This window comes from Chiloscyllium punctatum, chromosome 50 (assembly GCF_047496795.1).
Source record: "Chiloscyllium punctatum isolate Juve2018m chromosome 50, sChiPun1.3, whole genome shotgun sequence".
Taxonomy (NCBI): domain Eukaryota; kingdom Metazoa; phylum Chordata; class Chondrichthyes; order Orectolobiformes; family Hemiscylliidae; genus Chiloscyllium; species Chiloscyllium punctatum.
In genome coordinates this window covers 27,498,394-27,570,482 of record NC_092788.1, presented here as the reverse complement: position 1 = coordinate 27,570,482, position 72,089 = coordinate 27,498,394, and the positions used below count along the sequence as shown (strand labels likewise).

At 44.4% G+C, this 72,089-nt stretch overlaps 1 long non-coding RNA gene across 2 annotated transcripts; it reads right to left on the bottom strand.

Moving 5' to 3' along the window:
• Positions 1-26,084: 26,084 nt before the first annotated feature.
• LOC140470077 (uncharacterized) lies at positions 26,085-46,287 on the bottom strand. Of its 2 annotated transcripts, XR_011956348.1 has the most exons (4): positions 46,213-46,287; positions 45,049-45,155; positions 39,431-39,556; positions 26,085-26,862 (listed from the first exon to the last, which is right to left on the bottom strand). It is a non-coding gene; the product is annotated as an uncharacterized lncRNA (long non-coding RNA). The 2 variants fall into 2 exon arrangements; XR_011956347.1 differs by lacking the exon at positions 39,431-39,556.
• Positions 46,288-72,089: the final 25,802 nt, after the last annotated feature.

Sequence of the window (72,089 nt, the reverse complement as noted above, 5' to 3'; positions counted from 1 at the left end):
GCGTTAAGGGATTTGATGAGATAAAATCTGTAAATGCGTCAGGAAAGTTTCCTCAAGCAGTATATAGAGTGTCCTACTCGGGAAGGGGCAAAATTCAAAATTTTCTTAGGAAATAGGGCAGGACAGGTGACTGAGTTAATAGTGGGGGAGCACTTTGGGATAGTAACCACAGTTATATTAATCTTCAAAGAGTTATGGAGAGGGACAAAACCAGTCCACAGATTCAGGTACAAGCGGCTTGGATCAAGGGAACCCCTGGATGTATATAAGAGATACAGGAATCTATGAAAGAAGGATATCAGTCGGGAGAAAAGGGGGCAATAAGGAGGCTTGGCCGAGAAGATTAGGATGAATCCAAAAACGTACTTTAAATAAATTAAAAGAAAAAGCAATAGCTCCAGAGAAAATAAAACCCCTCAAAGATCAAAGTGGACAAGTCCGTGTGAAACGATAAGAGATGGGCGAAGTCCTCAATGAATATTTCTACTCTACGGTTACCGTGGAGAAATGCATGAATACTGGGAACTTGAGGAAGTTAGCCGTGATATCTTAGGGACAATCAATATCAAAGTAGAGAAGATTTTGGACGCAATTTCTCTTTAATGCCCAATTCTTTGCAGCCCTCGACTCTCAGATGTGTCAAAATCCATTGACACCCACTCGCACCCCCCAAACATTTCAGTGATGTAGCCTCCCCTAACTGTCTGGTCCCAACCCTCACTACCATCTGAGAGAAGGAAACGCTCTCCACACATATATCTTGGCCAATTGATATGAACAAAAGATATGAACACACCATCAGTGTGATTGGCCCTGATATCATGGCAGTAATTGACTGAGCAAGGTGTCAAGGAGACTGAACAAAATTGAACTTGATGGGAATCAGTTGTAAACGCCCCACTGGTTGGATCATTCAGAACACAATGGGGCTGGTGGACATCAATCCTCTCAGTCCCTGGATATCTCTGTGGGCAATCGCAGGATAGCTTCTTCGGCACAAACATCGTCAGATGCTTGATCAATGTCTTTCCCTCTGTCATACGATCAGAGGTGGGGATGTTCTGTGAAGATTATATAATGTTCAGAACAATGAGTAACCTCCTAAGGTACTAAAGTATCAAATCTGGACAACATTCAAGCTTGTGCTGTTAATGTATAGGTAACATTAATCAAAAGTACTGCTGGGCACTAAACATCTCCACGGTTAAAAAAAAGGAACCCTTACTGCAACTCTAGCTGGTTTCACAGTAATATAAGAAAGCCATTCAGCCCTTCAAAACTATTGGATAAAAACATGTGGACCACATTTCCTCTCTCCTGCCTATTCCACAAGAAGACAATTAAAAAAATTCAGCAGCTTTGAATCCAAAATAGACACGCAGGAGACTGGAAGAACAGAATAATCAAGGCAGCGTCAAGAAGTTGAGAAGTCAACGCCTAGGATATAACTCTTCATCAGGACTGGGGTTAGGAGTAAAGGGATCTATAGATAAAGGGGCGGGTGAAGGAGGAGGAGGCAGAGTGGCGAGATGGCCATAAGTGAACACAGATAAAGGGTATCAGCCGGTTGGTGATGGGGGGACTGAATCCAGTTGGTAGCTGGATCAAGTGTTGATCAGATGAAGGCAAGGAGGGGAAGGCCTGGGAAGGCGATCATAGGATTAGAAGGAAGGTTATTTGAAATTGGAGAATTCAATGTTGAGTCCCCGGGGTGTAGGTTGCACAAGTGACATATGAGGTCTTGTTCCTCCAGTTTTTGGTTTGGTTCGTTGTGGCAATGGAGGAGGCCAAGGATGGCCATGTCAGAAAGGGATTGGCGGGGGAGGGGGGTGGGAGAGAATTGAAATACGAAGTGATTGGGAGGTCAGGTCAGCCCTTAGAAGCCTGACTGCAACACTCTCAAATCATTCACTTCATTTACATTTGGTCTTCCTGATGCAGTGAGACCACATCGGGTGCACCAGATGTAGTAAACTAGGTTTGGATCCCACCACCTGGCACATCTCCCACAAGACTGTCCCCTTCGTTATCGTGCCACACTCCCCACCAATCTCCCCCATAACACCCAGGTACCTTCTCCTGCAACCGCAAAAGATGCATCACCTGCTGGCACACCATCTCCTCCACCTCCTTATAGGGCTTCGATCAGTACTTGCTGGTTAGAAAGAGGTTCACCTGCCTCTCTTCCAACCGAGTTTACTGCATCAGATGCTCCCGATGTGGTCTTTTCTACATTGGGGAGACCGAACATAAACTAAGTGCACATTTCACCGAGCATCACAGCCGGGCCTGCAGGGGCCAACCTGACCTCCCAGTCACTGCCCATTTGAATTCCCCTTCCCACTCCCTTTCCGACATAATCACCCCTGGCCTCCTCTGTTGCCTTGGTGAGGCAGACCGCAAATTGGAGGAACAACTGCTCATCTGCCTGGCAAGCCTACCACCTGGAAGATGTAACATTGAGTTCTCTAGTTTGAAGTAACCTTACTACCCATCTCCTTACTCCATTTTCTTCCCATAATCCTCCCTTCCATTCCACCTAACGACTCCGCCATCCAGCTCCCAACTGGATTCTTCCCTCCCATCGCCCAACCAGGTTGCATCCACCACCTGTGTCCACGTCGCCGTACCTCACCATCCCGCTGCTCTCCCGATCCCAACCACTCCCTTTCCTCTTCATCTGCAGCTCCCACTACCTCCCACTCCCAGTCCTGAAGAACTGTTTTACCTTAAATTTTTACTTTCATACCTCATGATGCTGCCTGGCTTACTGTGTTCTTCCCTCCCCCTGTTTGTCTCCTATAATGTAGGAAGATAGAGTCGAGTCAGCACAACATGCTGGTAGGCAGGAACCATGGGTTAAAACAAGGTAAAAACAATGACTGCATGTGAGAGACAAAGCTCACACACTTCAATAATTTCAGTCCGAGACAAGATCTGAATCAATAGTGTCATTTATTTTACACTTGCAAGTGGGTGTGATGTCCAGTGTCTAAAAAGGCAGAGGACATACACACCAGGTTCAATTCATACACAATATTTATATGATTTAATGTCTATTGTTTTACACTGACCCCTCCCCTGCTTACATCATCCACTTCCCTAAGACCGGCCCCCATTACCCCTGTTTGCCTCTTGCCTTATCCGGCCTTGTCTGTGATAAAATGCTTATTTCTGGTCTCACAAGGCTGTTTGACCTTACCCTGCTATAGGTCATTGTTAGGCATATCCTTTCTTCATCATTATCTACCCCCTTCATCTGTGCCTTTCCCGAGGCTGTTCTGATCCCTATGACCCTTTTAATTGGGGTTTGTTCCTGTGTTTTCGTAAAAGTGGGAAGCAGATGTTTATACCTACTGTTTGTACAGGCGTATCTAGCTTAACTTCATCCTCTCACAACATCTTATCTATTTGCCCACCGTGCCTACTATTGTTCATTGGCACATTTCATTCTGACATACAATTTTAGCTAATACAAAAACAATTCTACATTTCCTCTACATCGTTTCCATTCTTGTTGACTCAGCTCTTGCTAAAACAATTACCCACTGGTGTGAGTTCACCTCCTTTGTAAAATGGAATTGCAGAAGTAACACTAATCCACCTAGATCCCACAATTCCCCCTCTTTCTTTTAGTTACCATTTGTTATCTTCTGCAAATATTTTATTTTTAAGCATCGCTCCCGAAATCCGCAAGCATCATTCCGGAGATTTCATCCATCTTGGTCTCACTCATCTCCTCATTATTTAGTCGATAAAGTCCTTCAGCCTGATTCCCTTTTAGGGGCATCTGTTTCATTAAGGCTGTTTCAATCAACCTTTGGGTGTGTCCTCGTATACAGGGTATGATACAGCAGCCAATGGCTACTAATACCCCGACTACTACTATCAGGGAAGTAAGGATAGAAACCACCACCCCCTCCCATTTCCCAAACCATGATTCCAGCCATCCTGTGAGAGATGTATCTACTCCTGAATTCTCAGCCAGTTCCTCTGCTAAGGTAGTCAATCCCCTTAAGGCCCGAGTAATTGAACCGGCAGGCGCAGTGTTATTAGGAATAAAGGTACAACAGCTTCCTCCTAACATCACACACACACACCCTTTTTCTGCTAAAATCATATCAAGGGCTATTCTATTTTCTCATGCCATCCTACTTGTCGCATCAAGCTGTTCTGATATTCCTTTAACCGCATCTCTTGTATAATTTATAAATCGCTGTTGATTATAGAAAATGTAATTTATCCAATCTACATTTTTATTAATTGTTACCCACCAAAAGAGAGCTGACTCAAAGCCTGCTGCAATCTGGTGACGAGCCTTAAATTCATATGATACTCCCCTAGGGACTCCTACCGAATCAAGATAAATCCTGTCATCGAAAGAAGTGTCTAACAGTAATCTCTTACCCCTTCCCTTTTTCCCTCCTTTTTTTTCCTTCTCAAATGCCAGGGTAAATGGAATTGCCAATTGTACAATTGCACATATCCCTCTCCAATCCGGAGGTAGGGTGGGTCTCAATATTTTGCCTCCACAATACCACCACAGATCCGCTCGGGGAACCTTTAATGCTGAGTAGTTCCCTCCCTTCTCCGTTTCGGTGACATTCTTAATCTCTGTACATAGTTTCAGCTCCCGCAAACCTTTCGACTGACTTGTACCTCGTCTACGCACACACGAGGTGTGATTTCCAACTGCGGCAGAAAACAGGGGGGGAACTTTTACATCTTTCTTCTCCAAGGGAGGGAACATCTGAGATAGGGAGGTACAATTCCTATCATTCCATACAGTCTCATCCTGGTACAGGGCTATCATACATTCCATGCCCTTCCTGTCTCCCTTCCACCCGAGCGGAAAGGGAACCACCTGGGCCACTGGCCGACCGGAGGCACATGCATAGCAATTGCTTTTGTTCAGACTTTTTACAGGATACTTTACCCATTCAACCCAGGCATTTGCATCCCCGTACCCAGTTTCTATTTCAATGGTCTGTTTCAAGTCCTTTACCTCTATAAATTTTACTACTTTAGGATCATCGGGAGGGGTGAAAGATTGTATCTTATGACCCAGTAGTTCTACCCGTTTTCCCTGTCCTACACTAATTCGGAAACAACAGCCCAAGAAATCCTTCCCATTTGCTTTCATTTCTATCCCAAACATTTCATTTCATTGTATCTCATAGGTGCCCCCCCCCCCCACCAGGATTGTTTCGTGCCATGTGGTTTTCCTTATCGTTAGGTATATTGGGTTACACTTTTTATCAGGGCTATCACGAGCTACTCATACTGTGTACTGTGTACTGTGACGAGACCATTATACTAAATACCATCCCCAAGGCCATCCCCATAGGACTTAAGATGTTTCTCAGAGCTGCGGTACTGTCTCTGATTATCTACATCCCCACAATTTACTAAGCTGCATACATCAGCGTCTATTACTTGTGGGTTATCAGACTTAGGGACCGTTAATAATACATATGAAAATGATATTTGATGAAATGCCAATACTAAGAGAGCTAGCATCATAACTCTAAGCATTCCCAGTATTCTAAACATCATGCTGAAGCACAAAAAGACTTAGTATACAATCTTACAGAAATAATCCTGCGCTCGCGTCGCCACTGTATGATTAGTTACTCAAAGTCTCTTTAGTCTGAGTTTCAGCGGATCTTGCGTTGATTCGGCTGTCCAGACTTCTTTCTCCACGGGAGGGTCCACTGGCCCTTTGATCCGAGTGTAGTGAGTCCAGCCTTTCTCCGCTGTCCTTATCGCTGTTTCAGTAGTCAAAAGAGCCTGGTACGGCCCTTCCCAGTCCGGCTGTAATTTAGTCTCTGTCCATGATTTTACTAAGATTCAATCTCCCGGCCGGTTGGAATGAACGGTGAATTCAAGGGGTGGAGTCTGTGCCAATAAACCCTGTTTCCTTAGGAAAGACAAAGAGGAGGACAAACCCAGTATATACTTCTTTAAAAACAAATCTTTAGTTTCGGGAATTGGCAATTCTCCATTCGTTCCCAAGTAAGGTAATCCAAATAAGATTTCATAGGGGGATAGTCCCAAATCTTTCCTTGGGGCTGTTCGTACTCGCAAGAGAGCTATAGGTAAACATTTGGTCCAAGGGAGTCTAGTTTCTATTATCAATTTAGAGAGCTGTCGTTTGAGTGTTTGGTTCATTCTCTCAACCTTTCCTGATGATGGCGGGTGCCACGGAGTATGGAACTCCCAGGAAATTCCCAACCCTTTCATTACCCCCGTAACACTTTAGAAGTAAAGTGAGTTCGTTGATCGGAATCAATATGGTTCACGAGCCCATATCGGGGAATTATGTGCTCCAATATTGTTTTAGACACCCCACTCGCAGTGGCGGTAGCTAGGGGGTATGCCTCAACCCAACCAGATAAATGATCTACTATAACCAACATATATTTTAGTCTGCCTACCCTGGGGAGTTCAGTATAATCTACTTGCATACTCTGGAAAGGTCTCAATCCTGGGTCTCTTCCTCCCGGGGTCTGTTTTCTCAAGACTTTCTTATTTACCTTTCTGCATATGATACATCCCTCACATATTTGTTTAGCAATTGTATATATTCCTTTACATCCATATTCCCTAAGAACCAAATCACACATTGCTTGTACTCCCCAATGGCTGCCTTGGTGTCGGACAGCCATAATGTCTCGCATCATCATTTTGTTCAACATTTCCCTTCCATCAGGTAACCTCCAATGCCCGTCTGCTGTTTTTACAGCCCCTAAATCTCTCAATTCTTTTTCTCCGCTTTCAGTAAATATAGGAGCTTCCCGAGGACCTGGGACAGTAGGTATTAGGGAATGAATCACCACTTCTTGTGGGTTCAGGGCTGCTTCCTTAGCCACCTCATCGGCTAATCTATTTCCCCTAACCTCTGGTTCATTTCCTTTCTGATGACCATTTACATGCACTACTGCTATTTCTTGGGGAAGTAATAGGGACTCCAAGACTCGTTTAATCAATTCTTCATGTACTAATTCCTTCCCCCACCTCTGGGTTAATACTCCCACAACCGCTCCCTTATCTACGGTAGCAAAGAGATGGAAAGGTTTATCTAGGGAAGGTAGGGCTAGCACAGGGGCATGGATCAGATCTCTTTTGCCTCATCATCCCAACTTAGACATTTTGGTTCCCCCTCTAATAGTTTGAGATATAATTTCTTAGTCTTCAGTGCATAGGAATCAATCCACAATCTGCAATAACCCGTGAGACCCAAACATTTGTGTAACTCCCGTTTACTGCTGGGCAGCGGCATTCCCACTATTCCCTCTATCCGTTCCGGGCTTATCTTTCGCTTTCCCTCACTAACTAAATGTCCCAAGTATTTCACTTCTTGCTCCACATATTGTGGTTTGTTTTTAGATACCCTCAGTCCCTGCTGACCCAGGAAATTCAATAATTTGTTAGTGGCATCTACTACTCTTTCTCTTCTTTTTCCTGTTACTAAGAGGTCGTCTACATACTGCAACAGGGTAGTCCCCTTGGGGCTGCTAACTTTCTCCAATATTTGTTCTAACATCTGCCCAAATAAATCCGGGGATCCCATAAACCCCTGGGGAAGCGCAGTACACCGGTATTGCTGTTGCTGTCCTGTCTTAGGGTCTTCCCACTCAAAGGCAAACAAATTCCTACCATCCTCTGCCAAGGGACAAGCCCAAAAGGCATCTTTTAAATCTATCACACTAAACCATTTGTGGTCATGAGGGATCTTACTTAATAAGGTATAGGGGTTTGGCACCCTGGGTGCCTGATCTGTACTATTCGATTTAATGTTCTCAAATCCTGCACCAATCGATAAGTTCCATCGGATTTCCGCACTGGTAGTATTGGGGTATTATAAGGAGACATACATGGATCCAATAGTCCATCTCTAATCAATCCTTCAATTACTGGCTGCAGTCCTCGTTTACCTTCGATGGAAATGGGATATTGTCACTCACAGACAATATCCCCTTTCCTTATTAAATTTATTTCAAGGCGGGGGGGATCTGTAGTTTTCCACAATTCCCTTCCCTAGCCCATACAATAGGGTCTATCTCTCTCTCCACATCCTCTGCCAACATTGCCTTTTGTACAACTAATTCTTTTTCCTGAATTCCAATCCCCAGTCCTAAGAGGATAATTAAATCTCTCCCAAATAAGTTACTTCCTATATCAGGGATACACAGCAGTTCCCCTGTGACCCTATCCTTCAGACCTTCTATCATCATAGGTTCAAATACTGGAACAGTAAATCCTTCCCCTTTTTACCCCCGAAACAGTAATTGACCGTGTTGACATTCCTACTTTCTTTGGTTTAAAATTCAGCGATGACCGTGCTGCCCCCGTATCTACTAGAAAGACTACCTCTTCCCCACAGGGTCCCACCTTCAGGTTTATCAAGGGTTTCTGGTGGGTCCCCGGGGGCAGGAACCCCTGACACCCCTATACTTCATCAAAATTCATAAGCGGAATTGCCCTCTCTTCCCTTTGTACATCAGGACACTCCCGCTTAAAATGCCCTATCTTTCCGCAATAATAGCATCCTGCCTGTGGAGTCTTCCAGCTCTGCCCCTGTCGCTCGAACCCTCTGTCAAATACTCCCCCTTGTCCTCTCCCTCTCTCTCTCCCTTTCCCCCTTCCTCTCTGTCCTAAATGCTGCCACCCACCGCTCCAGTTGCTCAATATTGGTTCCACTCTTTTCTTTAACTACCTCATCAACCGCAGCTACCATCATTTTCACCTTCTGTTTCTGTCTCTCATCCTCTCTCTTTACAAACACTTTCTGTGCCTCTCTTAACAATTCATCTAATGGCTTTTCACTCCACCCTTCTATTTGCTGTATCTTTCTCTGTATGCCTGGCCATTCCTTTGTCACAAAAATGTACTTTCAAAAGACCCTGTGCCACTGGGTTCTCAGGGTTCATTCCAGAATATTTCCACATTGAGTCTCTTAATCTCTGCAAAAAATGCTGAAGGAGTCTCATCTTTCTCCTGTCTAACTTCAAAGACTTTAGTCAAATTCTGTGACTTCGGAACTGCCTCTCTTATTCCTTTTACAATCAGGTCTTTCAATTCCCTCATTTCTTCTCTATGCTCCGGATTTTGATTTTCCCACTGGGGGTCTCTGAGGGGAAACTTCACCTCTCCCTATCCAGCATCCCCATCTCCAATCGGATGTTCCCTGTCCCATATTTTAATGGCTGCTCCCCATATAAGTCCCCTTTCTTCCCCAGTAAATAGTATATTCAAAATAGACATTAACTCAGCCCAGGTATACAGACTGGGCCCCAAAAATTGATCAGTTTGTTCAGACAACCCTACCAGATCCTCAACCAGGACCTTCATTTCTTTTTTTTTAAATGTCCTGACCTCCCCACTGCTGAGGGGGGCACTTACAAACCCAATCTTTGTCCCCTATTGGTACCTCCCGAAGGGGATAAGTCATTACGTTCTTCCCCTTTTTCTTTTTTTTTTAAAGAAATATTGCAATATTTCTAGCTCCCCATAACTTCAAACTCCAATTCATCAATTCACGCTTGACTAACTTTAAAGCCTGTTCCAAACTTGTAAATATATTTATATATTTACGTTCATTTATTCAGTATTTAATATTCAAAATGTAAAATGCATACAGTTCTCAATTTTGAAATCCACTGTAATCACCCAGTTTTAGTACCTTAATTTAAATCCAAAATTAGTTTTCTTAAGTAGTCCTGACCAATCATTGCTCAATTACAATACTATAGGTCTTGAAATAATCAGAGCTGCCTTAAAATTATTTGTCTATTCAAGTTTAAAGAAAAAAACTTCTAATGCATGAACAATGGCCGAATCCAAGGTCACAGATATTAACCATAGGATCTTGTTTTTACTACAATCTAATGTTGAACTGAAACTTCAACTGTCCTCCATAAATCGCTTTCATGTAAAGATAGAAGAGATTAGTTAGAAACTGATAGTAAGGCAGTCATGACCTGTAAGAAGAACAGGAGTTATCATTCTTTTTTTCATAATCTCTATAGAATCCTTAACCTTAAAAGAAATCATGTTAAGTTTCCATAATAAAAATCAGATTCAAAACAGTCCCGGAACTCAAGCTCCAGGGAATAAAACGCAAACATTCAATCACCAACAAACAAATGTGCATTCAAACCAAATCACAAAGGGTTAAACTTTCTACCAGCTGTACAGCTCTCTTCATTCTCTCTCTCTCTCTCTCTCTCTCTCTCTCTCTCTCTCTCTCTCTCTCTCTCTCTCTCTCTCTCACTCATTGACAAATAAATTCAGATATTTACAAACCCAGTCTTTGTCCGACCTGAATTTTGGCCAAAAGAGGCGGGACGAAGAATGGATTCCTTAGTCCATATGAAGCAACAATATTTAATCATCTTTTTCCCCTGTACAAGTATTATTTTGCCAATTCCACAACATCCTCCCCAAAGAACTTTCTGGAGGTGTGTTGTAAGGGACCCCGCCTCCAATTCCATTGCTTTTTCCTTCTTTTGTTTTCGCGGAGGCTTTTTCCTTACCCACGGCACAACCCATATTGAGTTCCTTCGTTAGTCCCTTATTAACTACTAAAACTCAATCCCAGCCACCAAGGCAATACTTAAAAGTCAGGTTTCTTACCTTGGTCTGTGCACAGAGTTGCCTGGCCCCTTTGTGCCGTATTGTCTATCGAGCTCCTATCACTGTCTGATTCAGATGTCTCTCTTGTGGGATTCGTACCAGTCGCCCAAGGGAGCAGACCAAACCAGGACACGAGACCACTCCTCAATGGGGAACGGGACGCGTCTTCCCAGTGTCCAAGGCCAGCCACTCCCCCCGGTGATGGAAGAAAATCCCGGACGAGCCCCCAATTGTGAGAAACAAAGCCCACTCACTTCAATAATTTCAGTCCGAGACAAGATCTGAATCAGTAGTGCCATTTATTTTACACTTGCAAGTGGGTGTGATGTCACTTTCTCAAGGCAAGGGACATACACACACTAAATTCAATTCATACATAACATTTATATGATTTGATGTCTATTGTTTTACACTGCTCCCTCCCCTGCTTACATCGTCCACTTCCCTAAGACCGGCCCCCATTACCCCTGTTTACCTCTTGCCTTATCCGGCCTTGTCTGTGATAAAATGCTTATTTCTGGTCTCACAAGGCTGTTTGACCTTACCCTGCTATAGGTCATTGTTAGGCATATTCTTTCTTCATCATTATCTACCCCCTTCATCTGTGCCTTTCCCGAGGCCGTTCTGATCCCTATGACCCTTTTAATTGGGGTTTGTTCCTGTGTTTTTGTAAAAGTGGGAAGCACATGTTTATACCTACTGTTTGTACAGGCGTATCTAGCTTAACTTCATCCCCTCACAACATCTTATCTACTTGCCCATAATGTCTACCTTCTGACATACAGTTTTAGCTAATACAAAAACAATTATATATTTCCTCCACATTGTTTCCATTCTTGTTGACTCAGCTCTTGGCTAAAACAATTACCCACTGGTGTGAGTTCACCTCCTTTGTAAAATGGAATTGCAGAAGTAACACTAATCCACCTATATCCCACACTGACAAACTCTGCAGGAAGGCCTGATAACTTGCTAAATATGCTGTCAAACGAAGATTGCATAAGCAACATGAGTCATTGAGCAAAACGTGCAATTGACTTCTGAGCTGTTGCTGACATCAAAGCAACTGCGTCTTTCGGGAGCAGAAAGAACCCCACTGATAGATGACAATTCAAATGCATTTAGCATAAGGTTCGTAGCAGTTAATCAGCAGCTCATAACCCTGACTCCAAAGGTCTGTGAGTATCCAGACGAACAGTGAGCGATCGTTGAAGGTACGTTTCTCCAGACGAAATTTGTCAACGTGACAAGCTGCAGCTGAGCTGGTGGCGTTGCGATTGAAATTGCATGCGTCCGGACATTGTGCTTAATTTTAGATATCAGAGCAAATGGTTAACTCGAGTATGCGCGTTCGGAAAAGTCAATGCTTTTTTTGTTGAAAAGCTTTGCAACGAAAGGAAACACTTCAGACTATCGTGCGATCGATGAGAAGCAGAAAATGCACAGCCGCCTTTGCTTTCATCGCACCAGCTGCGCTCATCAGTTAGCTCAGCTCTAACCAGCGCACAAACGCCGCACATGGTCAGGGTGGGGATTGAACCACATTCTTGGCGTTAATCGCACCACTCTCTAACCAGCTGAGCTAACCGACCAATGTATGCAACCTGTCGAAAGTAAATGCGTCTATTGCCGGTGTTCACAATCACGGAATCAGGGTTTCCTGCCCCGGGGAGTCACCAGGAACTCTTGATAAACTTGAAGGTGGGACCCTGTGGGGAAGAGGTAGTCTTCCTAGTAGATACCAGGGCAGCATGGTCGTCGCTGAATTTTAAACCAAAGAAAGTAGGAATGTCAACACGGTCAATTACTGTTTCCAGGGGTTCAAGGGGAAGAATTTACTGTTCCAGTATTTGAACCTATGATGATAGAAGGTCCGAAGGATACAGTTACAGGGGAACAGTTGTATATCCCTGATATAGGAAGTAACTTAGTAGGGAGAGATTTAATTACCCTCTTAGGACTGGAGGTTTGAATTCAGGAAAAAAAGTAGTTGTACAAATGGCAATGTTGACAGAAGATGTGGAGAGAGAGGTAGACCCTATTATATGGGCTAGAGAATGCAATCGTGGAAAAATACAGATCCGTCCCTTAGAAATATGTTTAAAAAGTAAAGGGGATGTTGTTTATGAGCGACAATATCCCATTTCCACAGAAGGTAATTGAGGACTGCAACCAGTAATTGAGGAGCTAGAGATGGCCTGTTGGAGCTAAGTATGTCTCCTTATAATATCCTAATTCTACCAGTGCGTAAATCCGATCGAAGTTATCGATTGGTGCAGGAGTTGAGAATATTGAATTGTACGTTATTAAGTACGATCCCTCATGACCACAAATGGTTTAGTGTGATAGATTTAAAGGATGCCTTTTGGGAGGAAAGTAGGAATTTTTTGCCTTTGAATGGAAAGATCCCAAAAAAAGGACGGAAACACCAATACCAGTGGACCGTGCTCCCCTAGGGGTTTATGCAATCCCCAAATTTATTTGGACAGATGCTAGAACAAATATTGGAGAAATTTAGCAGCCCCAAGGGAACTACCCTGTTGCAGTATGTAGACGACCTCTTAGTAATAGGAAAGAGAAGAGAAAGAGTAGTAGAAGCCACGAAAAAAAATTGAATTTCCTGGGTCAGCAGGGACCGTGGGTATCTAAAAACAAATTACAATATGTGGAGTGAGAAGTGAAATACTTGGGACATTTAGTTCGTGAGGGAAGCGAAAGGGAAGCCTGGAAGGGTTAAAGGGAATAGTGGGGAATCTTCTGCCAGGAATAAATGGGAATATCATAATTTGGGGGGTTTAACGGGATATTGCAGATTGTGGATTGATTCTTATGCTCAAAAGATGAATAAATTATATCTCAAACTATTAGAGGAGGAACCAAAGTGTCTGAGTTGGGAAGAAGAGGAAAAAGAACTATTTAAGAATTCAAAAGAGATCTGATCCATGCCCCCGTGTCAGCCTTACCTTCTCTAGATAAACCTTTCCATCTCTTTGCTACCATATATTAAGAGCGCGGCTTTGGGAGTATTAACTCAGAGGTGGGGAGGGATGAAACAGCCAGTAGCATATATTTCAAAGCTATTGGATCCAGTATCCCGGGGGTGGCCTGAGTGTGTGCAGGCCGTGGCTGCCACTGCACTGTTGGTGGAGGAAAGCAGAAAGCTTACATTTGGGGGAGCCCTAATAGTAAGCACCCCATACCAAGTGAGAACGATCCTAAACCAAAAAGCTGGGTGATGGTTGACAGACTCGCGAGTTCTGAAATATGAGGCAATATTAGTAGAAAAGGATGATCTAGTGTTGGTCACGGACAATTGTTTAAATCCAGCTGCCTTTCTTTGGAAAGGGGAAGGAGAATCTCCTTAGAATCCAGACATAATGCCTTGACATTATAGAATACCAAACTAAGGTCTGCATGGACCTGAAAGATGTTCCGCTTCATGCAGGAGCCTGACTGTTTATAGACAGATCATCCCGGGTGACTGAAGAGAAAAGACATAATGGGTATGCAGTTGTAGACGGGAAGGAAGGTAGTGTGGTAGAGGCAGGAAGGTTGCCAAATGGGTGGTCAGCTCAGACCTGCGAACTCTATGCATTGGAAAGTGTCCTTAGGGCGTTAGAAAATAAAGAGCGAGCAGCATACAGTGACTCTAAATATGTATTTGGTGTTGGCACTTTCGGAAAGATATGGCAGGAAAGAGGACTGATCAATAGCCGGGGGAAGGAATTTGCATACGAGGAGTTGATTAAACGGGTCTTGGAATCCCTATTACTCCCCTGAGAAATAGCGGTAGTGCATGTAAATGGTCATCAGAAAGGAAATGAACCAGAAGTTAGGGGGAATAGATTAGGCGATAAAGTGGATAAGGAAGCAGGCCTGGACACACAAGGAGTGCTAATTCATTCCCTAATATCTCCTGTTCCTGATCCCCAGAAGCTCTTATATTTACTGAAAGAATTGAAAAAGAATTGACAGATTTTGGGGCTGAAAACAAACAGCAGATGGGCATTGGATGTTAGCTGATGGAAGGGAAATGTTAAACAAAATGATGATGCGAGAAATTATGGCTGTCCTACATCAAGTCAGCCATTGGGCCGTACAAGCAACGTATCTTTTAGTTCTTAGGGAATATGGATGTAAAGGAATATATACAATTGCTAAACACATATGTGAGGGATGTATCATATGCAGAAAGGTAAATAATAAAGTCTTGAGAAAACAGACCCTGGGAGGAAGAGACCTGGGATTGAGACTCTTCCAGAGTATACAAGAAGTATATACTGAACTACCCAGAGTAGGCAGACTAAAATATATACTGGTCATAGTAGATCATCGATCTGGTTGGGTTGAGGCATACCCCCGAGCTACTGCCACTGCGAGTGTGGTGTGTAAAACAATATTGGAGCACATAATTCCCCGATATGGGCTAGTGGACCATATAGATTTCGACCAAGGAACTCATTTTACCTCTAAAGTGTTACAGGAGATAATGAAAGGGTTGGGAATTTCCTGGGAGTTCCATACTCCAGGGCACACACCATCATCAGGAAGGGTTGAGAGAATGAACCAAACACTCAAACGACAGCTCCCTAAATTGATAATAGGAACCAGACTCCCTTAGACCAAATGTTTACCTATAGCTCTCTTGCGAGTCCAAACAGCCCCAAGGAAAAATTTGGGACTATCCCCTATGAAATCATATTTGGATTACCTTATCTGGGAACGAACGGAGAATTGACAATTCCCGAAACTAAAGACTTGTTCTAACGAAATATACACTGGGCTTGTCCGCCTCTTTGTCTCTCCTCAGGAAACAGAGTTTATTGGCACAGATTCCACCCCTTGAATTCACCGTTCATCCCATCCGGCCAGGAGATTGGGCCTTAGTAAAATCATGGACAGAGACTAAATTGCAGCCGGACTGTGAAGGGCCATATCAGGCTCTTTTGACTACCGAAACGGCAATAAGGATGGTGGGGAAAGGCTGGACTCATTACACTCGGTTCAAAGGGCCAGTAGAATCTCCAGTTGAGGAAGAAGTCTGGACAGCCGAATCAACGGAAGACCCGCTGAAACTCAGGCTGAAGAGACTTAGAGTAACTGATTATACATTGGTGACACGAGTGAGGGATTATTTCTGTAGGATTGTGTATTAAGTTTTATTGTACTTCAGCAGAATTTTTAGAATGCTGGGGATCTTAGAGTTATGATGCTAGCTCTCTTCGTACTGGGATTTTGTCAAATATAATGTCATATGTATTATTAGCGGTCCCTGCATCTGATAATCCACAAGAAATAGACGCTGATGCATGCAGTTTAGTAAATTGTGGGATGTAGATAATCAGAGACAGGACCGCAGCTCAGAGATACATCTTAAGTCCTTTGGGGATGGTACTTGGTATAATGGTCTTGTAACAATACACAGGGCCACCTTCTGGTTTTCTCCCACAATCCAAAGATATGCAGGTTAGGTAAATTGGCCATGCTAAGCTGCATGTTCTGTTCAGGGATGTGTAGGTTATATGCATTAGTCAGGAGTAAATGTCCAGTAATCTGAGAGCAGAATGGTGCTGAGTGGATTATTCTTTGGAACGTCAGTGTCGACTTGTTGGGCCAACTGGCCTGTTTCCACACAGTAGGGATTGTATAAACTTAGAATTGTGTTTTGCTAAACAAAACTGACAATTTTTTTAACTGTTGCATTTAAAACTTACCATTAACTGTCAATTGTCAATATGTAAAATATCTCAATGTTACTGAAATCAATGTTCAAACAAAACACTGCACATAAAGCCGCACAAAGATCCTCATGACCATCTAATTACTGTTCAGAGAATAATCACAGTAAAATTTTATTGTTTCTGAGATCAATCGCACTATCACAGAAAGGAACTGGTTATCATTCCCTTCAATAAATGCAATAGTTGTCCTCTGGTATTTCAGTTCAGTCATTATACACCATACTGGTTGTTCAAAACATGGTTATTATTTATTATGAAGGGCCAAGTGTTCTAATGGCAAGGGATGTTGTTCGATCTGATTTGATGCATGTTCTCAAACACGTTTTCACTATAAATATTGCAAAAAAAATGTGTTTATTTGGTATTGTTCAGCTGCTGATGCTAACATTTTCAGTTCATGTTCATTAAGCATATTTGGAGAAGGTGAGGAAAGCTGTGGTGTTGCAAAAGTGCAGGCACATTCAAAGAGCAGGAGTATCGAAAAGATTCCTGATGAAGGGCTTATGCCCAAAACATCGATTCTGCTTCTCCTTGAATGCTGCCTGACCTGCTGTGCTTTACCGGCACAATGCTCTTGCCATTAGAAATATTTGACCAAATATTCAGAGACAAGACTAAAATTTACCTCTGTCAATTTAATTTACTGTGCTTTCTATTCACTGAACGTTTGATGTTAATTGCGCCTCTTTTTCTTCTTAAATCTGATGCAAGTTTCAAAATACAGAACACATTAAAATTCACATGAATTATAAATTTACATTCTCGACAAGAAAACCAATGGAAGTCGATATAGAATTCTTGAACAGCCTACACATTTGAATGAAAAAGCAATTCCTTCTAAAAAATGTTTCCACGTCTGTATCTTTTTCTCAATTCAATAATCCTGCAAGTTTATAATTGTCAGTTGATCTCTCTGAATGAGTACCTAATCAATGTCAATGTAACAGCTGAAACATTAACAACAGATTGATAACTGGGTGTTAAAGACCTTATTTGAAGCCAACAAATGTTTGATATTTCCTAGAATTCCACCAGAAAACATTCTTGAATCATAATACAAGAAGTGAGATGTGCAAACTTTATTTTTAAATGAACAAACTCCAATATTTCCAAAGCATTTCAATCTTACGGTCAAAATGAACAGGTGAATCAAAAAATAAAAACAAATTTCTGACAATTCATAAACTGAACAACAATTACAAATTCACTTTGATCAAAGTACAGAGTAACATATAGATGAATCACAACATTTAGTAACAAAGTAGGTAATCAGCTGACTGACAAGTAATACGTGGTAGCATTTGTTAGTTTACTGAAGAAGATATCAACTTTATTTTCAATTTATACAACGACAGAATAATGTTTAATGTGTTTCAATTGTTTGGACTTGCCCCTTTGCAGCAATAAAAGATCAATCTCATTACTTAGACATGGTAATCTTTAATTCTGCAACATTTTCAAATAGTCTCCAGGAATTTATAAGCGACAGAATTAGATACAGGTCTCCCCACTGTCCAAAAGTAAAGCGTTATTATGAAACCTTACATAAACTGAAAAGGCGTTCGTCGAAGAAGCATTAATTTATATGGGAAACACCTCCCCTTTTCTTCGTAAAAGTGAAAATCCTCTTCAGATTTCTTTCAGTCAGAGAAAACAGGGACAGATGTAAGTCTTTTGTAAAAGCAAAGTGGCTAAAGCGAATTTTCCAACACATATTTCTTGGTAACCTGACACAAATAAGCATCAGATTTTGTGATTATTGATATAATAGATAAAAGCAGATCTAATGTTGGATTGAAAAGCAGTTCAATCTGTGCTTAGTTACTCTCTAATCAACATTCAGATAGCTCTTGATATATTTGTGGTGAAGGTGTGATTTGAAACCTTCCATCGGGTCTAGTAATAGAGACACTGCCACAGCTCCACAGACTCCTTTCATAATGTTCCCACTCAGGACGGTAGGACTGCAATATTATGTTTAATATGGTTACTCAAATGAAAACTAATCAGCTGTTTATTTTAGTAATTTGAATGGGAATTAATTAGGTAGTTTTTGTGTGTAATGGACTGGAAATGAAACAATATTTTACACTAACAATAAAGGGAATCTCATGACAATTCTTTGAAAGACAAATTGACAAAACTGCGTGATCATTGTACTTTAATTTTAAAAATGCATCAGTCATTCAATATGAACATTCAGCCGAAGACAAGTTCCCTTCCAGTCAACAACGTACAACTTCCACAATTTCAAAATGAACAGTCATTGATAAAGGAAGGAACAAACAGATGCTAATTCAATTTTCTTCACATAAACGTGCGATGAATTTTAAGTAAGTTTCATACATGTAAAAAGGAAACTCTTATTGTGGTTCTAAATACAATAAGTGTTAGCATGAAGTGAAACATAATCAAATCAATTTAACTGTGTTTTCTCAGTTAAAATACCGTTCAATATTCAAAGTAGTCGAGTGATTGTACACTGCGATATATTTACATTAATTCAGTGCTGAGAGATAATTCCACATTTATACCCCTTATAGTGAAGAAAACTTGTGCCAGGAGTCTGAGCAGGTAGGGGAGGTCTTTACTGAGTACTTTGCTTCAGTATTCACAAGTGAGTGGGACCTTGTTCCTTGTGAAGACAACGTGAAACAGGCTGATATGGTGGAACAGATCGATGTTAAGACAGAGAATGTGCTGAAAATATTTAAAAATCATGGGGATAGATAAGTGCCCTGGGCCAGAAAGGATATAACCTAGGTTGTTATGGGAAGGGAGGCAAGTGATTACTGTGTTTTGGCAATGATCATTGCATCCTCACTGTCCACTGGAGTCATACCAGATGATTGGAGGGTGGCAAACGTTATTCCCTTATTGAAGAAAGGCAATTGAGATGATCCTGGGAATCATCGATGAGTCAGTCTTAGATCAGTTGTGGGAAAATTCTTGGAGAGGAATCTGAGAGACAGGATTTATGATTATTTGGAAAAGCATAGATTGATTAGAGGTGGTCAGCATGGCTTTGTGAGTGGCAGGTTATGTCTCACAAGCCTCATTGAATTATTTGAGGTTGTGGCAAACACATTGGTGAGGACAGAGTAGTGGATGTGGTGTATAAAGATTTTAGCAAGGTGTTTGATAAGGTTCTCCATGGTAGGCTCATTCGGAAAGTAATGAGACATGGGATATAGGGAAACCTGCCTGGTTAGATAATAAATTGGTTGACCCAAAGAGGACAGGGTGAGATTAAATGGATAGTTTTCAGCTTGGAGCACGGTGACCAATGGTGTTCTGAAGGGATCAGTTGTGGGACCTCTGCTCTTTGTGATTTTTACAAATGACTTGAATGAGGAAGTGGAAGCGTGTGTTAGGAAGTTTGCCAATGACACGAGGGTTAGTGGAGTTGTGGATGGTGTGGAGGGCTTTTGTAGGTTGCTAGAGGACATTGACAGGATGCAGAGCTGGGCTGAGAAGTGGCAGGTGGAGTTCAACCTTTGGAAAATGTGAAATTATTCATTTTGGAATTTCAAATTTGAATGCATATTTTTTCAGATTAAATACAGGATTCTTGACAATGTGAAGGAACAGAGGGATCGTGGGGTGCATGTCCATACATCCCTCATAGCTGACATCTAAGGTGATAGGGCTATTAAGACAGTGCGTCGCGTGTTGGCTTTCATGAGTGGGGAGGTTGAGTTTAAGAGCCACGAGGTTATGCTGCAGCTCTATGGATCTCTGATGAGACTATACTTGGAATATTGTGTTCTGTTCTGATCACCTCATAAGACATAGGATGTGGAAGCTTTAGAAAAAGTGCAGATGAGATTTATCAAAATGTTGTCTGGACTGGAAGGCATGTCTTATGAATAAAGGTTGACAGAGCTGGGGCTTTGGTCATTGCAATGAAAGAGGATGATAGTTTACTTGATAGCTTTGGGTAAGCTGATGAGAGGCATAGATAGAGTGGATAATGAAAGACTTTTCCCTACAAAGTGGCATAATTTTAAGATGAATGGGGGAATTTGTGCGGAGATAGCACAGATAGTTTCTTTATAGATAGTGGTGAGTGTGTGGAATGCACTGCCAGTGGTGGCAGTAGATTCAGATCCATCAGGGACATCTAAGCGACTCTTGGATCGGCACATGGATGATAGTAAATGAAGGGCATGTTGGTTAGTTTGATCTTCGAGTTGGATAAAATGTCAGAACAACATCGTGGCCAAAGGGCCTGTACTGTGCTGTACTTTTCTATATTCTATGGATTGAAATTAACAATTATTTTATATTAACAACATATAGATTTTCAAAATTCTATTACCATACTAAAGAATAATGAAAAATTTCATCTTGTTATTTGACTGTGCTATCTGCAGAAATGAACGGAATTATTGCAGGGAAAAGTAATTAGGATTTTCTAAATTTATAAAGCTGGAATTACACAGATCATTCAAATGAGCAAAAGTCATATTTTTGACAGTGCGTATTGTATCAGAAATAATGGATTCTTTTGTAGGTGTGTTGATTGGAAATAAAATGGATTTTTATATTACTGTATAGGAACTAGGGAAGATTGGCTTAAATTCAAATATAAACTTCACTGTAGTTGTTAGCAAGACTAAACTAAAGCATACTATAATTATTGTCATGCAAATGCATTAACAGTTACAGTTAGAATCCTGAAAAAAGGATATATTGCACCATTTTTCAAAAAGTCAATAAATTAAATTGTGAACCTCCGTACGCTTGTTAGCCAGGCCAATTATTATGCAACTATTGTAATGGTAATGACTTGATAACTAATGCTAAAACCTAAACAGATAAATTGGTTCAATACTTTGTCAGCATGTTCGTCTGAAATTGATTGGATATTTATGAAGATCGGCAAACTGAGGGACAAAATATTGATCGATTGAATTGAAGGAAAAAATGAGACAGTATTTATTGAGCAGGATTGTTTTTGTTTAAAAATGCAGTTGATGCAAGAATACTATATTTTCCTGCATTGTTTTTCTTGTAGATACATTTTTTATAAAAATTGTCATGATTCAAGGTTGAGACACTTGTGTCAGAGTCTGCAAAGGGGAGAGTGAGAGAGTAAGAAATTCTAAAAAAAGCAGAAAGGAAAGGAACTGGCGAGCAGAGGAGCTCCAACTGTAGTGTCTCACCCTGCTAATATCTTATTGGGTGATTTGGAATGCAGCCTAGTCAAGCAACAAGCTGACACAGTCATACGCACAGAATCATAGCTTACAATGTCCTGGACACCATCGTCACCATCCCTGTACGTCCTGTCCCACCGGCAGGACATGGATGTAACTGAAATTCTGGAACATGCAGGGTAATGGACTAAGATCTGCAGAATATGATCAATGTGATTTATTTGACATTTCTCCAGAATATTAAACTCCAGTACAAATTGAAAAGTTACTAGCGCCATCAGACTTGAACTACAAATGTCAGAAAAAGAAATATCAGATATTTACAGCACACTTGGCCAATCCTGGGTATGTGTTGGCTGTAATAGAACTCCCCAGGCTTTTCAGCTTTTTGTACTCACCATTGAGAGCAACGATTTCAGACTGAACTCTGCCCTCTATGCTTTTATAATCTGTTTTTAAAATGTTACTTTGGCAGCTGGAACCCTTGTTTCCTTGTTTCTTTCCCAGCTCTAACTCCATTCCCCGTGGCCTTGAGGGACGACCATTTCTGCTGTTTAATCTCTCCTGCCTTCCCCCATGTGACAGACTGTCTTTATATCCTTGTCTCACCCCCACCTTGCTCACAACCTGTTACATTTCTGATGGTTCCCAGACCTCTGTAACTTTCACTGCACCCCCTGGGTGAATGGCGCGAGTTTTGAATTCTCTTCCTCCTGAGATAATCAGAATTTTTTCCGGTTGCAGTGTCCCCCAGATTTTATTTTGAACAGCAGAACATTTGTGTCAGAGTCAAATATTTGTGAGCCTTCATCCACAATTCCTAGCATTTGGATGTAATTTGTGACCCTCCCACAGATGTGTAACGTTACTGGATTGGGTATGCTAACATGGTCGCAGTGTGCAATTTAGGTGGGTTGGGCTAGCCATGGTTAATGTGTGGTTATTGTGGTAGCGTGGGTGAGCAGGTCATTGCAGACTCGATGGGACGAATAGAGTCTTTCTGCACCCACAGGATTCTGTGATTCTAACTAGTAGTGATTGTTGTCTTGTTTTCCTCATGCCAGTATCATTCAACTCAGATACATATGTTTCCTTTATGATTCTGTTGGTGCTCACTCACTCATTTCCTTCAGTTTTACATCAATTTCACACTGTATGTGAGGGTGGGAATGGATTTGTAACTATAAATACTCCAACCAAAACCCCTCACAGGTCAGGAACTGTTTCTGCTACTTTCATCACTCACAAGGAAGAGGAAAATAAAGGTTCTGTCACGGATCTTACAGGACCATAGCGGTTATACTCACCAGGAAAGGCTGACCAGCTCAAAACGCTTTTCTCAAGGAAAGAGGAGGCTCAGAGACAAGCTGTTACAAGTAGAAAGCTTTGTGTCTGTGTTTTCAGAGATTTGTGGTTGAAATCATTGGTTTGGAAGCATGTTTCATTGCCCCAGATCATCAAAGGTGCTGTCTAAATGTGCATATTTCTTTCTTTCTGTCTGAGTTAACAATCAGATGGACAGGTCAATGTCTGAGTGTCTTACCAAATCCCTGATTGAATCTGTCTCCGCCCACAAACTCAGGTGCCTCACCACTCACTGGGTCATGGAGAAACTCTGCCGTTACAATGAGAACTGTCTTTGCTGTCACCGCTCCTCATACTTCCGCCTAATACCCACTTCTCTTCATTATATCCCAGCTGCCTCTCGTCCACCCACATGGACACGTTGAAGAGCATGACAGGAGATTGGATTGAAACCGAGAGTTCAATAACCCGAATGAAATAGGAAGAAGGAAATAAACGGTGATTGTGGATCCCAGGGGATACAGACTCCAGGATTAGGCCTTGTGGGCATTCCTGCAGTAATACGAGACAGCATTCCATGATGAGAGTTAAACCCGGGTGGCAGGAGAGGGATTCTCTGAACGTTAGCAAGTTAATTTCAAACACAGGAGGTTTGTTCAGTCAGTAACAATGTGTTCGATATGGAGGTGAAGTGAGCAGTGAGGGGAAATGTTACCACAAGCTGACAATAAAACTTTCATTGGAACAGGAGGAGGCCATTCAGCACCTTGATTTTGCTCTGCCATTCATGATGATCATAGATGATGTGTGACCTAATGGACAATTTTCAAAACCCTCTAATTTCATCAATAAACTCCTCTGCAACAGACAAGAGGAGTATTGGAAAACTAAACATCTGCAAATGCTGGGAAATCAGAAAAAAAAACACAGAAATTGCTGGAAAAATTCAGCAGATCTGGCAGCATCTGTGGAGAGTGAACCTTTCAGGACCAGTGACTGGTCAGGTGACCAGCTGCAGCTGACCATTCTGCATCTTCTGGAACACACTCTGGAACAGGTTCTGGTGTGAGATTGTCAATAATAACTGAGAGAAACAGGAGGACGGGCTCAATCAGAATAAGGAATTCACTTAACCCTCCCAGTGGGACACTCACTGACACAGTCACACTGCAGAGAGGCCATTCACCTGCCCCACGTATGGGAAGGGATTTAATCGATCTTACAATCTGCTGAGGCACCAGAGATGGCACAGTTGGTTTAGACCCTTCACCTGCTCCATCTGTGAGAAAGATTAGATTAGATTAGATTAGATTACTTACAGTGTGGAAACAGGCCCTTCGGCCCAACAAGTCCACACTGCCCCGCCAAAGCGTAACCCACCCATACCCCTACATCTACATCTAACCCTTACCTAACACTACGGGCAATTTAGCATGGCCAATTCACCTGGCCTGCACATCTTTGGAGTGTGGGAGGAAACCGGAGCACCCGGAGGAAACCCACGCAGACACGGGGAGAACGCTCAAACTCCACACAGTCAGTCGCCTGAGGCGGGAATTGAACCCGGGTCTCTGGTGCTGTGAGGCAGCAGTGCTAACCATTCAAATCTCTCACCTGAGGAGACATTGGTGCATTCCCACCGGGGAGAGGCCATTCACCTGCTCAGTGTGTGGGAAAGCATTCACTCAGTCCTCTGACCTGCTTAAACACCAGCGAGCTCACTCTGGGGAAGGGTCATTCACTTGTTCCCAATGTGAGGGGAGATTCACTCAAATGCAGCACCTGTGGAGTCCCCAGTGAGCCCACACAGGGGGAGAGGACATTCAGATGGTCAGTGTGGGAGAGAGGATTCCTGATTCATCCCATCCCCCGAGACCCCAGTGGGTTCACTCTGGGTAGGAGCTGTTCACCCCTCTGTGTGACAAGGGATTTGCTGCGTCTTCAACACTATTGAGAGCCCAGTGAGTGCTCACAGGGAAGTGGTCATCCCCCCTGCTCCATGTGGACTGCAGGACTCTGATTCTGATGTTACTATCCATCAGAGTCAGGAGTGGACCTTGTACGTGATGACACTGCTGGAGTATTGATATTGTTGTTAACCACATTAACTGGGCTGGAGGTGACTGAACTTACGTTGCCACTTTCTAAACCTCAGGATGTCTCTCTGGAGAGTAAGTCTCCACAAACAGCAATGTGACAATGAGCAGGGATCATCTGTTTTGATTTAAATTGTGACTGTAGCACGGCTGCTTCACAGCATCAGGTACAAGGTTGGAGTCCAGCCTTGTCCAACGACCTGTGTGGAGTTCCCACATTCTCCCCATGATAGTGTGAGTCTCCTCCAGGTGCTCTGGTTTCCTCCCATAGTCCAAAGATGTGCAGGTTAGGTGGATCAGTCGTGCTAAAATGTCCACAGGATCCAGGATTGTGCAGACTAGGTGGATCAGCCATGGGAAATGCAGTGTTACAGTGATGGAGTGCTCTGGGCGTGATGTTCTTCGGATGGTCGGTGGCGTTTGATGGGCCAATGCTCTCCTCCCACACTGTAGGGATTTTATTCACTGACTGAGGATATATGCTACAGAGCAGGGTGCCTTAGAGAAGGAGCATGTGGTGTGCATCAATGCTGTCTATGCCTTTAGATAGAGGTGGGCACCGTAGGGGATATAGTGCTTTATCTCCACCGCTGCCCTCTCCCCACAATTCTACTTATATTTAGTCCCTTCTCACTCTGTCACTTGTAATGGTTTGCTTGGCCCGTAATGAGCTTTGTTTGGAGATATTCTATTAGTCACACGAATGGTTTACTGCTGGTATGAGTCGATTAGAGTGGTGCTGGAAAAGCACAGCAGGTTAAGCAGGATCCGAGGAGCTGGAAAATGAATGTTTTGGCAAAAGCCCTTTTCCAGCAGCCCTCTAATCTAGGCTCTGGTTTCCAGCATCTGCAGTCCTCACTTTCGCACTGCTGGTGATTATATGGTAACCAAAAGCAAAATGGCATAATGATGATTCTGATGGTGGGAAGTTTGCTGTGATACTATTTCTGGGTCGGAGAAAAGGGGAAAAAGAACACTTCACAGCTCACAGAACGAAAACTGAAAAGCAGTTAAATCAAACCAAAGGTTCAGACAAGGAGGGAATATTTCCCTGGAGTTTAAGTAGCTGGAAAGTGATGGTGTCTGGGACAGGAATTTGCTTTACAGAGGTTGAAAGCTTTAAAACTGTTATATTCAAACAGTTCAATTTATTTTCTTTAATTTTACTTGCGGTGCAAAAAGCTCTTACAACATTTTAAAACCAACATTTACAAACCTTGTGTTAAAGATAAATGTTAAATAAAATCCATCAAACCATCCCTCACTGAAAACTGTTGTGGAAATGGAATCTCCTGGAGAATCCCTGCCCCCTTCTTCCTACCCGGGCTCCATGACTATATACATACCTGGGAGATAGCAGCAGGAGGAGACCATTCAGCCTTTCAATCCTGCTCCACCATTCAATGGGAAACAGCTGACCATCCAGCTCAGTCTCCTGCTCCTGCTGTGTTCCAATCCCCTTTCATGACTTTACCTTGAAGAACTATATCTAAGTCCTCCTTCAGCTTCACTGCCTTTTGTTCCAGTGACATTGTTGCGTTACTGTGTAGGTGTAGGCAGGGGAAATGTGATGGTGCTGCCTCCTGGAGGATGCACTCAGCGTCCCTCATCATCCTGCAGTAACATCAACTGGGTTTCTGGAACTAGTGATAGAAACGGTTTCGAGGATATGGGCATCACTGGCTCAGCCAGCATTTATTCCCCATCTCTCGTTACCCTTCAGAAGATGGTAGTGAGCTGCTGTCTTGTACCATTCACAGTCCATTTGGCGCAGAGAGACCGACAACGCTGGGAGAGAGAGTGTTGCAGGATTTTGGCCCAGTGATTCTCCATCTTTGGTTCATCAAATGTTGTGTAACTTAATCACGATCTGCACGTGATTTTGAGATTTCAGTCTGCAAATCTTCACTATCTCGCACCCTGTATAAAAGGAATATGTACAGATAAGAAATTCAGAACAGACAATTCTAGTTTCTCTGGAATATCTTTCTCCCCTTTCTTCCCCTAAAGCTGTAACCCTCCAGCCCTCTTACTCTCTCCCATCATTCTGACTCTGCTACCCCCTAATGTACACCCTCTACATTCTCATGGTGTTACTGATAAACAGATCCATGCCACCACTTTTCGTCCCTGGTTAGACACTGCACCCATTCTGGGTTCACTTCTTTTCCCTTCAGTTGCTGCAAGTCAATAATGTAACAGCAGACTGAAACAAAAGGAAACAGAAAGGGAGGTGGCAGATCCTGGACAGAAGAGGAACCTTCAGACTGGGAGAATGGGTCAGATTCTTCCTTGTTTCCCATTGGTCAATTCCCAGTGTTATGACAAGTTGCGAATGGAACTTGTTCCCATCTAGGCATAGTGACACTTTGATCCCCCCAAAACTGATCAATACTATAGGCAGATGCGTCCCTTCTCCTGCCAATGACAGTGTGAAATGCTTTCCGCGAGTTACCCCAAAGAACATGCTCCAAAACCCGCCCACATTCTGTACATGTACAGTGGTGGGTTTCCTCACACACGTGTGGTCCCTGCCTCAGGGACTGTGGGAGTTGTAGTTCCCATGAAGCCTCTGGAGACCTGTCCCTGGAAAGTGAGAGAAAGTGTGGGCTGGAGGGTGTTGTGTATAGGATATCCATTCAGACACACAGGACATGTGGGCTGCCACTGGGATTTACTGAGACATCCGCTTAGACACCCGGACTTCTGACGTAAGGAAAATACATTCAGCCAATTGCGGGGTGGGGAGGTTAGTAATGGGCAGCAGATTTTAAGCAGAGGTGGCTCAGTGGCTAACACTGCTGCCTCATAGCGTCAGCGACCCGGGTTTGATTCCAGCGTTAGGCAACTGTGTGGAGTTTACACATTCTCCCCACGTCTGTATGGTTTTGTTCGGTGCTCCAGTTTCCTCCCACAGTCCAAAGACGTGCAGGTTAGGTGGATTGGTCATGCCAAACTGCTCACAGGGTCCATGCATGTGCTGGTTAGGCAATTAGCCACGGGAAATGCAGGGTTACAGGTAATGGGTGGGTCTGAGTGGGATGCTCATCATAGGGTTGGTGTGGAATCGATGGATGAATACCCTGTTTCTGCACTATAGGGACTCTATTCTATTCTCATGAAGAAGAATGTACCTATCTCAATGTGTTGTGAATCTGTGGAATTTCCTATTCAAAATGCGGTGGATGCCAAGACAATGAGCAAATTTAATGAAGAGATACAGATTTTTAATTTGCAATGAGTTGAAGCGTGAGAGAGAGCAGGCAGGAAAATCCAGCTGTGACCGAGGTGAGCTCAATCATCACCGTATGAAATGGTAGAGATGATTCAAAGGGCTGCATTGCCTCTCCTGTGCCCAGTGCTTATCTTCTTATGGTACTAGCCAGAAAGATGAATCCAAAACTCACCATCTTCACCAAAGGAGATTTTCAGAAACAGCAGGATAGTCAGGTGGATTAGTGTTCCAAATTTAGGTAGTGAGGAAGCGTCTAGGAGATAATGATTTTGCAATTTTAAACTGAGGGGTGACAGTGATTTATGGTTTTAGACTGTGTAGTACATTCACAGCGTCCAGAATACTCTGTTGTGAATATCTGTCCTGTACTTTATTACAAAGCCAAGGTCACTGACAATGAAACCAAAACACCCAGGAAACATTGCCTCCCCTCGTAATCTGATAAAAGACTTGTCATTAATCTGATAGAATTTAGAACACAGATGGAAAGCGGGAAGATTAAATCCAATCCCAAGATACTGTGCTTAAACAAAGGAGACTACAATATGATGAGGCAGGAGTTGGCGAATGCAGAATGGAAGCAAAGACTTTACTGTGGGACAGTTGACAGACAGTGGAGGAATATCAAAGTAATTTTTCAAATTTCTCAGCAAAAGTATATATCAGTGAAAAGGAAGGACTGTAGGAAAAGGAGTAATCTGCCATGTCTAAGGAAATAAGGGAGACTGTCAAATTGAAGTAGAAGGCATACAAACTGTCAAAGACCAAGGATAAATTCGGAGATTGGAAAAACTTCAAAGATCTACAGAAAGCATGATGAAATTGGGGATAAAAAGTGATGAGTAGCTATCCCCAGGGCCAGAATAGCAGTTTACACTGCTAGAGGGAAACTTATTGTTTGGTGAACATATGGCCTCTGTAATTGTTGAAGCATTAACAGTTACCATAGAGATAATCCTGATCAAGTTAAAAATCACAGCACACTCCAAAAGCTTGTACTTCCAAATAATCCTGTTGGACTGTAACCTGGTGATGTGTGGTTTTTAAACTTTGTCCACCCCACCAACGGCTCCTCCACATCAGAATCCTGATAGATACCCCACTGAAACTGAAGTGCCTGTCAGATACTTGGGGGAGCCACAGGGGTGTGGGGAAGGGTGTGTGTTTTAGCCACAAAGTGCTGAACTGAACTAGACTTTCTAACTGCCGTTGCCATGGAGATAATACTGAGAGACAGTCTCTATTCAAGGATCCCAAACCACAAAGGTTTAAGAATGGGAGTGGCACATCGGACAGGCGGGGAGTTACCTGATGCTGCCTGGAGGTGTTTTGCATGTACACTATCCAGGTAACTGCCGTGTCTCATCAATAAAGACTCAAAGAAGATCTCTCTGAGTTCTGTGCCTGGTTATTCCTATCCAACAGGGTTCAGGAATATGAGGACACAGCAGTCAGTCTTCACAGTGGAGGATACGAAGAACATGCCAGTAATTGATAAGGAGACTGAGGAAGGTGAGGATCTAGAAACAACCATTATCACGAAAGAGTTAGAGCTGGGCAAGCTAATGGAGCTAAAGGTAAACAAGTCTCATTGCCCTGATGGAATACATCCCAGGATACCAACAGAGTTAGTGGGAGAAATAGCAAATGCACTTAGAGTTATAGAATCCTACAGCAGAGACAGGCCCAAACTGGCCCATACCAATCAGAATGTCCATCCACGCTAACCCCATATCCCTGCACTTGGCCCATCTGCCTCTGAAACTTTCCTATCCTTGTATTTGTCCAAATGTCTTTCACTTGTTGTTAATATACCCACATCAACCACTTCCACTGGCAGCTCATTCCATATACATACCACCTTTGTGTAGAACACTTGCCCCTCAGTTTCCCATGTATTCTTTCTCCTCTAACTTTAACCGGATGCCGTCCAATCCTTGAGTCCCTGCGAAAAAGACCGAGGCATTCACCTTACCCATGCCTCTCATGGTCTTATACACTACTATAAAATATTCCCCCACAGTTACCTATGCTCTAAACAAAAAAGTCCTCGCCTGTCCAACCTCTCCCTGTAACTCAGACCCCTGAGACCTGGCATCATCCTTGTAAATTTCTTCTTCACCTTTCCAGTTGAATAACTTAAACTGATACTGCATTCATCACATTTCCTGTGTTTCCCTACGGCGCTGGAACCGATGTGACAACACCAATGGATTACAATCAATGATCGATAATTCACTCCATTACAACAATCCCATTTTCATAGCTTTTTCCATGATGCAGGAATCCTTTGGTCTTTCTGGTTTCATGGCTAATTGTCCTCATACAAAACCAATCTGTGGCTTGACTGTTCCAGGGAAATGTGCCATGATTTTTTTAGACATTCAAATCCAAGTCCCCACGCTAACATGGACTTCACTGTCTCAGTACTTTTTTCGTCACACGGACATTTGAAATATTCGCCCATGAACAGAATGCAAACATTTCCTTCCAGATGAAAAGGCCAATGATATTCAGATCGGCACGGATCATGTAACATGAAGTTCAATTTGAATTTCTCAACTGCAAATCCCCCCATTCAATACTCTATAACAGAGAAAACAGAAAGTGCTGGCGATCCTCAGCAGGTCTGGCAGCATCTGAAATGGTGACAGATGCAGGAAACATTGCAGCCTTGAAGAAGTGTTGAGATGATCACACCAGGCACGTGTGCGTGATGACCGGTATGGAGAAGATGGGGGCAGGGATCTCTTTCTGGAAGGGCCTTGGTGAGACCACACCTGGAGTACTGTATCCACCTTTGTTCCCCTTTTCCAAGGAAGGCTCTCCTGGTTATTGAGAGAGTGTAAAGGAGGATCACCAGATGAGTCCTGGGATGTGAAGATAGTTAAGGACTGCAGATGCTGGAAGTCAGAGTCTGTACAATGTGGACCTAGGGAGGTGCAGCAGGTCAGGCAGCATCAGAGGAGCAGGAAGGTTGATGTTTTGAGTCGGGACCCTTTGTCAGTCTTGATAAATAACCCTGACCCAAAACGTCAACTTTCCAGCCCCATCGTATTCATGCTGGTCATCAAGCACCTATTTATGCTAGTCCAACGTTCTGGCACTCAGTGTGTAACCGATATTGTACTGCTTGGTGTGATCATCTAAACACTTCTACAAGGCTGCAATGTTTCCTGCATCTGTCACCATTTCCAGTGCTGCCCGACCTGCCGAGGATCTCCAGCGCTTTTTGTTTGTATTGCAGATTTCCCCCATTTTGCTGAAGCACAGATTCATAGACATGTAAACAGCTCCATATTTTGTTGACTCACCTTCCTGGGATGTCAGGACTGATGGCTGAAGAGGGACTCAATCTTCGTTTAATGCTCCTTTCCTTTGGCTTTCTGAGCCACTAACTACATCACTAATATTCTACCTCCCATTCCCTGTCCTGAATCTGACCCATCTAAGCCTACACTTTCGTTCCCATCCCCCTGCCAGACTAGTTACAAACTCACCAACAGAACTGGCAAAAGCCCCCACCAGATTTGTCTCAGCTCTGCCCTGGATAACCGATCAGGCTGGTACAGGTTCCCACCCTGAAACAGTCCCAGTGCCTGAAGAATCAAAACCCTTCTGTGGTACACCATTACCCCAGCCACACATCCAGCTGATCTACCTTCTCATTCCTGCTCTCATTAGCACATGGCACTGGGAGTAAGTCTGACATTATTACATTTCAGGAGCTACATTTCAATGTATCTCTGCTCTCCTATTATCCAGCTTTCAGGCCCTCATCCCTCTGTTTAGCGATGTCGTTGGTATCTGTGTGTTGCACCACCACGGCCTGTTTACCCTCCAGCTCCAGAATGTCCTGCAGCCACTCCATGATATCATGGATCTTGGCACCAGGGAGATTACACACCATCCTGGATTCATGTCTGTGGGCACAGCAGTGCCTGGCTGTACCCCTGATTATTGAATCCCCTGTCACTATAGCCCTGCCACTCTCATTCCTCTTGTTCTGATCAGCAGAGCTCTCTGTGGTGTCATGAAACTGGCTGAGAAGCCACCCCACCCATTCCCGCCCTTACAGAATCCCAAGTGGTATACAGTATCTGTATGAGAAGGGGATAACAACGGGGGACTCCTGTACTCACTTCCTGAGCCTTTTACTAGATCTGATGTTCACCCATTCCCTTTCTGCCTGTGTAACCCTCACCTGCAGTGTCACTAACTCCCTAAACGTGCTGTCCATAACATTCTCAGTATTGCAGATGCTCCACAGTGAGTCCACGCTCAGCTCCAGCTTTGAAAAGCAGTTTCCCAGTAGCTGCAGATGGGAACCCTTGCTGCACAAATAGCCGTCAGGGACACTGGAAGCGGCCCTTATTTCCCACATTGTGCAAGAGGAGCACACCACGGGTCTGAGGGCTCCTGTCACAACGTCTCGCTACATTCATCTAGTTACTCCCATTAAGAGAATTTAAATGAGTGAGTAACCTTCCTTCACTTCAAACATGTCCATTATAATAACAAAAAATATCTTTACTTAAGCTGATATGTCATACTTTAAAAACTTAAATACTCCACAGGTATCACTGACAAATTGGCTATTCCCATTTGGACTGTGAATTTCTGAAAGGCCTGAATTAAAATGGAGTTTCAGCTTCACCTTCTCCCTGTCTCACCTCACAATTTACACACAACTCCAAAACATTCTCATTGAGCCAAGCAGCACTCACAGTGTAGCCCGGGCATTTTCATTGTCTGCTCACACCTACACTTCCCTCAGCCTCCTGTACTGTTCAAATGCATCTCAATGGGAGCTCAGGAACAGCAAATCATCTTTCAATTCAGCCCTTTGTAACCCCAGTCAAAATGGACTTCAGCAGTTTCTGAATGAACAGACAGTTGTCAGACTCTGGAACATACCACCTGAAATGGTGCTGGAATTTGAGTCCACAAGGAATTTCAATGAGAAATTTGCAGAGAATTGGAAGTAGGGAGTTTACAGTTTAACATTATAAAGTGGATGATTGAGACTAAATCTGACAGTTCCTGCAAAAAGACGAGGTGTAATTTGGATAAATCTGTGCTCTCTCTCAGGTCAATACCTCCTTCCACAGCTGCAGGGCCAAGAATTGAACACATACCCCAAGGGGGATCCAACCATGAACTTGAACATCTTTCTGCTTTTGGCTTGACAAAAATATTGAAGATATGTTCCCACAGACAGAACAGACAAACCTTTCTCGTTCCACAGTTAAATGCCAATGATATTCAGATCCTGATGACTCCACTGACTGTAGAAACATGTTTTTTGAGATCCCAGTCTCAATTATTCTCAATTAATATTCTATAAAATGAATTCACAAAACAAAGCTCACAGTCAGTGCAAGATGAATAGTGAAGGCAAACACTTTTCTTGGTATGTGTTTGATGTGTAAATGCTCCTCTTCAAATCACCCCGCCTCCACCCAGGAAGAGGACAAGTACATGCTCCTTACTGTACTTTGCCCCAAATAAAGATGGTGGCCATAACCCAGGACCTCTCACTGCCTGAGGCCCAAGCCATCTTCCCCTTTGCTGCAAATGTGGGACCAAGAGTTTCTAATTCAGACTAACGACCTGCCCAGAGTGTAACTAAACCCTCCCAGTCTACACTGATACATTCCATCCGGTTTCTGCTGCCACTCTCCCCTTTCCCCTTTCCGCCTCCTACACACACCATGGGTTACCGCGGGTCCAGTGACCCTTCCTCAGAACAGATGACAGCTGGGAAAATTAGAATCCCTTCAGGAAACAGGCCCTTTGGCCCAACAATTCCACACCCACCCTCCGAAGTTTATCCCACCCAGACCCATTCTCCTATTCTATTACTCTCCATTTCACCCGAACTAATGCACATCCCTGAACCCTACGGGAACCTTAGCTGGGCCAATTCACCGAACCTACAGATCTTTGGGCTACAGGAGATAGGGGTTAAAGAGTAAATAATAGGTGGGGACAGAGCCCAAAGAGAGACAGGAACATTTGGAAAGATAAAGGAGTGGGAAGTTGGAAAGTTGTTAATGGAGGAGACAGGAACCTTCTAGCATTTCAGTGGCAGTGGTGGAAATGGCAGCTACATTGTGCCTTCAAAAAATACCTTGAGCTTCCAGTTGCCTGCTCTTTACCACACAAGACTGTTCCCTGTCCAACATCTCTGTCTCATGCTTACTGCAGTGTTCCAGTGAAGCTTGATGCAAGCTGGAAGAACACTTCAGAACATACCCAAATGGCTTCCTATTTCAAGGGTTGCAATCTCCCCTCACATGTTGTTAACAATGCCCTCCAGTGTATCTCCTCCACTTCCCACACCACTGCCCTTGAACTCCACCCCGTCAAATTCAACTAAGATGGAACCCCACCATCCTCACCTTCCACCATCAGATCCAAACACCTGAGATATATTTCCCTCCCCACCCCTTTCATACCTTCTGTGACTTCCACTTTAGATCCACACTCCCCACCAACCCACTCTTCACTCCAGGCACCTTTGCTTGCCACTGCAAGAGATGGAAAATCTTTGCCCAAACCCTCCCTTTAACTCCATCCAAGGCACCACTGGATCCTCCCACATCCAGCAGACATTTCCCTGCCCACCCAAACACCTCACCTAGTGTGTCCCTTGCTCTCGGGACGCCAAATTGTGGAATATTTCAGGGAACATATCTGGGACACATGCACCAACCAACCCCACCGCCCTGTGGCTGACCATTTCGGCTACCGCCCACTCCCTCCGCCACCATGCTGCCAAGGACATCCAAGTCCACCATCCCCAAATCCGAGCCACCCAACATCTGGAGGAAGAACACCTCATCTTTGCCCCCTACCCCACATACCAGGCCTTGTTATTACGTAGCCTAGCATTACACATTACCTATGGTTAGCCACTAACAGTCCCCATAAACAGCTATTCACCTTCCCCACCCCCCCCCCCCATCCGATCGTTATTCACTCCTTTGTCCAACTGATCCTATCTCTCTCTTCGGACTCTATCCCCACTTATCATTTACTCCTTAACCCCTACCTTCTGCATAAAAACAGACTTTTTTTCTCAGTAACGTCAGTTCCTGAGGAAGCGTCACTGGATCGAAAATGCGAACTAATTTCTTTTCACAAATGCTGCCTGATCTGCTGAGCATTTCCAGTACCTTCTGGTTGTTGTGTGTGATTTACAGCATCCGCAGTTCTTCTGGTTCTAATTTACCCGGAGTATCTAATTCAGGTCCAGCAGACTGAAACAGTGTTTATCAACCTTCCCAGTCCACACTAACTCCATCTCTCTCCCAGTATCTGCTGTCTCTCCCACTCCTTCACATTCAGTCCCCCCTCACAGTGACACTGTGCCTGCAAAGCTGATGGTCATGTGTTGGCCTGCTGGACCCACCCCTCATTCACTCCCATTGGCTGGAGGATCACGCCAACTCTTCTATTGGTTTGAAGCTGTGTCAATCAGCCAGGCCCCATTGTGACATGAGTGTTGGGATCCTCCCAGGTGCATCAGAGGCTGAGGGGTGACCTCATAGAGGTTTATAAAACCATGAGGGGCAATGGGTAGGATAAATAGACAAGGTCATTTCCCTGGGGTCGGCGAGTCGAGAATGAGAGGGTGTAGGTTTAAGGTGAGAGGGGAAGAATTTAAAATGGATCTGAGGGGCAGTTTTTCTCCCCCACTGAGGTTGGTGCATGTATGGAGTCTTCTGTCAGGAAGTGGAGGATGTTGGTACAATTATACCATTTGGCATCTGGATGGGTATATGTATAGGAAGGGTGTAGAGTGATACGTGCCAAGTGTTTGCAAAAGGGACAAGATTAGATTGGGATATCTGGTCAGAATGGCCCAGTTTAACCAAAGGGTTTTGTTTTCGTGCTGTACATCTCTACGGCTCTGCCCTGTGATGAGCTTCATCATTCAGAGTGAATGGGTCAGTGTCACAGAGGACAGGGGCTGAGGGCTATTCAGCCCATTGGGACTGTACTCTCTCCCTCTGGAGATGGTACCAGTCAGTCCCAACTCACCTCCCATTTGGACAGAGCCCTGCAAATCCTTCCTTAAAAATGTTAAATTTCAAATTTGTTTTGACAATAATTACTGAATCTGCATCCAGCTGTTGGTCAAACTGTTCCAGATGCTCAGAACATAGTGAGTAAAGTAATCTTCACATTTTTCTTTGCATTATTTGCCAGTTACCTGAAAATAGTTACTAAAAATTGTGACGTTAAAAATTTCTCACTCTGTCTCTCTGTAAATGAAATACCCTGGAAACAAATCAACTCCTGGTCGAAATCACTGTTTAACCTTCTCAGTTCCAAGGAGAATTGTCTGGCCTTCTGCTAACTCTCCATAAATGAGAAACCTATCTTAATTTTAATTTATTAGTGCCATAGAGATGTACAGCACAGAAACAGACCCTTCAGTCCAACTTGTCCATGCTGACCAGATATCCTAAATTAATCTCATCCCATAATCCAGCCCTTGGCCCATATCCTTCGAAACCTTTCCCAATCACATATCCAGTGAGATGCCTTTTAAATGTTGTAATTGTACCGGCCTCCACACTTTCTCTGGCAGCTCATTCCATACACGTACCATGTTCAGCTTGAAACTTTGCCCCTAATATCCCTTTTCAATCTTTTCCCTCATGCCTGTGCTTTCTAGTTTTGGACTCACCTAAACAGGAATAAGACCCTGGCTGTTTACCCTATCCATGTCCCTCACGATTTTATCAAACTCTACGGTCACCTCTCAGCATCCGATTCTCCAGTGAAAACAGCCTCAGTCTATTCAGCCTCTCCCTATAGCTCAATCCCTCAACCCTGGCAATATCTTTGCATTATTTCTGAATCCTTTCAAGTTTAACAATATCATTTCGATAGCAGGGAGAGAAGGACTGAAAGCAGAATTCCAGAAGTGGCTGAATGAATGTCCTGTACAGCCGCAAAATGACGTCACAACTCCTGTACTCAATGCACTGACCAATAAAGGCAAGTACACCAAACACTTTCTTCACTACCCTGCCTATCTATGATTCCACTTTCAAAGAACTATGAACCTGCACTCCAAGATCTCTTTGTTCAGCAACAATCACCAGGACCTTCCCATTAAGTGTAGAAATCCTGCCCTGATTTGCTTTTCCAAAATGCAGAACCTCATATTTATCTAAATTAAACTTCATTTGCCACTCCTCAGCACATTTGATTGGAGTCTCATTGTACTCTCGGGTAACTTTGCTGTCCACTGCACCTCCAATTTTGGTGTCTATTGTAAACCTACTAACCATAGCTCCTATATTCACATAGAAATCATTTATATAAATGGCAAAAAGCAGTGGACCCAGTACAGAGCCTGACAGCATATTGGTCATCACAGGCTTCCAGTCCAAAAAGTACCCTCCACTCTGACACTGACTTCTCAGCAAGGTTAGTGCTCATGGCATACAGGGAGAACTAGCCATTTGGATACAGAACTGGCTCTTCAGACTGGAGGCCTGTGACTAGTGGACTGTTACAAGGATCACTCCTGGATCCACTACCTTTCATCATTTATATCAATGACTTGGATGTGAACATCGGAGGTATAGTTAGTGAGATGACACCAAAACTGGAGGTGTAGTGGACCGTGATAAACAGTACCTCAGAGTACAATGGGATCTTGATCAGATGGGTGAATGGGCTGAGGATTGGCATTTTGGAAACTCAAATCTTAGCAGGTCTTATACACTTAATGGTAAGGTCCTGGTGAGTGTTACTGAACAAAGAGTCCTTGGAGTGCAGGTAGATAGGATAGTGAAGGCGGCATTTGGTATGCTTTCCTTTATCGGACAAAGTACTGAGTACAGGAGTTGTGAGGTCATGTTGTGGCTGTACAGGACATTGGTTAGGCCACTTTTGGAACGTTGTGTACAAATCTGGTCTCCCTCCTATTGGAAGGATGTTGTGAAACTTGAAAGGGTTCAGAAAAGATTTCCAAGACCTTTGCCAGGGTTGGAGGATTTGAGTTAGGCTGGGGGGTTGAATAGAGGTTGAATAGATTGGGGCTGTTTTCCCTGCAGCGTCGGAGGCTGAGAGGTGATCTTATCTATGTATATAAAAACCTGAGATGGATTGATATGATAAATAGACAAAGACTTTTCCCTGGTGTGGGGGTTCCCAGCACAAGAGGGCATAGGTTTATGGTATGAGGGGAAAGACTTTAAAGAGACTTGAGAGACAACTTTTTCACACAGAGGGTGGGACGTGTATGGAGTGAGCTGTCAGAGGAAGTGGTGGAGGCCATTATGATTGCAACATTTAAAAGGCATCTTCATGTGTATATGAATAGGAAGGATATGGGCCGGGTGCTGACAGGTAGGACTAGATTACATTGGGATATCTGATCAGCATGTACTGGTTGGACAGACGGGTCTCTGTTTCTGTGCTGTCCATCTATGACTGTTTGACCTTCCAGCCAATTCCGTATCCAAACAGCTAGTTCTGACAGAATTCTATGGTATTGAACCTGCTAACCAGTGTGTTATGTGAAACCTTGTGTCTTTCTCAAGTCCAAGGTACTGATTTCAATGCACAAAGCTATGCTGACTCTCCCTAATATTTTCTTGCTTTTCCAATGACATGTAAATCCTGTCCCTAAGAATCCCTTCCAACAACTTCTTTGCCACTGACTTCAGGCTCACCGGTCTATAGTTCCCTGGCTTTTCCTTACCACCTTTCTCAAATAATGGGACAAATCTTCCAGCACCTCACATGTGGCGATCAATGATACAAATATCACAGTGAGGGGCCCAGCAAAAGCTTCTCTAATTACCTACAAAGTTCTGGGATATACCTGATTAAATTCCAGGGATTTATCCACTTTTATGCATTTTAAGACATCCAGTACCTCCTCCTCTGTAATATTTACACTCGCCAAGTTATCAATATTTATTTCTCCAACTTCTCAAACTTCCACATCCCCTTTCAGTAAAAACTGACATGAAATACTTACAGAATCTCTCCCACCTCCTGCTGTTCCATAGACAGTCTTGTTGATCATTGAGGGTCACTATTCTCTGCCTAGTTATTCTTTTGTCTTTAGTGTATTTGTAGAATCTCTTTGGATTCTCCTTAAACCTTTTTCCCAAAGCTATCTCATGTCCCCTTTTTCGCCTCCTGGTTTCCCGCGAGTATACTCCTACTGCCCTTACAGTCCTCTCGGGATTCACACAAACACAGTGCGGTCTGTACCTGACATATCCTTCCTTCATTTTCTTGACCAGAGCCTCAATTTCTCAGGTCATGCAGCATTCTCGATGCCTCCCAGCCTTGGCCTTAACAGGAACATACTGTCTGTGTACTCTCATTGTCGTAGGCCTATGGAGGATGTGGCAGATGAGGACAGAGAAACAATCATTATCAGTAAAGAGGTAGTGTTGGGAAAGCTAACAATTCATTCTTATTTCTATAATTCCTCTCTAGCCTCAGAACTATCACTATCTCTGCATCAAAGACATCTCAATCTCTGCAACATCCTCCAATCTCTAATCTCCTCCAGTCTCAACACACTTTCTATCTTTAATCTTGTCCACCCTCTCAAATCTCAGTGATGTGCCTTTCTTTAATTCCAGCCTTCAAGATAACCCATTTTTATTTCAGATTCATGCACCCAGAGATCCACAATGTCCCGCTTAACCTCTGTCACATTTTCCTCCAAAAAACATTATTTAATCACGTATCATCTATTCTAATATCACCTTCTCTGACCTGGTTTCTATTGTGGCTTGTCATATTCCTATATTACGCGTTTGTGGTCTACATGACAGAAAACGGTTTTGTGGTCCATTGGATTTATGCTGTAAAGAAATCTCCCAGCTAACGATTTTAATCCCATTTTCCAGCACAGAGCCCATAGATCTGTCAGCCTTGGCCTTGCAAGTGTGTTCCTAAATAGATTTTAACTGCCTTCAGGATTTCTGTCTCTCACTCTCTTCCAGACAGTGAGGTTTAATGCAACTGTTGCTCGATGCTATCACCCACAGGGTTCAGAGCAGCACGGTTAGTGCGAACCAGAGATCGCCCATTGGGAAGGATGGCAGGGTCCCTGACAGGGGGCACTGGAGATTTACCAGGATGGTTCAAGGAATGGGGGATTTTAGTTGCAGAATTTGTGGGCCTTTTTTAACATTAATTGTTCACGTGACATGTGTGTTGCTCATACACATCAAGAATAACCATCCGCAATTAATGGACTCTCCTTTTCAACCTCTCCCCTTGCCTGCGCTGTGGTAATATTCAGGTTAACCACTACCAGGCATCTCTCTCTAATGAGAGAGCAGTCCTGTGGTCGGGTAGGACAATGCTGACTTGATCTTTTACACAGTGATGCCACTGTGCCTCTAGGGTGGGGAGAGGGAATGCTGAAGGTGGTGGATGGGATATCACTTGGGTACAGTACTTTATCCTGGAGGATGTTCACTTTCTTTAATATTGTTGGGGGGGGGGGGGGGGGAAACTGATGCAGGCAAGTGGAGAATGTTCCAACACAATCCTGATGTGTACCTTATAGAGCGCAAACAGACATTGGGGAATCAGGAGTTTGGGGAAACTGAGGTGTTCTCCTTGTAGCAAAAGAAATTTGGGGAGCTGTGACAAAGTGGTTTCCAAAAGTTACGCATTATTATAATAAACCTTAGACCCTTCAGCTCATTATACAAGGATTCCAGGACACATGTTGAAGATTTGGGAAGATCTATTGAAAGGATGGTTTGATTCAAAGGAGAACTTTTATTCAGCAAATGGTATTGATCTGGAACACAATACTCTCACACAATACGAATATCCAGGTCCTGATGTATTGAGTAATTCTGTCAGAGTTTGGCGTTACAGTGACTGAGATTACCATCTGAATGTCTGCCTGTAATACAAGTTTATAAAATCCGTCACTGTCAGTTCAAGTTTGAAACTCATACAATCCCTTCCTCCTGGCCCAGGATGACTGTACACATTACCCCTGGTGGAGGTCAGCAGGCTCTTCAAGGGCAAATCTATGTGGGTTTCTATGAATTTCCACCTTGGAACTTCATGTGACTGAACATGAGACAGAATGTCCCAAGATTCAGTGAGATATGGAGAGCAGGATTTGCTTCCTTTTCTTTCCTTCCATTCTGCCGCTGAGCCTACTCAATAAGACATGGGGTGTGAAAGGCTCATGCACCTTGATGGGCAAGTTGTCTCCATTCTGACCAATGGGCAGCAAGATCCTCCCAGTCATGAAACAGAGTATCCCTAAAAGATAGAAACTGCGCATGCTTCCCACTGCCCAGTGCTCACAGTACATGTTTCGAATAATGAGGGGGGAATCTCCTAGAAAAGGCATAACAGGAAAGTTCCAAAAGGATTATAAACAGTTTACAGAGAGATCTTCACAGGAAACTTGGGCAACAAGTTGGCAAATAGAGTATAACTTAGGATAAACTGTAGAAAGCTGCATCACAAAGGGACTGGGGGAAAATGAGCAGGAAACTGAAAGCGAGCACACAGTTACAACAGGGAATCAGGAAGGGGAATGGAATGCTGTCCCTTATTTCAAAGAGTTTGCAATATTAGAGTTTGGAATATATACCTTAGGGCAACTAAACAAATGACAAGTGAGACCACATCTGGAGTAACGGGAACAGATTTGGTCACTTTAGTTCATGAAATAGAGCAGTTTATTGGAGGCATTTCAGAGAAGATCCATTGGGATGATCCCTGTTTTGAAGGGATTATCCTGTAAGCAAAGGGTGAATAAGTTGGGAATCTACTCACTGGACTTTGGAAGAATGAGAGGTGATCTCTTTGAAAAATACAGGATTCTGTCAAGGTTTGACAGGGTAAATATGGAGAGGATGTGTCCCATTACGGTGAGTCTTGAACCAGATTCTGGATCAGTCGCGGAATCAAGGGCTCTGTTTCAGATTTCTCAAGTTAAAGGCAACACCGACACAGGTTAGGGTTTCAGTAGCAATGGAGCTGGAGTGAGAAGGAGATAAGCAACGTTTTCGAGATTGGAATTCCTGGTGTTTGTGATTGTGTAGATGTCTGATCAGAAGGTCACCTTGGGGTCAGATATGAGAGCAATATTGTGAAGAGTGTAGTTCTGCCTCAGACACTTCCCAGTGAGAGGGAGGGACACAGCAGTAAGGGAAATGAATTTGGAATAGCAACTGAAGGCAATGGGTTTAACAATGACAGTGTATCATTGGAGTGAATTGCAGCTAATCGAAGCGTGGTAAGCAGTTTGATAACTGAGTAACCGTGGAGTAATGGAGAGGGATGAAGGGGAGGAGGAGCTGGGAATTGTCAGTGTACATGTGAAACCTAACACGGTGTGTTTGGGCAATGTTACCTCCTGGCAGTATGTAGGTGAGGAACAGGACAAACCAAGGATAGATCCTGGAGGGACACCAAATACAAGGAATTCAGAAAGGAAAGGGAGAGTGGAGACGGAGCAGGATTTTCCAACGATGGTGAGGTCAAATATTAGGTTTTAGGAGAATGGGAGAGAAGGACATAACCAGAAAAGACAGACAGACAGATCATGGAACAATATCTGTGAATTGCAAGTGGGGGGGGAGGTGACCGTGGTGGAGGGAGGGAGGACGGTGACAAGCAGGAGGATGAGACAGTTTTGGAATGTCCATGATTTAGCTACACGAGGGTAAATGGTCAAGATGACCTCTAATAAGGCTTGACAAGGGACTCGAAATGCAAGTTTAGGACTAAAATGAGGAGCACCCTTGTGAGGCAGTTTGGCTCGGTGGGCTAGTGGAGAGGGAGGAAAGAAGCAGAGGCAGCTGATTGGATTGTCTCAATGTTATTGACAGAGAAACTCCATGTGCTCCTCACTCTTGTTGTTGGAGGGGAGGATGGAGGAAACAGGGTAATGGACAGTGTTTTTATTTCCAAAACAATAAACAAAACCTTGATAGTGATTCTAAAAATAAGTGAACAAACCTGTCGTATTTATCATTTATCAAGAATATTAAAATATACAACTGAACTTCAGGTTTGAATCCCAAATCGGTAGAGGGTGGCTCTGAATTCAAGAAAAAAAATAACTGGCATGAAGAATCTACTGTTTGCCATGGAACCATTGGGGATGTTTTTCTGCCATTGACAATGTCCTTGAGGGAAAGAAACCCGACAGTGGCCCATCAAGTCACTCATTGTATTAATCACTGCACAGTCTCAACAAAGGAATGAAACTGGATGGACCACATTACATCTACCAATGCACTGGAAAATACAACACAATCAGCCCTCTTGACCCTGCAACTTCTGTCTCACTGTGGGCCAACAACAGCAGCATAACTGTACTCCAGCCCAATCTGAAATCTCATGGCCTGATATCCCCCACTTAACCATTAACATCAAGCTGGGGATCAACCCTGGTTCAATGGTGAATGCAGGAGGGCATGTCAGGAACAGTACAAGGCATACCTAAAAATGAGGTGCCAACCTGGTGCAGCTACCAAACCTGCATGCCAAACAGCACAAGCAACACTAAATAGAACTAAGTGATCCCATAACCAACAGATTAGATCGGAGTTCTGCAGTTCTGCCACACCAAGTCAAGAATAGTGATGGACAATTAAACAACTCACTGGAGGAACCATCACAGATATCCCCACCCTTACTGATGGAGGGGTCTCACACATCCATGCAACAGATAAGAGGACAGCATTAGCAGCGCTTTTCAGCCAGCAGTGCCAGGTGGATGAGCCTTCTCCATTGGTCCCTCACATCACAGATATGAATCAACTTGGCTGAAAACTCATTTCAAATCAGAACAAGAAATGGATAAGCAGTGTAAATGTATGGGCCCTGCCAATATTCTGGCAATAATACTGTTGGCTGTGCTCCAGAATCTGCTGCCCACGAAGGCAAGTACTGTTCCAGCACTGGCGCCTACCGACTTTGTGGAACATTGCTCAGGGATGTTCCAACACAACAACACAGGGCAGATCCAACTCAGCCAATTGTCCTCCATCAGTCCACACTCACTCAGCAGTGAGGTGATGGAAGGTGTCATCAACAGTGCTGTCAAGCAACTGCTCAGCAATAACCTGCTCAGCGATGCCCAGTTTGGGTTCTGCCAGGGCCACTCAGTTCCTGAGCTTGTTACAGACTTGATTCACAAACTGATAAACAGCTGAATGAGGTGAGGATGACAGGCCAGACCCCCTCCAGGTCCACTATTTCGACTTCAGTGATATCACCTGACCTCACCACAGTCTCAGCTCATTTGCTGAAACTCTCATTCATTCCTTTTGTTAACTCTAGATTTCACTATCTAAACCCACTCCTGGCCAGCATCCCACATTCACCCTCCCGATAATCTCAAGAATATTGAAAACACTACTGCCGAACTGCTCACTTGTACCAAAACTTGCTGATCAATCAAAAGACTCCCATTTATAAGCAACAACCATTTACTTTCGCACCTTTGAATTAATTCCTGGCTGTAATCATTCCTATCTCCCTGCACCACACACCCTTTCATATCTCAATAACTCATTTTAGTTCAGACTCTCAATGATGTGTTTATTTTTGAGTTCTCCTGTGTGAATGTTTCTATAGACTCCAAGGGAACTTGGTCTGGAATCCCCACTCTAACTCTCTAAGATCTACTTTCTTCCTTTAAGGCATTCTTGAAAAACTGCTTATTTGGCAATGGTTTTGGTTACTGTACACAATATTCTCCATCTGTAGCCTTATGTCCAAACTTCTCAATAATATTTTTGTGAAATTAAAACCATGATGATTTGCACAGATATCTTCTACTCTTCAATATCGCTGAGTGAATAATCTGTAACGTCTCTTACCCAACCACATTGTGGGAGCACCTTCACCATACAAACTGCAGCAGTACAAGTCAGTCAAACATCACCCTCTCCACTGGCAACCAGGCTTTGGCATTGATCACTGGTTTCTGTGGAAGGAGAAATACACAGTTGATGTTTGAGGGAGTACAACATGAATTACAGGGAATGAAAATGGTGCAGAATTTGACTGTCAGAAATTGAAGGAAAATGCACTCGCTTATTGGAAAAAAGAATTCTTGACTGTCAAAGATATTGTGGAAAAAATAACATGATAATCGAACAGCGTATGGTCAGGAGCCAAGCAGCAGTGGACAATTCATTTACATTCCTGAAGAAGGGCTTCTGCCCAAAACGTCGATTCTCCTGCTCCTCGGATGCTGCCTGGCCTGCTGTGTTTTTCCAGCTCTACATTTTTCAATTCATTTACAAAACAGCTGTGAAAGTAATAGTAAAATACTATACCGAGCAAAAATACACCCATGAGAGACTGAGGAAGCTAGATAATGAACAAGTGGACATCAGAGAACCCAGAGGTGAACCAGAGCAGAGTTCACTTTTATGATCCCACAGTCAAAGATGTCTAGCACAAAAACAGGCTTTTTCGGTCCAACCTATGCCAACCAGATATCCTAGCTTAATCTATCTAAATTAAATCCTATCTGCCACTTCTCAGCCCATTGGCCCATCTGACCAATATCCCACTGTACTCTGAGATAACCTTCTTCATTGTCCACAATACCTCCAATTTTGGGGTCACCTGCAAACTTACTAACTATACGGCCTCTATTCACATCCAAATCATTTAAATGAATGACGAAACAAATCCAGAAAAAAAAAATCAATTTCTGTGGGTTTGAATGTGCTCTGTGTAAATCCTGCCCTGTGACTCTTTATACCAGGGAAGGCTGTACATACATCCCTCTGAACTTTGCCCCCTACAAAGATGGCGGCCGCGCACGTGTCCAGTGACTCATTGCCCCGAATAAAGATGGTGGCGCTCACTCGGGCCGATTACTCAACGAGACATATTCCCGTTTGCTGCAAAAACGGAACTGTAAAGTTTCAAATTTGTATTTTCCGATGTGTACCAAATGATTATAAAACCTCTCAGACCATACCAACACCATTTCCCTCCCGCTTCCTGCTGTTTATTTCTTTCCTTACCGACAGCTCTCCGCACACACACACTCTGAACATCCGCTCCCACCGCGAGGATGATCACGTGGTATAGTCTAGTCCCGCCCCTCATTCACTGATTGGCCGGAGGACCAACTGCCTCGCCAGGTCCTCCAGCTACGCCCCTGCCTTTCCATTGGTCCGCCGCTGACATCAATCACTTCTTCGGTCCAACCTGTCTATGACAACCAGCTGTCCTAACCTAATCTATCTAAATTAAACCCTATCTGCCTGTCCTCAGCCCATTGGCCCATCTGATCAATATCCCACTGTACTCTGAGATAACCTTCTTCATTGTCCACAATACCAACTGTTGGCTGGAGCTTGCACACGGCTTTTGTTGCTGTTTATCAGTTACAAGAGTGAGGGACAAAGTTAAAAATCACACAACCACCTGATGAAGGACCAGCAACATAGTGCTTCCAAATTAACCTGTTGGACTATAACCTGGTGTTCTGTGAATTTTAATTTTGTCCCTCCTAATCCAACACCAGCCCCTGCAACAAGCACCAAGACGTGGCTTGGCTGGCGGTGAGAAGGGCTCTGCCTGTGAGATCCTTTATGCACGCGCGGACTCTCTGCCGCACCGCACGCTGTCCTCGAAGTGGCTGCGGGGGGGAAGAGACTGTCACACACCTCCTTCTGGAATGTGCCTATGCAGAGGAAGTCTGGAGAGGAATGCAGTGGTGCTTGTCGAGGTTCGTCCCGAGCAGCGCCGTGACGCAGGACTCCGTGCTCTACAGCCTATTCCCCGGGACTCACACCGAGACGAACATTAACTGCGCCTGGAGGATCATCAACTCGGTGAAGGACGCTCTCTGGGCGGTCCGAAACCTGTTGATCTTCCAGCTGAAGGAGTTGACCCTGACCGAGTGTTGCAGACTGGCACATTCCAAGGTCCAAGACTACGTGTTGAGGGACACGCTGAAGCTTGGGGCAGCTGCCGCCAAGGTGCGGTGGGGAAAGACCACCGTGTAAGATCGGCCTGCCTAAAGAAGAACAGGGGGCCCATGCGGACGTTTTTTTGGGCTCTGCTGATGCCTCAGCCAAAAATATGTACAAGATTGAAAAATGCACAGGATTGTAAATGACAAGGATAAATTCGAATCTGTGTTTGTAAATGTGGACATATGTATGGCATGATCCAATGTACAGACCATCAAATCTTTTTATGAATAAAGTATATTTTTGAAATAAAAAAAACACCAGCCCCTCCAAGTCACGAGTGACGGAGGCATGCATAACATAAGAACAAAAGATCGAGGAAAAGGAGAAGGCCATCCTGCCCTTCGAGCCTGCTCTACCATTCAATAAGATCATGGCTGATCATTTCGTGGATGCAGAACCATTTACCCACGTTCTCACCGTGTTCCTTAATTAATTATTTCTTTTAAAAAAAACTAACTTATCTTTAAAAACGTTCATTGAACCAGCATCAAATGCTTCCCTGGGCAATGCACTCCATCAAGGTCAAGACGTTCCTTCTCAATTCACTCCTAAATTTGCTGCCTCTAACCTTGTGGTGATGCCCTCTTGTCCTAGCTTCACCTGCCAGAGGAAACATCCTCTCTACTTCTATTTTATTCGTTCCATTCATTATTTTATATCTATCCATTCTTCTGAATTCCAATTAATATAATCTCAATCTACTCAGTCTCTGTTAAGTCAAACCTCTCACCTCTGTAATCAACATAGTTATCCTCCTCTGCACCCCCTCTAGTGCCGGTACATCCTTGAGCAAGAAAGGAGACAGAAACTGCATGCAGTACTCCAGGTGTGGCCTCACCAGCACCCAATACAGCTGGAACATAACCTCTGCTTTTAAACACGATCCCTTCAGCAATGAAGGCCAAAATTCCATTTGCTTTCTGAATTGATTGTTGTACCTGGTGACTAACCCTCCTGCAGAAGGATGTTCAGGTGCCTCTGCATAGCAAATAATGTAACTTTTTTAAAATTCAAGTAATAATCTTTTTATTAATGTTACTCCAACCAAAGAGTATGACTTTACATTTATGAATATAATATTCCACTTGCCAAACCATTGCCCACTCACATGTATCTATGTTCCCCTGCAAAGTTTCCCAGTCCTCCACACACTTTGTCCTGCTACTCATCTTAGTCTAATATGCAAACTTTGACACCCTACATGTGGTCCCCAACTCCAAATCATCTGAATCACTTCTAAATAATTGCAGTCCCAACACTGATCCGAGAGGCACGCTACTAGTTACTGATTGCCAGCCAGAATAAGGCTTATTTATCCCCACTCTTTGCTTCCTGTTAGTCAACCAATCTTGTATCCATGCTAATACTCTATCCCATGCACCCTTATATAAAGCAACAGCCACTTGCGTGGCACACTGTTGAAGGCCTTTTGGAAATCCACGTACACCGCATCCACTGGGTCACTGTTGTCCACCTTGTTCAAAATGTCTTCATAGATTTCCAAACGATTTGTCAAGCATGACCTGCCCTTTGTGAATCCATGCTCTGTCTGCCCAATGGGACAATTTGTATCGGGATTCCCTGCTATTTCTTCCTTGATAATAGACCCAAACATCTTTCCAACTGCAGAGAATAAACTAACTAGTGTAGAATTCCCTATCTTTTGTCCACCGCCTTTTCTTACAGTCCTTCCTTTTCACTGGAATATGCCTTTGCTGAACACTTCCTAAAATGTCTTTGAAAATCTTTCACTGCTCATCAACTGTTTCCAGTCTACTTTATCCAGGTTCTCCCTCATTCTATTTTAGTTCCCCATGTTCAAGCACTGGACCAAGGTATTAGATTTTATCTTCGCACTTGAGAAGAAAGTGAGGACTACAGATGCTGGAGCTCAGAGCTGAAAATGTGTTGCTGGAAAAGCGCAGCAGGTCAGGCAGCATCCAAGGAACAGGAGAATCGACGTTTTGGGCATAAGCCCTTCTTCAGGAATGAGGAAAGTGTGTCCAGCAGGCTAAGATAAAAGGTAGGGAGGAGGGATTTGGAAGGGGCGTTGGAAATGCGATAGGTGGAAGGAGGTCAAAGTGAGGGTGATAGGCCGGAGTGGGGGTGGGGGCGGAGAGGTCAGGAAAAAGTTTGCAGGCTAGGAAGGCGGAGCTGAGTTCGAGGGATTTGACTGAGAGAAGGTGGGGGGAGGAGAAATGAGGAAACTGGAGAAATCGGAATTCATCCCTTGTGGTTGGAGGGTTCCTAGGCAGAAGATGGGGTGCTCTTCCTCCAACCGTCGTGTTGCTATGGTCTGACAATGGAGGAGTCCAAGGACCTGCATGTGCTTGGAGTGGGAGGGAGAGTTGAAGTGTTGAGCCACAGTGGTTGTGTTGGTTGGTCCAGGTGTCCCAGAGGTGTTTTCTGAAACGTTCCGCAAGTAGGCGGCCTGTCTCCCCAATATAGAGGAGGCCACATCGGGTGCAGCGGATGCAGTAAATGATGTGTGTGGAGGTGCAGGTGAATTTGTGGTGGATATGTAAGTATCCCTTGGGGCCTTGGAGGGAAGTAAGGGGGGGGGGGGAGGTGTGGGCGCAGGTTTTGCATTTCTTGCGGTTGCAGGGGAAGGTGCTGGGAGTGGAGGTTGGGTTGGTGGGGGGTGTGGACCTGACGAGGGAGTCATGGAGGGAGTGGTCTTTTCGGAACGCTGATAGGGGAGGGGAGGGAAATATATCCCTGGGTGTGGGGTCCATTTGGAGGTGGCTGAAATGATGACGGTTGATACGCTGTATATGGAGGTTGGTGGGGTGTTAGGTGAGGACCAGTGGGGTTCTGTCCTGGTGGTGGTTGGAGGGGCGGGGCTCAAGGGTGGAGGAGCAGGAAGTGGAGGAGATGCGGTGTAGGGCATCGTCGACCACATCTGGGGGGAAATTGCGGTCTTTGAAGAAGGAGGCCATCTGGGTTGTACGGTATTGGAACTGGTCCTCCTGGGAGCAGATGCGGTGGAGACGAAGGAATTTGGAATATGGGATGGCGTTTTTTACAGGGGGCAGGGTGGGAGGAGGTGTAGTTAGGTAGCTGTGGGAGTCGGTCGGTTTATAGTAAATGTCCGTGTTGATTCGGTCGCCCGAGATAGAAATGGAAAGATCTAGGAAGGGGAGGGAGGAGTCTGAGACAGTCCAGGTGAATTTGAGGTTGGGGTGGAAGGTGTTGGTAAAGTGGATGAACTGTTCAACCTCCTCGTGGGAGCATGAGGCAGCGCCGATACAGTCATTGATGTAGCGGAGGAAAAGGTGGAGAGTAGTGCCAGTGTAGTTGCGGAAGATGTTCCACATATCCTACGAAGAAGCAGGCATAGCTGGGGCCATGCGGGTGCTCATGGCTACTCCTTTGGTTTGGAGGAAATGGGAAGATTGGAAAGAGAAGTTGTTCAGGGTGAGGACCAGTTCAGTCAGTCGAAGGAGGGTGTCAGTGGAAGGATACTGGTTGGTACAGTGGGAAAGGAAGAAGCGGAGGGCTTTGAGTTCTTCGTGACGGGGAATGGAGGTGTATAGGAACTGGTGAAGATAAGGCGTTGGGGGCCGGGGAAACGAAAATCATGGAGGAGGTAGAGGGCGTGGGTGGTGTCCCGAACATAGGTGGGGAGTTCTTGGACTAAGGGGGACAGGACCGTGTCGAGGTATGCAGAGATGAGTTCGGTGGGGTAGAATCAGTCTGAGACAATGAGTCGGCCGGGGCAGTCATGTTTGTGGATTTTGAGCAGGAGGTAGAAACTGGCAGTGTGGGGTTGAGGGACTATGGGGTTGGAGGCAGTGGATGGGAGATCCCCTGAGGTGATGAGGTTATGGATGGTCTGGGAGATGATGGTTTGGTGGTGGGAGGTGGGGTCATGTTCAAGAGGGCAGTAGGAGGAGGTGTCCACAAGCTGGCGTTTAGCCTCAGCGGTCTAAAGGTCGGTGCGCCAAACTACTACTCCCTTGTCTGCCAGTTTGATAGTGAGGTTGGGGTTGGAACGGATGGAGTGGAAGGCTGCACGTCCCGAGGTGAGAGGTTGGAGTGGGTGAGAGGGGTGGAGAAGTTGAGGCGGTTAATGTCGCAGCGGCAGTTGGCTATGAAGAGATCGAGGGCAGGTAATTTATCTTCACACCTCTCCATATGTATTCTAACTTCAACTATACAGTGATCACTTCTTCCAAGAGGATTCCTAATTCTGAGGTCATTAATTATTCCTGTCTCATTGCACAGGGGCCAGATCTTGGATAGCTTGCTCCTTGTCGGTTACATTTCATACTGTTCAAAAAAACTATCATGTATACACTTAATGAACTCCTCAAGGCTACCCTGACTGAGCTGGTTCGACCAATCTACATGTAGATTAAAATCATCCATGGTAATAGACATGCCATTTTTACAGGCATCAGTTATTTCTTTGTTTATTGTCCATCCCAATGTGATGTTATTATTTGGCCGACACACTGCGCCTATCAGTGACTTTCTTGTTAGAATTTTGAAAGCATCATTTCTGTTTCCCCTAATGTACAGCAATAACAACAACTACTTGCTTTATATGGAATCTTTCACAATGGCAAATCTCCTAAGGTGTTTCATGGATGATCAAAACATTGATTAAGGAGAATGATTTTAAAATACATCTTAAAAGAGGCTAGAGAAGGTTAGGGAGGGTATTCCACAGACTTCTGCTCTTGACAGCTCCAATTGTGGAGTGATGCAGGTGGGGTGGGGTGGGTTGAAAAGGGAACGTGCAAAAGGGAAATGGAGGAGCGTAGGCAGTGCATAAGGTCTTAAGGACAGAGGAGGTTCCAGACTGAGTCTGTCTGTCATAGACAGTATGGCTGCCTCATGGAATTTGAAGCACCGCAATGGGCCCATGCATGTCATGTTAGTCAAGGATAGTATAACGGTGGCTGAGAGAACATTTGATGAGGACTTGTCTACTGAAGTAGCGTGGGCTGAGGTTAGAAACAGGAGAGGGGAGGTCACATTGCTTGGATTTTTTATAGGCCACCACAGAGTTCCAGGGAGGGGGAAGAGAGGATTAGAAAAATTACTCTGGGTAGGAGTGAAAGTAACATGGTGGTCATTATGGGGGACTTTAACTTCCCCAACATTGACTGGAAATGCTATAACTCTAGTACGTCGGATGGATTAGTTTTTGTCCAATGTGTACAGGAGGGTTTCCTGACACAGTATGTCAAAGTGCTGACAAGAGGGGAGGCCACATTGGATCTGGTGCTTGGTCATGAACCAGACTCGGTGTTTGATTTAGGTGTAGGTGAGCACTTTGGAGAGAGTGATCATAATTCAGTTATGTTTAGTTTAGCAATGAAAATGGATAGGTACATGCCACAGGTGAAGACTTATCAATGGGGCAGTGGCAATTATAATGCGATTCTGCAAGAATTCGGATGCATAGGATGGGGTAGCGAAATGCAGTGGATGCAGACAATGGAAATGTGGAGCTGGTTTAAGGAACAGATATTGTGTGTCCTTGATAGGTATGTCCCTGTCAGGCAGGGAGGAAGTGATAAGGTAAGGGAACCGTGATTTAGCACAGAAATTGCATCTCTTGTTAAGAAGAAGTAGGAGGCTTATGTGTTGATGAGACAAATGGTACAGATGAGGCGATGGAGACTTACAGATCAGCTCGGGAGGATTTAAAGAGAGTTAAGAAGAGCAAAGAGAGGACATGAGCAGTCTTTAGCAAATAGAATAAAGGAGAACCCTAAAGCTTTCTATAGGTATGTGAGGAATAAACGATAGGGTAGGAATAGGGCCAATCAAAGACAGAAGTGGGAAGTTGAGTGTGGACACTGTGGAAATCGGAGAGGTGCTAAACAAACATTTCTCATTGGTTTTCACTCAGGAAAATTAGAATATTGTAGAAAATAATGAGGTAGAAGATGTTAGACTAGAAAGGATCGAGGTAGTTACGAACAGATGTTATCAATTCCAGAAGGATTGAAAGTAGACAAGTCCCCTGGGCTAGATGGGATTTATCCGTAGATTGTCTGGGAAGCTAGGGAGAAGTTAGCAAAGACTTCAGCTTTGATATTGAGTTGTCATTGCCTACAGGTTCAGTACCAGAGGACTGGATGATTGCAAATGTTATGCCCTTGATCAAGAAGGGCAGTAGAGATGACCCAGGTAATTATATACCAGTGAGCCTTACTTCTGTTGTAGGATAGGTTTTGGAAAGGATTATAAGAGACACTATTTGTAATCATCTGGCAAACAAAAATATGATTTCAGATCGTCAATATGGTTTCGTCAAGGGCAAGTCGTGTCTCACAAACCTCATTGAGTTTTTCGAGAAACACACAGAGTAATAGACATGTAAACAGCTCCATATTTTGTTGACTCACATTTCTGGGATGTCAGGACTGATGGCTGAACAGGGACTCAATCTTCGTTTAATCCTCCTTTCCTTTGGCTTTCTGAGCCGCTAACTACATCACTAATATTCTACCTCCTATTCCCTGTCCTGAATCTGACCCATATAAGCCTACACTTTAGTTCCCAACCCCTGCCAGACTCGTTACAAACTCACCAATAGAACTGGCAAAAGCCCCCACCAGATTTGTCTCAGCTCTGCCCAGGGGTAAACGGTCAGGCTGGTACAGGTCCCATCCAGAAACAGTCCCAGTGCCTGAAGAATCAAAACCCTTCTCTGGTACACCATTTCCCCAGCCACACATCCGGCTGATCTACCTTCTCATTCCTGCTCTCATTAGCACATGGCACTGGGAGTAAGTCTGACATTATTACATTTCAGGAGCTACATTTTAATGTATCTCTGCTCTCCCTATGTCCAGCTTTCAGGCCGTCATCCCTCTGTTTAGCGATGTTGTTGGTATCTGTGTGTTGCACCACCACGGCCTGTTTACCCTCCAGCTCCAGAATGTCCTGCAGCCACTCCATGATATCATGGATCTTGGCCCCAGGGAGAATACATACCATCCTCGATTCATGTCTGTGGGCACAGAAGTGCCTGGCTGTACCCCTGACTATTGAATCCCCTGTCACTATAGCCCTGCCACTCTCAGTCCTCTTGTTCTGAGCAGAGCTCTCTGTGGTGTCATGAACCTGGCTGTTGCAGATTTCCCGAGAAGCCACCCACCCATTCCCACCCTTACAGAATTCCAAGTGGTATACAGTATCTGTATGAGAAGGGGATAACAACAGGGGACTCCTGTACTCACTTCCTGAGCCTTTTACTTGATCTGATGTTCACCCATTCCCTTTCTGCCTGTGTAACCCTCATCTGCAGGGTGACTAACTCACTAAACGTGCTGTCCATAACATTCTCAGTATTGAAGATGCTCCACAGTGAGTCCACTCCAAGCTCCAGCTTTGAAAAGCAGTTTCCCAGTAGCTGCAGATGGGAACCCTTGCTGCACAAATAGCCGTCAGGGACACTGGAAGCGGCCCTTATTTCCCACATTGTGCAAGAGGAGCACACCACGGGTCTGAGGGCTCCTGTCACAACGTCTCTCTACATTCATCTAGTTACTCCCATTAAGAGAATTTAAATGAGTGAGTAACCTTCCTTCACTTCAAACATGTCCATTATAATAACAAAAAAAAATCTTTACTTAAGCTGATATGTCATACTTTAAACACTTAAATACTCCACAGGTACAGATTACAGATTAACATTATAAAGTGGATGATTGAGACTAAATCTGACAGTTCCTGCAAAAAGACGAGGTGTAATTTGGATAAATCTGTGCTCTCTCTCAGGCCAATACCTCCTTCCACAGCTAGGGGGCCAAGAATTGAACACACAGCCCAAGGGTGATCCAACCATGAACTCGAACATCTTTCTGCTTTTGGCTTGAGAAAAATATTGAAGATATTTTCCCACAAACAGAACAGACAAACCTTTCTCGTTCCACAGTGAAATCCCAATGATATTCAGATCCTGAGGACTCTGCTGATTGTAGAAACTTGTTTATTGAGATCCCAGTCTCAATTATTCTCAATTAATATCCTATAAAATGAATTCACAAAACAAAGCTCACAGTCAGTGCAAGATGAATAGTGAAGACAAACACTTCTCTTCGTACGTGTTTAATGTGTAAATGCTCCTCTTTAAATCACCCCTCCCCCACCCAGGAAGAGGACACGTTCATGCTCCTTGCTGTACCTTGCCCCAAATAAAGATGGTGGCTAAAACCCAGGACCTCTCACTGCCTGAGGCCCTTTGCTGCAAATGTGGGACCAAGAGTTTCTAATTCAGACTAACGACCTGCCCAGAGTGTAACTAAACCCACCCAGTCTACACTGATACATTCCATCCGGTTTCTGCTGCCACTCTCCCCTTTCCCCTTTCCGCCTCCTACACACACCATGGGTTACCGCGGGTCCAGTGACCCTTCCTCAGAACAGATGACAGCTGGGAAAATTAGAATCCCTTCAGGAAACAGGCCCTTTGGCCCAACAATTCCACACGCACCCTCCGAAGTTTATCCCACCCAGACCCATTCTCCTATTCTATTACTCTCCATTTCACCCGAACTAATGCACATCCCTGAACCCTACGGGAACCTTAGCTGGGCCAATTCACCGAACCTACAGATCTTTGGGCTACAGGAGATAGGGGTTAAAGAGTAAATAATAGGTGGGGACAGAGCCCAAAGAGACACAGGAACATTTGGAAAGATAAAGGAGTGGGAAGGTGGAAAGTTGTTAATGGAGGAGACAGGAACCTTCTAGCATTTCAGTGGCGGTGGTGGAAATGGTAGCTACATTGTGCCTGCAAAAAAGACCCTGAGCTTCCAGTTGCCTGCTCTTTAACACACAAGACTGTTCCCTGTCCAACATCTCTGTCTCATGCTTACTGCAGTGTTCCAGTGAAGCTTGATGCAAGCTGGAAGAACACTTCAGAACATACCCAAATGGCTTCCTATTTCAAGGACTGCAATTTCCCCTCACATGTGGTCAACAATGCCCTCCAGTGTATCTCCTCCACTTCCCACACCACTGCCCTTGAACCCCACCCCTCCAAATGCAACAAAGATGGAATCCCACCATCCTCACCTTCCACCCATAAACAACGCGTCATCCTCTGCTCTTTCCACCATCAGATCCAACCCCCTGAGATATATTTCCCTCCCCTCCCCTTTCAGCATTCCACAGAGACCATACCTTCTGTGACTTCCACGTTAGATCCACAGTCCCCACCAACCCACCCTCCACTCCAAGCACCTTCGCTTGTCACTGCAAGAGGTGGAGAACCTGTGCCCACACCTTCCCCTCACCTCCATCCAAGGCACCACTTGATCCTCCTACATCCAGCAGAGATTTCCCTGCCCACCCAAACACCTCACCTATTGTGTCCCTTGCTCTCAGGACGCCAAATTGTGGAATATTTCAGGGAACATTTCTGGGACACATGCACCAACCAACCCCACCTCCCTGTGGCCGACCACTTCGGCTACCCCTCACCCCCTCCGTCACCACGCTGCAAAGGACATGCAAGCCCTCCATCCCAAATCCGAGCCACCCGACACCTGGAGGAAGAACTCCTCATCTTCCATCTTGGGAACTTTCAACCACACGGCATCAAGGTTTCCTCATCTCCCACCCCCCAACTTATCTCAGATTCAACCCTCCAACTTAGCACTGGCCTCTTGAACAGTCCCACCTGTCCATGTTCCTTCCCAATTATTCATTCCACCCTCTCACCACGACCCTCCATCCACAACCACGTATTGCCTCCCTAGCTCGCTTCCCCCAACCCCAAACACCCCTCCCAATTTATCTCTCAGCCGTATTCCACCACCCACATTTCTGATGAAGTGCTGACATTCCCAATACGTCAATTCTCCTGCTCCTTGGATGTTGCCTGACCTGCTGTGCTTTTCCAGAGCCACACTTTAACACAAGCTGGAAGAACAACACTTCATCTCCCACTCGGGGACCCTGCAACCCTCTGGCTTCAACATCAAATTCAATAAGTTTAGGTCCTGAACTCTCCCACGTCCGAGTGTCTTTGCCCCCTACCCCACATACCAGGCCTTGTTATTACGTAGCCTGCCAGTACACATTACCTATGGTTAGCCACTAACAGTCCCCATAAACAGCTATTCACTCTCCCCCCATCCGATCGTTATTCACTCCTTTGTCCAACTGCTCCTATCTCTCTCTTCGGACTCTATCCCCACTTATCATTTACTCCTTCACCCCTACCTTCTGCATAAAAACAGACTTTTTTTCTCAGTAACATCAGTTCCTGAGGAAGCGTCACTGGATTGAAAATGTGAACTGATTTCTTTCCACAGATGCTGCCAGATCTGTTGAGCTTTTCCAGTACCTTCTGGTTGTTGTGTGTGATTTACAGCATCCGCAGTTCTTCTGGTTCTAATTTACCCGGAGTATCTAATTCAGGTCCAGCAGACTGAAACAGTGTTTATCAACCTTCCCAGTCCACACTAACTCCATCTCTCTCCCAGTATCTGCTGTCTCTCCCACTCCTTCACATTCAGTCCCCCCTCACAGTGACACTGCGCCTGCAAAGCTGATGGTCATGTGTTGGCCTGCTGGACCCACCCCTCATTCACTCCCATTGGCTGGAGGATCACGCCAACTCTCCTATTGGTTTGAAGCTGTGTCAATCAGCCAGGCCCCATTGTGACATGAGTTTTGGGATCCTCCTAGGTGCATCAGAGGCTGAGGGGTGACCTCATAGAGGTTTATAAAACCATGAGGGGCAATGGGTAGGATAAATAGACAAGGTCATTTCCCTGGGGTCGGGGAGTCCAGAATGAGGGGGCATAGTTTTAAGGTGAGAGGGGAAGAATTTAAAATGGATCTGAGGGGCAGTTTTTTTCCCCCACTGAGGTTGGTGCATGTATGGAGTCTTCTGTCAGGAAGTGGAGGATGTTGGTACAATTATACCATTTGGCATCTGGATGGGTACATGAACAGGAAGGGTGTAGAGTGATATGTACCAAGTGTTGGCAAATGGGTCTAGATTAGGTTGGGATATCTGGTCAGCATGGACCAGTTTAACCAAAGGGTTTATTTTCATGCTGTACATCTCTACGGCTCTGCCCTGGGATGAGCTTCATCATTCACAGTGAATGGGTCAGTATCACAGAGCACAGGGGCTGGAGGCTATTCAGCCCATTGGGACTGTACTCTCTCCCTCTGGAGATGGTGCCAGTCTATCCCAACTCACCTCCCATTTGGACATAGCGCTCCAAATCCTTCCTTAAAATTGTTAAATTTCAAATTTGTTTTGACAATAACTACTGAATCTGCATCCAGCTGTCGGTCATACTGTTGCAGATGCTCAGAACTTAGTGAGCAAAATAATCTTCACATTTTTCTTTGCATTATTTGCCAGTTACCTGAAAATAGTTACTAAAAATTGTGACGTTAAAAATTTCTCACTCTATACCCTAGAAACAAATCAACTCCTGGTCGAAATCACTGCTTAACCTTCTCAGTTCCAAGGAGAATTGTCTGGCCTTCTGCTAACTCTCCATAAAAGAGAAACCTATATTAATTTTAATTTATTAGTGCCATAGAGATATACAGCACCGAAACAGACCCTTCAGTTCAACTTGTCCATGCTGACCAGATATCCTAAATTAATCTCGTCCCATATGCCAGCCCTTGGCCCATAGCCTTCTAAAACTTTCCCAATCACATATCCAGTGAGATGCCTTTTAAATATTGTAACTGTACCGGCCTCCACACTTTCTATGGCAGCTCATTCCATACACATACTACATTCAGCTTGAAACTTTGCCCCTAATATCCCTTTTCAATCTTTTCCCTCATGCCTATACTTTCTGGTTTTGGACTCACCTAAACAGGAATAAGACCCTGGCTGTTTACCCTATCCATGTCCCTCACGATTTTATCAACCACTATGGTCACCTCTCAGCATCTGATTCTCCAGTGAAAACAGCCTCAGTCTATTCAGCCTCTCCCTATAGCTCAATCCCTCAACCCTGGCAACATCTTTGCATCTTTTCTGAATCCTTTCAAGTTTCACAATATCATTCCGATAGCGGGGAGACCAGGACTGAAAGCAGAATTCCAGAAGTGGCTGAATGAATGTCCTGTACAGCTGCACACTGATGTCACAACTCCTGTACTCAATGCACAGACCAATAAAGGCAAGTACACCAAACACTTTCTTCACTACCCTGCCTATCTATGATTCCACTTTCAAGGAATTATGAACCTGCACTCCAAGATCTCTTTGTTCAGCAACACTCCCCAGGACCTTCCCATTAAGTGTAGAAGTCCCACCCTGATTTGCTTTTCCAAAATGCTGATCCTCACATATATCTGAATTAAACTTCATTTGCCATTCCTCAGCCCATTTGATCAGAGTCTCATTGTACTTTCAGGTAACTTTGCTGTCCACTGCACCTCCAATTTTGGTGTCTATTGTAAACCTACTAAGCATAGCTCCTATATTCACATAGAAATCATTTATATAAATGGCAAAAAGCAGTGGACCCAGTACCCAGCCTGACAGCATATTTCTCATCACAGGCTTCCAGTCCAAAAAGCATCCTCCACTATGACACTGACTGCTCAGCAAGGTTAGAGCTCATGGCATATAGGGAGATCTAACAATTTGGATACAGAACTGGCTCAAAGGCAGAAGACAGAGGGTGGTGATGGAGGGTCGCTTTTCAGACTGGAGGCCTGTGACTAGTGGAGTGTTACAAGGATCACTGCTGGATCCACTACCTTTCTTCATTTACATCAATGAGTTAGATGTGAACATCGGAGGTATAGTTAGTGAGATGGCACCAAAACTGGAGGTGTAGTGGACAGTGAAAAAGATTACCTCAGAGTATAATGGGATCTTGATCAGATGGGTGAATGGCCGAGGAGTGGCATTTTGGGAAAACAAATTTTAGTAGGAATTATACACTTAATGGTAAGGTCCTGAGGAGTGTTACTGAACAAAGAGACCTTGGAGTGCAGGTAGATAGGATAGTGAAGGCGCCATTTGGTATGCTTGCCTTTATCGGACTAAGTATTGAGTACAGGAGTTATGAGATCATGTTGCAGCTGTACAGGACATTGGTTAGGCCACTTTTGGAATGTTGCGTACAAATCTGGTCTCCCTCCTATTGGAAGGATGTTGTGAAACTTGAAAGGGTTCAGAAAAGATTTACAAGAATGTTGCCAGGGTTGGAGGATTTGAGCTAGGCTGGGGGTTGAATAGAGGTTGAATTGACTGGGGCTGTTTTCCCTGCAGAGTCGGAGGCTGAGAGGTGATCTTATCGATGTATATAAAAACAAGAGGAGCATGGATAGGATAAATAGACAAAGTCTTTTCCCTGGCGTGGGGGATCCCAGCACTAGAAGACATAGTTTTATAGTACGAGGGCAAGACTTTAAAGAGACTTGAGAGGCAACGTTTTCACACAGAGGGTGGGACGTGTATGGAATGAGCTGCCAGAGGAAGTGGTAGAGTCCATTACGATTGCAACATTTAAATGGCATCTTCATGTGGATATGAATAGGAAGGATATGGGCCGGGTGCTGACAGGGGGGACTAGATTACATTGGGATATCTGATCAGCATGTACTGGTTGGACCGACGGGTCTCTGTTTCTGTGCTGTCCATCTATGACTGACCTTCCAGCCAATTCCGTATTCAAACAGCTAGTTCCGCCAGAATTCTATGGTACTGAACCTGCTAACCAGTGTGTTATGTGAAACCTTGTGTCTTTCTCAAGTCCAAGTTACTGATTTCAATGCACAAAGCTATGCTGACTCTCCCTAATATTTTCTTGCTTTTCCAATGACACGTAAATCCTGTCCCTGAGAATCCCTTCCAACAACTTCTCTGCCACTGACTTCAGGCTCACCAGTCTATAGTTCCCTGGCTTTTCCTTACCACCTTTCTCAAATAATGGCACCCATCTTCCAGCACCTCACCTGTGGCGATCGATGATACAAATATCGCAGCGAGGGGCCCGGCAAAAGCTTCCCTATTTACCCACAAAGTTCTGGGATACACCTGATCAGATTCAGGGATTTATCCATCTTTATGCATTTTAAGACATCCAGTACCACCTCCTCTGTAATCTGTACACTTGCCAAGTTATCACTATTTATTTCTCCAACTTCTCGAACTTTCATATCCCCTTTCAGTAAAATCTGACATCAAATACTAAGAATCTCTCCCACCTCCTGCTGTTCCATAGACAGTCTTGTTGATCTTTGAGGGTCGCTATTCTCTGCCTAGTTATTCTTTTGTCTTTAGTGTATTTGTAGAATCTCTTTGGATTCTCCTTAAACCTATTTCCCAAAGCTATGTCATGTCCCCTTTTTTGCCTCCTGGTTTTCTGCGAGTATACTCCTACTTCTCTTATCATCCTCTATGGATTCACACAAACACAGTGGGGTCTGTACCTGACATATCCTTCCTTCATTTTCTTGACCAGAGCCTCAATTTCTCAGGTCATGCAGCATTCTCGATGCCTCCCAGCCTTGGCCTTAACGGGAACAAACTATCTGCATACTCTCATTGTCACAGGCCTATTGAGGCAATGGCAGATGAGGACAGAGAAACAATCATTATCAGTAAAGAGGTAGTGTCGGGAAAACTAACAACTCATCCTTTTCTCTATAATTCATCTCTAGCCTCAGAACTATCACTATCTCTGTATCAAAGACATCTTAAAATCTCTGCAACATCCTCCAATCTCTAATCTCCTCCAGTCTCAACACACTTTCTATCTTTAATCTTGTCCACCCTCTCAAATCTCTGTGATGTGCCTTTCTTTAATTCCAGCTTTCAGGATAACCCATTTTTATTTCAGATTCCTGCACCCAGAGCTCCACAATGTCCTGCTTAACCTCTGTCACATTTCCTCCAATAGACATTAATCAATCACGTATCATCTATTCTAATATCACCTTCTCTGACCTGGTTTCTATTGTGGCTTGTCATATTCCTATACTAAGTGTCTGTGGTCTACATGACCGAAAACGGTTTTGTGGTCCATTGGGTTTATGCTGTAAAGAAATCTCCCAGCTAACTATTTTAATCCCATTTTCCAGCACAGAGCCCATCGACCTGTCAGCCTTGGGCTTGCAAGTATGTTCCTAAATAGATTTTAAATGCCTTCGGGATTTTGGTCTCTCACTCTCTTCCAGACAGTGAGGTTTAGTGCAACTGTTGCTCTATGCTATCACCCACACAGTTCAGAGCAGCTGGGTCTGTGCGAACCACAGATCGCCCACACATTGTGAAGGATGGCAGGGTCCCTGAGACAGGGCACAGGAGATTAACCAGGATGGTTCAAGGAATGGGGGATTTTAGTTGCAGAATTTGTGGGGCTTTTTTAACATTAATTGTTCACGTGACATCTGTGTTGCTAATACACATCAAGAATAACCATCCGTAATTAATGGACTCTCCTTTTCAACCTCTCCCCTTGCATGTGCTGTGGTAATATTCAGGTTAACCACTACCAGACATCTCTCTCTAATGAGGGAGCAGTCCTATGGTCAGGTAGGACAATGCTGACTTGATCTTTTACACAGTGATGCCACTGTGCCTCGAGGTTCGGGAGAGGGAATGCTGAAGGCGGTGGATGGGAAACCGCTCGGGTACAGTACTTTCCCTTGGAGGATGTTCACTTTCCTTAATATTGTTGGGTGGTGGGGAGGGGGTGCACTGATGCAGGCAAGTGGAGAATGTTCCAACACAATCCTGATGTGTACCTTATAGAGAGCAAACAGACATTGGGGAATCAGGGCTTTGGGGAAACTGAGGTGTTCTCCTTGTAGCAAAGGAAATTTGGGGAGCTGTGACAAAGCGGTTTACAAAAGTTACACGTTGTAATAATAAACCTTACACCCATCAGCTCATTATACAAGGGTTACAGGACACATGTTGAAGATTTGGGAAGATCTATTGAGAGGATGGTTTGATTCAAAGGAGAACTTTTATTCAGCAAATGGTATTGATCTGGAACACAATACTCTCACACAATATGAATATCCAGGTCCTGATGTATTGAGTAATTCTGTCAGAGTTTGGCGTTACAATGACTGAGATTTCCATCTGAATATCTGCCTGTAATACAAGTTTATAAAATCCGTCACTGTCAGTTCAAGTTTGAAACTCATACAATCCCCTCCTCCTGGCCCAGGAGGACTGTACACATTACCCCTGGTGGAGGTTAGCAGGAACTTCAAGGACAAATCTATGTGAGTTTCTATGAGTTTCCACCTTGGGACTTCATGTGAATGAACATGAGACAGAATGTCCCAAGATTCAGTGAGATGTGGAGAGCAGGATTTGCTTCCTTTTCTTTCCTTCCGTGCTGCCGCTGAGCCTCCTCAATAAGACGTGGGGTGTGAAAGGCTCATGCACCTTGATGGGCAAGATGTCTCCATTCTGACCAATGGGCAACAAGCTCCTCCCAGTCATGAAACAGAGTATCCCTGAAAGATAGCAACTGTGCATGCTTCCCACTGCCCAGTGCTCTTAGTACATGTTTCGAATTATGAGGGGGGAATCTCCTAGAAAAGGCATAACAGGAAAGTTCCAAAAGGTTATAAACAGTTTACAGAGAGATATTCACAGGAAACCTGGGCAACTAGTTGGCAAATAAAGTATAACTTGGGATAAACTGTAGAAAGCTGCACCACAAGGGGACTGGGGGAAAATGAGCAGGAAACACAGAAAGTGAGCACACAGTTACAACATGGAATCAGGAAGGGGAATGGAATGCTGTCCCTTATTTCAAAGAGTTTGCAATATAAGAGTTTGGAGTATATACCTTAGGGCAACTAAACAAATGGCAAGTGAGACCACATCTGGAGTAACGTGAACAGATTTGGTCACTTTAGTTCATGAAATAGAGCAGTTTATTGGAGGCATTTCAGAGAAGATCCATTGGGATGATCCCTGTTTTGAAGGGATTATCCTGTAAGCAAAGGCTGAATAAGTTGGGAATATACTCACTGGACTTTGGAAGAATGAGAGGTGATCTCTTTGAAACATACAGGATTCTGTCAAGGTTTGACAGGGTAAATATGGAGAGGATGTGTCCCATTACGGGTGAGTCTTGAACCAGATTCTGGATCAGTTGCGGAATCAAGGGTTCTGTTTCAGATCTCTCAAGTTCAAGGCAACACCGACACAGGTTAGGGTTTCAGTAGCAATGGAGCTGGGGTGAGAAGGAGACAAGCAATGTTTTAGAGATTGGAATTCGTGGTGTTTGTGATTGCGTAGATGTCTGATCAGAAGGTCACCTTGGGGTCAGATATGAGAGCAATATTGTGAAGAATGTAGTTCTGCCTCAGACACTTCCCAGTGAAAGGGAGGGACACAGCAGTAAGGGAAATGAATTTGGAATAGTGACTGAAGGCAATGGGTTTAACAATTACAGTGTTTCATTGGAGTGAATTGCAGCTAATCGAAGCGTGGTAAGCAGTTTGATAACTGAGTAATAGTGGAGTAATGGAGAGGGATGATGGGGAGGGAGAGCTGGACATTGTCAGTGTACATGTGAAACCTAACACGGTGCTTTTGGGCAATGTTACCTCCTGGCAGTATGTAGGTGAGAAACAGGACGAGCCAAGGATAGACCCTGGAGGGACACCAAATACAATGAATTCAGAAAGGAAAGGGAGAGTGGAGATGGAGCAGGATTTTCCAATGATGGTGAGGTCAAATATTAGGTTTTAGCAGAATGGGAGAGAAGGACATAACCAGAAAAGACAGACAGACAGATCATGGAACAATATCTGTGAATTGTGAGGGGGAGTTGGGAGGGTGGTGACAAGCAGGAGGATGAGACAGAGATTTGGAATGTCCATGATTTAGCTACACGAGGGTAAATGGTCAAGATGACCTCTAATAAGGCTTGACAAGGGACTCGAGGAAATGCAAGTTTAGGACTAAAATGGGGAGCACCCTTGTGAGGCAGTTTGGCTCGGTGGGCTCGTGGAGAGGGAGGAAAGAAGCAGAGGCAGCTGATCGGATTGTCTCAATGTTATGGACAGAGAAACTCCATGTGCCCCTCACTCTTGTTGGAGGGGAGGATGGAGGAGACAGGATAATGGACAGTGTTTTTATTTCCAAAACAATAAAAAGAAACCTTGATAGTGATTCTAAAAATAAGTGAACAAACCTGTCGTATTTATCATTTATCAAGAATATTAAAATATACAACTGAAGTTCATGTTTGAATACCAAATCGGTAGAGGGTGGCTCTGAATTCAAGAAAAAAAATAACTGGAATGAAGAATCTACCGTTTGCCATGGAACCATTGGGGATGTTTTTCTGCCATTGACAATGTCCTTGAGGGAAAGAAACCCGACAGTAAGCCATCAAATCACTCATTGTATTAATCACTGCACAGTCTCAACAAAGGAATGAAACTGGATGGACCACATTACATCTACCAATGCACTGGAAAATACAACCACACAATCAGCCCTCTTGACCCTGCAACTTCCGCCTCACTGTGGGCCAACAACAGCAGCAGAACTGTACTCCAGCCCAATCTGAAATCTCATGGCCTGATATCCACCACTCAACCATTAACATCAATCCAGGGGAATCAACCCTGGTTCAATGGTGAATGCAGGAGGGCATGTCAGGAACAGTACAAGGCATACCTAAAAATGAGGTGCCAACCTGGTGAAGCTACCAAACCTGCATGTCAAACAGCACAAGCAACACTAAATAGAACTAAGTGATCCCATAGCCAATAGATTAGATGTGAGTTCTGCAGTTCTGCCACACCTAGTCAAGAATAGTGATGGATAATTAAACAACTCACTGGAGGAAGCATCACAGATATCTATACCCTTACTGATGGAGGGGTCTCACACATTCATGCAACAGATAAGAGGACAGCATTAGCAGCGCTTTTCAGCCAGCAGTGCCAAGTGGATGAGCCTTCTCCATTGGTCCCTGACATCACAGATATGAATCGACTTGGTTGAAAACTCATTTCAAATCAGATCAAGAAATGGATAAGCAGTGTAAAGGTATGGGCCCTGCCAATATTTTGGCAATAAAACTGTTGGCTGTGCTCCAGAACCTGCTGCCCACCAAGGCAAGTACTGCTCCAGCACTGGCACCGACTGACTTTGTGGAACATTGCTCAGGGATGTTCCAACACAAAAACACAGGGCAGATCCAACTCAGGCAATTCCCCTCCATCAGTCCACACTCACTCAGCAGTGAAGTGATGGAAGGCTGATGCACCTGCTCAGCATTAACCTACTCAGCGATGCCCAGTTTGGGTTATGCCAGGGCCACTCAGTTCCTGAGCTTGTTACAGACTTGATTCACAAACTGACAAACAGCTGAATGAGGTGAGGATGACAGGCCAGACCCCCTCCAAGTCCACTATTTCGACTTCAGTGATATCACCAGACCTTACCACAGTCTCAGCTCATTTGCTGAAAATCTCATTCATTCCATTTATTAACTCTAGATTTCATTATCTAAACCAACATCCCACATTCACCCTCCCGATAATCTCAAGAATATTGAAAACTCTACTGCCGAAGTGCTCACTTGTACCAAAACTTGCTGATCAATCAAAAGACTCCCATTTATAAGCAACAACAATTTACTTTCGCACCTTTGAATTAATTCCTGGCTGTAATCATTCCTATCTCCTTGCACCACACACCCTTTCATATCTCAATAACTCATTTTAGTTCAGACTCTCAATGATGTGTTTATTTTTGAGTTCACCTGTGTGACTGTTTCTATAGATTGCAAGGGAACATGGTCTGGAATCCCTACTCTAAACCCCTAAGATCTGCTTTCTTCCGTTAAGGCATTCTTGAAAAACTGCTTATTTGGCAATGGTTGTGGTCACTGGACACAATATTCTCCATCTGTAGCCTTATGTCAAAACTTCTCAATAATATTTTTGTGAAATTATAACCATGATGATTTGTACAGATATCTTCTACTCTTCAATATCGCTGAGTGAATAATCTGTAATGTCTCTTACCCAACCACCTTCACCATACAAAGTGCAGCAGTACAAGGAAGTCAAACATCACCCTCTCCACAGGCAACAAGGCTTTGCCATTGTTTACTGGTCTCTGTGGAAGGGGAAATACACAGTTGATGTTTCAGGGAGTGCAATATGAATTACAGGAAATGAAAATGGTGCAGAATTTGACTGTCAGAAATGGAAGGAAAATACACTCGCTTATTGGACAAAAGGATTCTTGACTGTCAAAGATATTGTGGAAAAAATAACCTGATAATGGAACAGCACATGGTCAGGAGCCGGGCAGCAGTGGACAATTCATTTCCATTCCTGAAGAAGGGCTTATGCCCAAAACATTGATACTCCTGCTCCTCAAACTCTGCCTGGCCTGCTCTACATTTTTCAATTAATTTACAAAACAGCTGTGAAAGTAATAGTAAAATACTATACAGAGCAAAAATACACCCATGAGAGACTGAGGAAGCTAAATAATGAACAAGTGGATATCAGAGAACCCAGAGGTGAACCAGAGCAGAGTTTACTTTTATGATCCCACAGTCAAAGATGTGCGAGCAGCAGCTAAGGTAAGACTGTTTGTTTTAGAAGTACTTACCGGTAGCGGGCAGCGGTGTTTTTTCTCACTCTCTCTTCACAGAAAGAGCGGGAGCAGCAGGGGGAAGTGACGATGACCAGAGAGGCAGCCGAGACCCGGAAGCAGGTAGAGCGTAAGCTTACCTGGGTAGGTTTGTTTCCCCTTTAAAAGCGCGCAGCTGAAGATGGCAGATAGATGGGTGACAGTGAGGGGGACTGGGAGGAAGCAGCCAGTGCAGGGACCCCCTGTGGTCGTTCCCCTCAAGAACAAGTATACCGTTTTGGATACTTGTGGGGGGGTGGGGGGACTTACCAGGGGTAAGTAACGGGGCTCAGGCCTCTGGCACGGAGCCTGTCCCCGCTACTCAGAAGGGAAGGGTGGAGAAGAGCAGAGCAATAATAATTGGGGACTTGATAGTTCGGGGCACAGATAGGCAGTTTTGTGGGAACGAGAGAGACTCACGTTTGGTATGTTGCCTCCCAGGTGCAAGGGTACGTGATGTCTCTGATCGTGTTTTCCGGGTCCTTAAGGGGGAGGGGGAGCAGCCTGAAGTCGTGGTCCATATTGGCACCAATGACATAGGTAGGAAAAGGGCTGAGGATGTTAGACAGGCTTTTAGGGAGCTAGGTTGGAAGCTCAGAGTTAGAACGAACAGAGTTGTTGTCTCTGGTTTGTTACCCGTGCCACGTGATAGAGAGTCGAGGAATAGGGAGAGAGAACAGTTAAATGTGTGGCTACAGAGATGGTGCAGGAGGGAGGGATTTCGGTATTTGGATAACTGGGGTTCTTTCTGGGGAAGGTGGGACCTCTATAAACAGGATGGTCTGCACCTGAACCTGATGGGCACCAGTATCCTTGGGGGGAGGTTTGCTAGTGCTCTTGGGGGGGGGGGGGTTTAAACTAACTCTGCAGGGGCATGGGAACCCAGACTGTAGCTTTTGGGTGCAGGACCTGGAGTGTAGGGAGGTTAGGAATATGGCATCAATATTAAAGGAGGGTGCCTGTAAACAGAAGAGTGGCTTGAAGTGTGTATACTTTAATGCCAGAAGTATACGAAATAAGGTAGGTGAACTCTCAGCGTGGGTTGGTACCTGGGACTTCGATGTTGTGGCTATTACGGAGACGTGGCTAGATCAGGGACAGGATTGGCTGTTGCAGGTTCCAGGGTTTAAATGTTTTAGTAGGGTCAGAGGTGGGGGTAAAAGAGGGGGGGGGGGTGTGGCTTTGCTTGTCAAAGATAGTATTACAGCGGTGGAAAGGAAGATGGACGAAGATTTGCCATCTGAGGTAGTTTGGGTTGAGGTTAGGAATAGGAGAGGTGAGCTCACCCAGTTAGGAGTCTTTTACAGGCCTCCTCATAGTCCTCGAATCGTTGAAGAAAGGATTGCGAAGATGATTCAGGAGAAGAGTGACAGTAATAGGGTGATTGTTATGGGAGACTTTAACTTTCCTAATATTGATTGGGAAAGCTATAGCTCAAGTTCGTTAGATGGGTCAGTGTTTGTGCAATGTGTGCAGGAGAGTTTCCTGACACAATATGTAGATAAGCCAACAAGAGGTGAGGCCATACTGGATTTGGTTCTGGGTAACGAACCAGGCCAGGTATTAGAACTAGAGGTAGGTGAGCACTTTGGGGACAGTGACCACAATTCGGTGATTTTTACTCTAGTGATGGAGAGGGATAAGTGTGTACTACAGGGCAAGAGTTATAGCTGGGGGCAGGGAAATTATGATGCGTTGAGGCATGACTTAGGATGTGTGGATTGGAAAAGTAGATTCCAAGGCATGAGCGTAATTGATATGTGGAACTTGTTCAAGGAGCAACGATTGAGTGTCCTTGATAAGTACGCACCTATCAGGCAGGGAGGAAAGGGTCGTGTGAGGGAGCCGTGGTTTAATAAGGAATTGGAATCCCTTGTTAAATGGAAGAGGGCGGCCTTTGTAAAGATGAGGTGTGAAGGTTCAATAGGGGCGATTGAGAGTTATAAGGTAGCCCGGAAGGACCTGAAGAGAGAGCTAAGAGCAGCAAGGAGGGGACATGAAAGGTCCTTAGTTGGTAGGATTAGGGAAAACCCTAAGGCTTTCTATAGATATGTTAGGAATAAAAGAATGACTAGGGAAGGAATAGGTCCAATCAAGGATAGTAATGGGAAGTTGCGTGTGGAGGCTGAAGAGATTGGGGAGGCACTGAATGAATACTTTTCGTCAGTATTCACTCAGGAACAGGACATTGTTGTCGATATGAATACTGAGGCACGATTAAGTAGAATGGATGGTTTTGAGATATGTAGAGAAGAGGTGTTGGAAATTCTGGCAAGGGTGAAAATAGATAAGTCCCCTGGGCCTGATGGCATTTATCCTAGGATTCTCTGGGAAGCAAGGGAGGAGATTGCAGAGCCATTGGCCTTGATTTTTGTGTCCTCTTTGTCTACAGGAGTAGTGCCAGAGGACTGGAGGCTAGCAAACGTGGTTCCCTTGTTCAAGAAGGGGAGTAGGGATAATCCTAGTAACTATAGGCCAGTGAGTCTCACTTCTGTTGTGGGCAAAGTCTGAGAGAGAATTGTAAGGGATATAGGATTTATGCACATCTGGATAAGAATGATGTGATCAAGGATAGTCAGCATGGTTTTGTGAAGGGCAGGTCGTGCCTCACAAACCTTATTGAATTCTTTGAGAAGGTGACTAAGGAGGTATGAGGGGAAAGCGGTAGATGTGGTATATATGGATTTTAGTAAGGCGTTTGATAAGGTCCCCCATGGTAGGCTACTGCAGAAAATACAGAGATATGGCATTGAGGGTGAGTTGGAGGTTTGGATTAGGAATTGGCTGGCTGGAAGAAGACAGAGGGTAGTAGTTGATGGCAAAGGTTCATCTTGGAGTGCCGTCACTAGCGGTGTTCCGCAAGGATCTGTTTTGGGACCATTGCTGTTTCTCATTTTTATAAATGACCTGGAGGAAGGGTTAGAAGGTTGGGTGAGCAAGTTTGCGGATGATACGAAAGTCGGAGGAGTTGTAGACAGCGAGGAAGGATATGGCAGGTTACAGCGGGATATAGAGAAGCTGCAGAGCTGGGCAGAAAGGTGGCAAATGGAGTTCAATGTAGCTAAGTGTGAGGTGATTCACTTTGGTAAGAGTAACAAAAAGATGGGGTACTGGGCTAATGGTAGACTACTTGGTCGTGTGGAAGAGCAGAGGGATCTTGGTGTCCATGTACACAGATCTCTGAAAGTTGCCACCCAGGTAAATAGTGCAGTGAAGAAGGCATATGGCGTACTGGCTATTAGTGGTAGAGGAATTGAGTTCCGGAGTCCTGAGGTCATGCTGCAGTTGTATAAGACTCTGGTGCGGCCGCATCTGGAATATTGTGTGCAGTTTTGGTTGCCATACTATAAGAAGGATGTGGAGGCACTGGAACGGGTGCAGAGGAAGTTTACCAGGATGTTGCCTGGTATGGTAGGAAGATCCTATGAGGAAAGGCTGAGGCACTTGGGGTTGTTTTCATTGGAGAAAAGAAGGTTTAGGGGTGACTTGATAGAGGTGTACAAGATGATTAGGGGGTTAGATAGGGTTGACAGTGAGAACCTTTTTCCACGTATGGAGTCAGCTATTACAAGGGGGCATAGCTTTAAATTAAGGGGGGGTAGATATTGGACTGATGTTAGGGGTAGGTTCTTCACTCAGCGAGTCGTAAGCTCATGGAATGTCCTGCCAGTAGCAGTAGTGGACTCTCCCTCTTTATAGGTATTTAAGCGGGCATTGGATAGGTATATGGAGGATAGTGGGTTAGTGTAGGTTAGGTGGGCTTGGATCGGCGCAACATCGAGGGCCGAAGGGCCTGTACTGCGCTGTATTCTTCTATGTTCTATGTTCTCTCTCTCTCCACCCATCTCTCTCCACCCATCTCTCTCTCCACATCACTCTCCATCCATCTCTCTCCCCCTCTCTCCCCCCTCTCTAAACCCCTCCCCCTCTCTCTCTCCCCATCCCACGCCCACTACCTTCCCCTCTGTCTCCGCCCCCTCTCTCCCCCTCCCCGTCTCTCTTCCGTCTCTCTCTCCCCACCTCTCTCTCCCTTCCTCTTTCTCCCCACCTCTCTTCCCGTCTCTCCCTGACTCTCTCCCCATCTCTCTCCCCATAATTTCTTCCCTAGCCCCCTTTCTAGCTCCATACTCTCTCGCCACTCTCTCCCCACTCACTCTCCTCTCTCTCTCTTTCTCTCTCTCCCCACTCACTCTCCTCTCTCTCTCTCCCCCGTCTCTCCCCCTCTCTCCCCCATCTCTCCCCCTCTCTCCCCACTCTCTCTCCCCCTCTCTCTCCCCCTCTCTCCCCCTCTCTCTCCTCCCTCTCTACCCCC